This window comes from Alosa pseudoharengus, unplaced genomic scaffold, assembly GCF_046254945.1.
Source record: "Alosa pseudoharengus isolate Yale_2024_CS ecotype anadromous, Long Island Sound unplaced genomic scaffold, YU_APseudo_1.1 YU_APseudo_1.1_scf_23, whole genome shotgun sequence".
Lineage (NCBI taxonomy): Eukaryota > Metazoa > Chordata > Actinopteri > Clupeiformes > Clupeidae > Alosa > Alosa pseudoharengus.
The window spans coordinates 22778352-22850440 of NW_027468685.1; the positions used below are offsets into that span (position 1 = coordinate 22778352).

Consider the following 72089-nt stretch of genomic DNA (forward strand, 5'->3'; position numbering starts at 1 on the left):
TAAGTAACGGTGTTACCCGGGCCATTTTGAACACTGTTGGAAATGTGCCGGAGGTTAGCGAGGCATTGATCACGTGTGTGATAGCTGGTGCGATGGTCGGGCTGATGGACTGAAGTAGGCTCGTAGGTATAGGGTCCAGCGAGCATGTGGTAGGACGGCTGCATGTCAGGAGTCTAGATACTTCATTCTCGGAGAGAGGCGTGAATGCTGAAAAAGATGATCTAGCAGTCCCTAGAGGTTGTAGGAGTGCGGTATCTGAGTCCGATGCGTTGAGTGGGCATGTAGAGAATTGACTGCTGATTGCCGCCAGTTTTAGATCGTTAAGATATGGACTCTGTCTCAAATCGCGTATCTCTGCACTTACAATGCCGTTCACACTGAAAATTCCAACAACACAAAGGGCACTGCAAGTCCCTGAATGGTGCACTCATGACGGTCAAAAGGCTGAGTGTGGAATGCTGGAAACTTTTTTGCCCTCAACGGACGCCATCTTGGCTATATAGCGGAAGGAGAGGGAGCGTTTTCAAACTCGTGGCCATCGCGGTTGAGAAAGCTGAAACAGCAGCAGTGGAAAACACACTTTACAGAGCTACAAGCAAGTTATAACATAAACTCTTCATGTTTTTTGACACAGTATGACCATGTCACTTTCGAATAGATGACACCAATAAAGTTATATTTAAATTTTGCGATCATCATTTCCGTGAAGTGCACAGAGTTAGTGTTTGATATGAGACAACACTATTCTGTTAAAATTTGCGCACTCCGTCAGTAAGCACACAGTGCACATAGGGTGCTGCATGAAAGTGTACTTACAACAGTACACCAATTGAGACACAGTCATGGCCTTATGTGTTGTAACAGATCAATGCAATATTTGGTAAAAAATAATAGAGTGGATTTGTAATAGAATAGAGTTGATGTGTAAATTATGACACTATATGAAACTGAACTCGGCAATGACGCTGATATCCTCTTCTCTGCCTGCCCTCTTTTCCCATATACCCTCAGGATATGTGGTGGGGAACCCCTGGTTCTCTGCGTCTGTAACCTGTGTTGTGTTGAACCTGCACGATTCAACCCTGCACACGCCCGGACTCGAACCCGCAAACAGCAGCACCTCGGATCGGGAGTTGAGGGCGCTGAGAGTTGAGCTAAAAACCCAGGATACTACATGTAGCTCGCATGCCAGCAGCACTCTTGAGGCGTCGGGGAGTGAGGTTTTAGCAACATTCCACAAGCACAGCTAAGTTAGCTGGCATCCGTTACACGTCCATTCCCCAACTTCCGTCCAGAGAGAGACATAGAAGACATCCAGACTGCCTGTCAACAGAAAGGTCCTTCTTTTCACGCAGTACCTGGCCATTCAGTCTGTGCTCTATATTTTTCTTTAAAGCTGCAGTTGGCAAGATTTTTTTTATCATATTCACTGAAACCGATACTATGCTCCGACAGAACAACATAAATCAGCTGGTTTTAGAAAAAAACCCGCACTTCTACCTCCACCTAGAGCCTGTTATTTGTTTTACAAAAATCCACAGCTCCCGGTTCTTCTGGTCCAATCAGAGCAGGGCTGTGTGAGATCTGACTGTCAATCACAGTCTGGTGCAGTCTGGTGCGCACTGACAAGCACAAACTTGATGAGAGGCTGCTCGGTAGTGGGGGAGGGGCATGAGAGTTGTAAACATTCAAAAAAAAGTTGAAAAAAAAAGTCCCCTCATTCTGACTTACCAACTACAGCTTTAATAACGGTGATCATTCTGATGCTAAATTCAATTTACATTTGACATGGATGCTGATCTGTGGGTCTGTGAATACCCTGGTGAAAATCATGACCAACCAAGGCAATGCCCAAAGACAGAGCATAGCCCAAGCCTACCTCTCAGCCACAAGCAATCATAACAAACAATACTCATCTAGGCCAAGAACACATTTTTATATGCTTTATTGTGTTCCATTTCATCCTCATTTCATTTCATCACTTGAAAACAAGTTACTTCACACATTGTTTTTCAGTAAATGTATAGATGTATTTTCCCTGTAGTCCCCACCCATGAGAAAATAAGATGAAGTAAAATTTAAAAAAGCAACATCCGTACACACAATAGGAAAACTGTGTTTGTCCTTCCTATTCCTTTTGACAATTTCCGTATATGCATATATGTTCCTCACATTCAACATTTTAACAGGAAATAAATAGTAGAAAGCAATAATAATTAACCCTTGGTAATTCCATCAACTACTTCAACTGCCTTACTTTTATTTTATTGTCTTAATTCATAAAGCCTGCAAAAAATCAGAGATAGGCTGAAACAAAGTAGCCTAAGCTAAGCAAACGTAGACATGCAAAGAAGGGGATAATAACTTGCAATTGACTTTAAACTAATACCACTACCACAATTTCACTATGCATACATGCAGTGATGGATGGATTACTTTTTCATGAACATGACCTAAATTGCCTCTATTCTCCTGTAAGCAAACAAATCTCAGTCTAAGCTGAACACAAAACTTAACAGAAGAGGAATTATGGGTAGCATGAAGCTTAGCAAGGTGGCACTGGTTCCCAAGGTGCCAGCTGAGATGGTTGTAGTTTTGGTTGTTGTTCTTTTGGTTGTGACAGGTGTGGTGTTTGCCATTGTTGTTCCTGTGGGCTTCAAGGTGGTTTTTGATGTTGTAGGTTCACCTGAGGTGGTTCCTTTAGTTGTTTTTGTGGGTTTAACGGTGGTAGTTGCAGTGGTTCTTGCTGTTGTTACAATAGTACTTGCCATGGTTGTTCCTGTAGTTGCACTTGTGGTGGTGGATTTAGGATTAGCTGTGGTGTTTGCCATTGTTGTTTTTGTGGGCTTCAAGGTGGTATTTGATGTTGTAGGTTCACCTGGAGTGGTTCCTTTAGTTGTTTTTGTGGGTTTAACGGTGGTAGTTGCAGTGGTTCTTGCTGTTGCTACAATAGTACTTGCCATGGTTGTTCCTGTAGTTGCACTTGTGGTGGTGGATTTAGAATTAGCTGTGGTGTTTGCCATTGTTGTTTTTGTTGTTTCTGTGGGCTTCAAGGTGACTGTGGTGTTTTTTGTTGCTGTAGCTGCACCTGTGGTGGCTCCCTTGGTTGTTGTAGAAACTGCTGTGGTTCCCAAGATTGTTGTTGTGGTTGAGGCCATAGTGGTCATCTAATAACAGAGAAGAAAAATGGCTTTAGGGCATGGGATCAACTAGGAAATAAAATGGGTTTATTGTCAGATTTATTCTAGAGACACCTTAAATTATGCATTACCATTGTGAAACACTATAAACCTCTCATGCTAATTAAAAAATGTGACAAGGAGAAACAAGATATTAAGAAGTAGAGATTAAAACAGGAAGCAACAGAACTAATCAACCAAAGGTGAATGATAAACCAAAATCATGAAAGAGACGTGAAAGGCATGAAAGTAAAATAAATAATGAACTGATAACAGGCTAACAATACACCAATAAAGTGATAAGGTAAAACAATGACATCTACTTCATAAAACACTCTATACTTAAACAAATACCTTTCATAATGACTTTTTTATTGGTTTCACATGTATACACTTTTTCAAACATGTTACATTAACAATTAAATTGAAAAACTCCAAACTCTATTGGATGGAAAAGAAATGGAAAACATCTATTCACAGCTAATAATTGCTTGCATAATTCAGAACTTGCAATGTGTGAAACAGAAGAATACTTCTGTTTAAGCCTGTGTGTTAATTGTCTTGAACGTGTTTGCTCGAAGCAATTGAGAGAAATGAACAATTTTACACCTATGGATAAGGTTTATGGCTTATTTTAATGTTAAATACAACAGGCGAAACAACAAAAATGACAAAACTTTCCTTCTGTCAAAATACATCTCCTTTTCTCACTGTCAAACTGTACTATGACAGAATGTCACACTATGGTATGTGAATGAACACCATGACAAAAGCATAGCATCACATTGAATATAAATGTCAAATGTGAAGTAATATAAACTACCTGAGCCAGAGAGAAAGCCACATAGCACACAAGCAGATGGTTCATGATTAAGGTGGATGAAGAGGTTGTAACGAACGACTGTAGAGACTCAAATAATCCTCAAGAGTGTTCTAGGATAGAGGGCAATGATCACGTCCTATTAGCCCTGCCGTCCCTCTTTTACTGTGTGTGATGTGATGCTGCGATGTTGTGAGGCTGAGAAAGCGTGAAATGCATTTGCCTTTATATACAACTCTGACTTTGCCTTAGTTATGATAGGCGTAAGCATGATTTTCTTCCAATACCGTACTTCCTGGTAAATTAAATATTAGCCTCCAGTTACATATCAGCCAAAGACTGCATGACTGATGGGCAGTCACACTGACCTCAATTCAAAAGGGCATTCCTGAAGGGTGTTTAAGAGAGCTTTAAGGAAATGTGGCTCATTATCACTCTTTCTGGTTGCCATTACCTGTGGCAGGCTTCCAGGCTGCTTTTTAGACTTCACCCTTTTAGCCATGAACATGGCAGCACATCACACGGCCTAGTAGTACCTCTTGTTGTTTAAACTTCCCTCCCAAAATATGGTGCTTGGGTAAACAAAACGATTTTAACATCAGTAGTCTTTCCTGGATTGTCATACTCTATTTGGGTCCACTTGTCCACAGGCAGGGAAGAATTTCTGGATTATGTATTTAAAATACTGTAATGAATCTCCTGGGTAGGAAAAGGTCCCCCTCTAGCGACCCCCTTTGTCCCTTCCCCCAGGTAGTAAGCCTGTTTGAGTTGTGATTCACTCGGATCTTTCACCCGTATCTTTAAATTAACCCATGAGTCGCGAGTCTCTAGTATCATTAACTCGGATCAGTTGAGTCCTACTACAATTCAATCTAAAACGATAAACAGCGCCACACACAAACCTCTTGCAACATTAGCTAGCCTCCTAGCCCTAGCCATCGTAGCTGCCCAAAATGTAACAATTTCGTAGGCAACCACAACTCCACAAATCAACTCAAGCGACTGAGTGAGCAGGCAGTCCGAGATAACTGGTTAACTGGTTAACTTCCCGCAGAGCCGGAAACATTGCAGACTCACAGACCATGGGACTCAGATTGGAGCGGCTGAGTAGCAATCCGGGTTAGTCGGATCAGCCGGCCGGTTAGGCTACGTTGAGTACGAGTCAGTCGAATCAGCCGGCTACGTTGTCATGAGTGGATCTGCGAGAGCGAGTAGCTCCTCCTCGAGGTGAAAAGCAATTCCACAACAAAAGCCATTTCTTTCACTTCTGAAATAACATTCAATGTTCTGCATGTAGCCTAGACATACTTAGATTTGGTGTATAGATGTAGCATATTAAAATGCAATTAGGTCGTGCAGACAGTCCGAACTGCACGCTCATGGAGCTGCTTGAGTATCTACCCGGGTCAGTTGAATCAGCCTGGCAGGCCGGTTACGTTGTTATGAGTGCGAGTCAGCCGAATCAGCCGGCTACGTTGTCATGAGTGGATCTTAGAGCAGCGAGTAACTCCTCGTCAAGGTGAAAAACAAATCCACAACAAAAGCCATGCTTTCACTTCTGAAAAAAAAAACGTATGTTCTGCACGCATAGCCTACTTTAAAATGCAATTAGGTCGCAAAAACAGTCCGAAACATTGCAAGCTCTGTATGGAGTTGCTTGAGTAGGCTAGCCTACCTGAGTCAGTCGGATCAGCGGGGCGGGCCGGTTACGTTACGTTGTTATGAGTGCGAGTCAGCCGAATCAGCCGGCTACATTGTCATGAGTGGATCTTTAGAGGAGCGAGTAGGCTAACTCCTTGTCAAGGTGAAAAGCAAATCCACAACAAAAGCCATGCTTTCACTTCTGAAATAACATATGTTCTGCACGCATAGCCTACTTTAAAATGCAATTAGGTCGCGAAGACAGTCCGAAAAATTGCAAGCTCTGTATGGAGTTGCTTGAGTAGGCTAGGCTAGCCTACCTGAGTCAGTCGGATCAGCGGGGCAGGCCGGTTACGTTACGTTGTTATGAGTGCGAGTCAGCCGAATCAGCCGGCTACGTTGTCATGAGTGGATCTTTAGAGGAGCGAGTAGCCTAATTTCTACTCGTGTCAAGGTGATAATAATAATAGGCCTAATGAGAATAATAGTAGTAGTAGTAGTAGTAATAATAATAATAATAACAATAACAATAATTTATTCACTGCAGGGCATTTCTATGTTCCTGTTTCTATGTCTACATTGAAAGTCAATTGTTTAGGCTAGGTTAAGACAATAAATAAACAGTCTTGCTCAAACTGCTTTCTTTCCCGTGAGTGGGTGGAGGTTTTGATGCTATTATATTAGGCTATTTTATATTATATTATATTATATTATATTAGGCTACCTAACAGTATAGCTATGATAATAATATTAGTATTAGCAGCCTATAATACTTATTAGAATAGATTCCTAGTAGCCTACTATTAGTATATAGTAGTGGTAATAAACATTGTGTAGCAGAGTAGCATTAGACCTAGGCAAACTTTTCTATTATTAACAAAACAACAACAAATAATTAATTATTATAATATAGGCTACCCTCTCTGTCAATAAGATCAACGTTTCTGAACATGAGCACCAAAAAGATGAACAATGTGTGGATGCACTTTGACCAGAAGAGCAAAACTCTAAAGGCTAAATGCAAGTACTGCAAAAACCTGGTTTCAAATCATGGAGGATCCACATCCAACATGAGAAGGCACTTAACGAAATGAAGCACCCCACTGCACTGCTTGAACGTAGGACTGAATTTCTTAGCGATTTAGCAATACTGACTCAAGTGACTCAAGTGACTCATTCAACCCGGATCAGTTTAGTGAGTGACTCAGAATAACCCGGATCCTTAAAAGGAATCGAGTTTGACAGGCCTACCAGGTAGACAACTCAGAGAAAGCGTAGACCCCACACCACCACGGACAGTACAAAAGTAGCTTTATTTATTTCACAGGCACAGCCAGGCAGCTCCAGACATTATAATTAATCAACTGACAGGTGACTTCGGGATCCTCACTCACAATCCGTGCAAAACAGCAATCCAATAAAACACAGCAATTCATAAACACCACAAAGAGGAAAACATCTCCATTCGGTATCACAGCACCATTCCAGTGTTCTCAATAAAAGGTTCCCCGCACCCCCGTCACTAATAAACTATATTGCCCAAGAGTTCCCCGACGCTTAACTATAAAAACAGACCCAGATACATATTAGTCAAATGTGATATTAAAAGGGAGACTTCCCTGCTCCCCGAGACCCTCCCCTGGGGCCTGATGGCAATGGACAGCGAATGGACCCTTCAGGTGGCCAGCGAGGTTCCAGTATGTAAATTCCAATGTGTAAGTTCCAGTATGAAAGTTCTAGTAGGTAATTCCCGTGTGTAATTCCAGTATGAAAGTTCTGAGAAGTTCGTGCAAGGGCTCACGAATCCAGCAGTCCAACTCGCCCGCCAGTCGCGGCGTTGGTCTAAGTTTTAACAAAGGCCTATGCTAAGGTTTCCTCCCCACTACAGCTATCTTCACTGACGGCGATCCTACTGACCGCGACCAGCACAATTCGTACCCGGTTTTGACCAACGCTCCCCCAGCGTTCCCCCAGCGTTCCGCCTGGACACCTCCAGATCAATCTCGGCCTCTCTCTCTCGCACGTTGCTCACCTGCATGCTCATATTGTCTCCTACCCAGGTGAGTCCAATTAGGGCAATCAGGCATCAACACTGCTCCCTCATTATCTTCAGGCATTGCCCCCTCAGTTCACCACAATGCAAAATATGAGTTACTAAATACAGCTACAATTTAAATTGGTGGTATTCAGAATAGTTACACCTGTACATTTAAGGGATTACATTTTAAATGATCATAAAACGTATGTCAAGGATTTTCAAACTCAAATTCAAGTATTTTTTAACCATACCATGTAGCCTATGTATCTCTCAGGTGTCTTTAGCTTTCCCTCTCTGTTGATATTGATAGCCTAAATGAAAAACCTCTCAAGGAATGTAAAATGTAAAATTAGTTTTGTTATAGGCCAATATAGGTTCAGCCAGCATGTTTTAAGCCAATATACAACCCAATATAGGTTCTCATTTCTTGCAAAAAGGCATGTAAATCCCCATGTGCTGTTGAAATTCATTACAAAGAATTGTTTGGGATTTGATAGCCTTTTAGCCTATACACACAAAGCATCTCTGTTCTGTCTCTGACATTAAGGGCCCTATCTTCACGATCTGAAACGCAAAACAAGTAGCTTTGTGGGCGGATTTCGGGCGCTGTTGCTATTATACCGGCAGGCTAAATGAAATGGGTTGGTCTAAAGTAGCTAGATTACTCATAGGTGTGATTTGGGCATAACGTGCAATAGAAGCAGGCAGGCTTGTTCCATGGCGGATTGCTATTATAATGGCTGATTTGCCAGGCGCACGCCAGGAGCGCTTCACAGCCGAGGAGACCGTCATTCTCATCAGAGTCAAAAGACAGAGAAGTGGCATTGTATGGGGATGGGAGAAAACCACCCAAATTAGCGTTGATTAAACAGACGTGGGGGGACATTGCCACAATTGTTTCCACGGTTGACATTTTTCTTTTTGACAAAATGTAAATAAAGAAATCTCACAAAGACATACTTTCCGATGTTTTGGCCTCACTCTCACTGAATCAATAGGTTATGAATGCATGGTGATATTTTTGCAACATAGTCTAACACCGAGATTACTTTGCTTCACTATACCTCACTATTAGACAATGCAGCTCTTCTGTCAGATAAGCTCTCCTCTCCCGTGCTGCTGTTAGGGCATTTGGGTTAAATGGCATTGGCACATGCAGTTCAACATCACGTCTCCTTAAGTCCTCTAATATTTCCTCATTTATGTCATCACATCCATGATTCATGGAAATGTGTAAAAAACAACATACCACAAAGAATGCTGCGACGTTTTGCAGACTGTACTGTAAAGTGCCTCCTGACCTATCTCCTTTTTTATCTCCTATCACCTGAAGCACATCATCAATATGCCGAATGTTCGTTCAGTTACACTTCGTGTTTGTGTGTGTTTTCGATTAAATGGCATTGCCAGGAGATGGCAGACATCTGTCACAGCCTGACAGGTCAGCTTATGCCTACATTCCTCCTCACTGAGTGAGAGATAGGTCTGTCTGGGCCGGCAGGCCCTGTCCCTCCCGCGTCTAATTCTCTGTCCTAAGACATACTCCATCTGTGCAATAGAAAAATTATGAGATTGTGGGTTGTTGCTAACACTATGGATCTTACAAGTTCACATAAGTAAAGTCAAGTCAACTATTTATATAGCACATTTCATACACAGAGGTTATTCAGTGTGCTTCACATAAATACAAGCAAACAGGAATAGTCAATAAAAGCATTCCCCTATACCCTTAGGATATATGGTGGGGAACCCTTGGCTCTGTGTGTCCCTTCCCAAACTTCCACCCAGAAAGACAGAAGACTCCCAAACAAACTGCCTATCAGCAGAAAAGTGCTTCTTTTCACTTAGTACCTGGCCATTCAGTCTGTGCACTATGTTTTTCTTTAATAACGGTGATCATTCTGATGCCAAATTCAATTTACATTTGAAATGGATGCTGATCTGTGGGTCTGTGAATAGATGTGAAGAAACTCTGACAATGGCCAAAGACAGAGCATAGCCCAAACCTCTCAGCCACAAGCAAGGTAGCACTTAAAAGTTATCTTGTCATCAATACATCAGCAGGCTAGTCACTCACATATCATACATATACATATCATATACCTGATGAGAATCATAACAAACGGGACTCATCTAGGCCAAGAACACAATTTTATATGCTTTGTTGTGTTCATTTTATTTCATCACTTGAAAGCAAGTTACTTCACACATTGTTTTAAAGTATATGTATAGTATATAGATGTATTTTCCCCGTCGTCCCCACCCGTGAGAAAATAAGATGAAGTAAAATAAAAAAGCAACATCTGTACACACAATAGGAAAATGTGCATCCTTCCTATTCCTTTTGATAATTTCCGTATATGCATATCTGTTCCTCACGTTCAAAAATTTAACAGGAAATAAATAGTAGAAAGCAATAATGATTACCCCTTGGTAATTCCATCAACTAATTTAACTGCCTTACTTTTATTTTATTGTCTTAATTCATAAAAGCTGCAAAAAATCTAATGCTGCTTTAAACTAATGCAGACTGACACCTGACGAAGACCTGAGTGGTCGAAACGTTGTGTATCACCCACCATTAAACTGGGAGCTTTAGATACAGTGTGCGGATATCTCTTCTTTTGTTTTACCTAGTATTCCCAGTATCCAGCACCTGTAGAATTTATATAGATGTGTGTACACCTCTACACTTCAGTGTGACTTTAAACTAATACCATATTTCACTAGATTTTAATATGCATAAGTGCAATGATGGATAGATTACTTTTCATAAACATGACCTAAAATAGCTTGTGTGCTCCTGTATGCTAACAAATCTCACTCTAAGCTGAACACAAAACTTAACAGAAGAGGAATTATGGGTAGCATGAAGCTTAGCAAGGTGGCACTAGTTCCCAAGGTGCCAGCTGAGATGGTTGTAGTTTTGGCTGTTGTTCTTTTGGTTGTGACAGGTGTGGTGTTTGCCATTGTTGTTCCTGTGGGCTTCAAGGTGTTTTTTGATGTTGTGGGTTCACCTGGGGTAATTTCCCTGGTTGTTGTAAAAGCTGTTGTGTTTGCCAAGGCTGTTGTTGTGGTTGAGGCCATGGTGGCCATCTAATAACAGAGAAAAAATGACTTTAGGGTATGGGATCAACTAGGAAATAAAATGGGCTTATTGTCAGATTTAATCTAGACACACCTTAAATTATGCATTATCATTGTAAAACACAGCAAACCCCTTCTGCTAATTAAAACATGATAGATAGACAGATAGAGATAGATAGATAGATAGATAGATAGATAGATAGATAGATAGATAGTGTAAGGATCTTACCAGGCTGATGATAATCCTTTCAATCATATAAGGACTCTTGATCAACTACCGAAATTCGAAACTAGTAATGTCTAAAACTCCTTTTGCACAATTCTTCAATCAGCAATCATTCATTATCCATAAGAGATACCACCTTGGTTCTGTGTGCTGAATTGGCTATTTGTTAAAGAAGGTCGCGCAAAAGCTGACAAGTCTAGGTGTTTACCGTATGTCTATTTCAATGAAAACTGACAAGCTGTTAGTTCAGTGTATGATTTAGTTCAGTGTATAATTTGTCTTGTCTAGATGTTTACTGTGATCTCATATGTCAATTACATCTTGGGCGCAATGAATGCAGTTCATGCTGTGATAAGCTTGTTATGCTTGTTTGTCTTCTTACAGTTTTTGTGATACTGTGAAAACTACCAAGAAATGGCACAGGCACAGCAATTAGCAAAAATAAAGGTTGAACCTCCTCACATAGAAAATGTTTTCCATTTTGTTGTCCATTGTGTAATGATTGATTGAAAGGATACACAGATTTGACCACAAATTGTGCTGTTTGAAGGAAAGATTTGAATATGTTCATTTTGGCTAGAATACTTGTGTTTAGGCCTGTGTGTTAATTGTTTTGCAAATGTTTGCTCAAAGCAATTGAGAGAAACTGTGCTGTCTGTGTCTGTGAAGGTGTGTGCATGTAACTTTTGACCCGTATGTCTGATTTTCCAAAATGACGTACCGTTGGAATCCTTGAATGAAGCCCTGTTCAATGCCTAGCCAGCACCAGTTGTAAAAATCATGTACATAGAAAAGTTCCATCTGATATTGAATATGCCACTGTGAATGAACACCATGACAAAAGCGTAGCAGCGCATTGAATACAATATAAAATGTGAAGTATAATAATATAACGTACCTGTGCCAGAGAGAAAGCCACGTAGCACACAAGCAGATGGTTCATGATGAAGGTGGATGTGCAGGTTGAGGCTAAAGACTGTAGAGTCTGTAGAGACTGTTGACTAGAGACTCAAATATTGCTCAAGTCCTGAGAATGTTGTGGGTTAGAGGGCAAGATGGTCACGTCCTGTTAGCTCTGCTGCCCTCCTTTTACAGTGTGTGATGTGATGCTGCGATGTTGTGATAAAGCTGTGAGATGTATTTGCCTTTATACACAACCCTGACTTTGCCTTATGTGATAAGCAGAGGTATGATTTAAATATAAAATAAGATAAGATACGATAAAATAGAAATACATTATTAATACCAAAGTAAAATTGACTGTCACAACAGCTCCATCCTGTGCATAAACAAACACAAACATAAAAGTAAAATAAGTTAAAAATAAAAATACTCAGTCATCAGCCACATTACTGCAGCAAAGAGGTGAAAAGTTTTGTTTGATAGCCATTGGAAGGAATGACCTCCTGTGTCTCTCAGAGAAGACTAACCTGCCACTGAAGGTACTCTTCAGCTCAACAAGCCTTTCATTTAGTGTTCATAGACCTCTCCAGTCTTTCGCCTGAGTGCACTCCAAAGTATTTAAAAGAGTTATTACCCTTCAGATACATATTAGATACACACTGCACAAAGATGTTTGAAACATGGGTGGTCACACTGACCTCAACTCCAAAGGACATTCTTTAATGGTGTTTAAGACACCTTATGGGAAATCTCGCTCATTGTCACTCTTGCTTGCCATTTCCTGTGGCAGGCTTCCAGGCTGAGTTTTAGCCATGAACATGGAAGCATATCACACAGCCTAGTAATAGGCTACTTATTGTGGTTTAAACTCCAATTGCAAAATATTGTAGCCCAGTTGAAACCAGACCCTTCTCAGTCTCAAATTTGCTGGAAGTACGTCTGGGTTTTTGCCAGGCTAGAAACATTGTGCTTGAGTAAACTATTTAATAGCTATTTAATAGCTTTTACGTCAGTTAATTGCGAATAAAAATGCATGAGCACTCAAGGTCAGAGAACAAGTCCTTCAATGACTTGCTCCTGGATTGTGATACTCGATTTGGGTCCACTTGTCCACGGACAGTATTGGGAAGTAACTGAATACATGTATTCTGGATTACGGATTTTAGAATACAAAATTTAAATGAGTGGTATTCAGAATACGGTTACACTGATACATTTAAGGGATTACATTTTAGATAATTTTAAAACATAGGTCAAGGCTTTTCTGTCAGGGTTTGACAGGAGGACCCAAGGGCAAACCTCGTTGAAGGCAGGATTCCAGACAAACACACTTTATTGATTAAACAAACTTACTATTCCAACGAAACAAGAGAGACCAACCGACAAGAGACAAAGGAACAGAGAGGTGTAGAAATATACAGACCAATGAACAGAAAGACAGAGGACAGGACGAGACCAACAGGGAACAGGTGAGAGCAGAAAATGGAGGAAACACTAAAGACAGGAAGTACAGACCAAATAAGGAAAGGGGTGGAGACAGTCACATGACAGCAGACAGGTAAAGAGCACATGGGAAGAGCAAAAGGACAACATACAAAATAGCCACCAGGGTGGCCCACAGGAGGCCCAGGCCATCTTATGATCCTTAATCCAGACAGGGTCCTGACATTTTCAAACTCAAATTCAAATATTTTTTAACCATACCATGTAGCCTATGTATCTCTCAGGTGTCTTTAGCTTTCCCTCTCTGTTGATACTGATAGCCTAAATGGAAAAACCTCTCAATACAAGGAATGTAGAATGTAAAATTAGTTTTGTTATAGGCCAATATAGATTCAGCCATGCATGTTTTAAACCAATATAGGTTCTCATTTCTTGACAGGATGTTCTACTCAGTTCAAAAGGGCTTTTGCTCACCTCATTTTTATTCACCTGAGGAAGGTCTGTGTGACCGAAACATTGTGTGAAGTATAATAAAGTATTTGCATGCGTAAAGGACAGTGCAGGATTTCTTCAACACGCATTGACAGGATGTTCTGAAAAAAGGCTTTGTTTGGGATTTGATAGCCTTTTAGCCATACAGACAAAGCATGTCTGTTTTGCCTTTGACATAATGACATTGAGGGCCCTATCATGACATTCTAAAGTGCATCGTCACTCGTCAAAAGTCTATTAAAATTTAGTAGGATGTCCAGTTCACATTGGGAGGGGTTTCGCTATCAAAAGTGGAGCGCATGGCGTAACAAGGTGTTCCTAGGTCTTTTAATCAGTCATATGGGTGTGTTTGGGGCGTAACATCATTTTAAACCAATGACAATGACATCTGTTATTCCCTTTAACGGCGCAACGCGCGATATGTCAAATAAATGCATCGGTATTTTGGCATTCAAAGGCGCATTTGAAGGAGGCTGCTTGCGAGACCGTATAGAATAGTCATTCTTAAACCATGCTTTACTAAAACCTAGCATAACCTTCACGCATTTGCACTCGTCTATTTGAACTCATTGGCAAAGTGAAACTAACTTCACCAAGGAGTCAGTCAACGACAAGACAGTTATATGCAGTTACTTTCACTATTGACTGACAATGGGTTACCATCGAAAACATAGGCTGGAAAAAGCAACACTTACCCTAATGTTGCTCAAATGACTGAATAAAACAACATTTATCCTGCAGAGGAGTTGCTTATATCTCGTGACAGTGCGTCTTCAGCTGTGCTCCATACGTGTCTCTCGCCTCTCCCCTAATCACTTTTAACCGTCATTACCAATTTGCAAATGATGGTGAATAACTACTCATTATGAGATGTACAGTATTTCGTAATATCTTTATTCTAATTATGTTTCCCATTGTAATCGTGCAATTTGTAATGCTTTGCATGGACGTGCGCTGGTGTGCGTTCATGAATGATAGAAGGATGGTGCGTGCACCTGCCAATATGACTGGTGACATGCGCTCTTAAAATAGCATATGAACAACTCGCCATTGACTTCTGACCAGGTTTAGGTGGTGTATGATAGCGATTTTTAGACAACGCGCTAGGCCCCTCCCTAGGTTGTTAATTGCCACACCCCTGGGCGCAATGCTTAAAAAATAAACGTGCAAAATACCGAATTCAACTTTGCGCGGGTGAATAACGAGTATTACGCCATGCGCTAGTGACCCAAAATACAGCCCTGAGTGTTCATAGCAAGATTGTGGGTTGTTGTTGACACTATGGGTCTTACAAGTTCACATAACCTCACATAACTGTTTCATCCTAATAAAATATAATACAATGCTGATGTAATCCAAAGTATTCAAAATACGTTACTCACATATAAGCTATTGGAATACGTACAAAATACATTTTAGGGCATGTATTCTGAAATCTGTAGTGGAATACATTTTAAAAGTAACCTTCCCAACATTGGCCATGGCGACCCGGGGACATGTCCTGATCCCGCCCCATCTCTTTCTCCCACTTGCTTCCTGTCACGCTTTTCACTGTCGGATTAAAGGCATAAAAAGCCTTTTAAAATGACCGTAGCATGGAAACATTATGCAGGTGCCCGGCGCAGTGAGCTGCCTGCAACAACAGCGGCGCTCGGGGAGCAGTGAGGGGTTAGGTGCCTTGCTCAAGCTGCGGTAGAATATAGGGTGGTGAGTGACCCATGTACAATGCGATTTGGCCACCTTGGAAATCTCACTCAAGGAAGTACGAATGCTATTGAATGCTATCACTGGAACAGTACCCAGACGTTCTTCACCAAGTGAAACTAAATAGTGAGTCTGGTGAAACCATGCTAGGGTGTCTGGGCCTAGCACGTGATTTGTTGACTGTAACCACATTTGTCTTCACTGCACTGCTCATATTTCATCTGTGACTGTGCTTAGTCACAACAACCAAGTCAGTAGGACTCCAACAGGATCCCTCAAAGCCATACTTACTTGCCTTATTTAGTGCGGTAAGCACCGATTGCTGTAACGTACATTATGTTTTACTGTTATACTGTGAAGTAAAGGACATAGCCAATTTCTTTCGATTTCATATTAAATAATTTAAAAATAGAATTTCCCTGCTTATACGAACAAATAAGGGGTTTCTTCGTAGTTTCTAGTATTCCTCAGAGTGAGAGACGTGAATGGATATTTGACCTGAGTGGTGTTGGATTCCTGCTGTGAAAAAAAAACTTCCTTTTTCCTTTTTTGCTCCGGTTCTTCCAGTTTTTTGGGGGGGCCTTGGGAAAGTTTTGAATTGTGTTCACCGTTAAGTGAAGAATCTAACACAGCACAATTGATTAGAGAATAAAATAACTTGTTTTGCCTGTTGTCTTCTTTGGGAAGGAAATGATTGAATGCAATTGAAATTGGAAAACAGACTCTACAGCTGCTTCACGGTAAGTATATAAATATTCTTAGTGCTCATCTTTTCTCAACATTTTTCAAATTTGTTATTTGTGTCTGTCATGGGTATAGGCGATGTTAGATTTTAAACTCTACCCTGGACACTGTAGGTTTTGCTTCATTTGAGGAGGCAGCAGGTATGTAGAACCGTGGGTTTTTATCAGACCTCTCATCTGAATGGTGCCTACAGTATGGTGGTTGAGCCACCTCAAACAGCACGTAATATGATGTTGAATGCAAAGTAGTGATTTGTATAATCACAACCACAGATTTTTTTTCTTGGTTTACCACATAAAGGTAACTGTGCAGTAAATGTATGGATGTATGGCAGTGTTAGTGTCAATCATGGTGAAGTAACTGGAAGAGATGAATGTGAATGTTGTAAGTCCTCTTAGTCCATTGAAGGACTCTTTGAGAGAGGAAGAGAACAGAGATACAGGGAAATAAGAGAGTTCAGCAGAAAGGCATTGAATAGTGGAAATGAAGGAGTAAGAAAGATACAATGATAATGAGAAACATAAAATAATATAATAATTGTCATATACTCAGTGGTTTAGCAACATTATAAAAACAACATGTATGTAAATAACAACTAGAAGGAGTGAGGAAGGGGGAAGGGAGAGAGTGGAGGGAGGGGAAGAACTCAGAGACACAGCGTGTCATCCCCTTAACTCAGACAGTCTCCTTCTATCCAGCACAGGTACGTCATCTCACTCTCATTTCTACTCTATTTGATAACGTTTATGGATTTCATCAGGAATGCTATTGTTTGTTTATTGATCTCACGTTCAGTACTTGTAATTCAGCATATTCTTTACTCAAGCTTTTTCATCAAAGTACAAATAAATCCCTTCTGTTTTATGACCAGGAGTTTAGAATGAGTTTCTGTGTCACTTCATTGATTTATTGATCAGAAGTCATTATTGTTGAATAGTGAGAGGTGGCAGGAAGTTATACAAATTTCTTTCTCCTGTTTCCTTGTGTAGCCTATCTTCAGACGCCAACATAGGAAGGATCACACAATGGAAATGGTACAGTACATGAATGCATGCTATTATGCCATAATTGAATGAGTATGCTTAGTAGTCAATGGAATAGTATTATGTAGCCTAAGTGTTGTAACAGATCAATGCAATATTGGTTTTAAAAAATACAACAGAATACAATGGATGTGTAAATTATGGTACTTATATGAGAACATAACTCATCAGTGAGGGTTATATCCTCTTCTCTGCCTGCCCTCTCTTACCATATACCCTCAGGATATGTGGTGGGGAACCCTTGGCTCTGTGCGTCCCTTCTCCAACTTCCGTCCAGAGAAAGACATAGAAGACATCCAGACTGCCTGCCAGCAGAAAGGTTCTTTTCACTCAGTGCCTGGCCATTCAGTCTTTGCATTATGTTTTTCATGCTGATACCAAATTCAATTCACATTTGATATGGATGCTGATCTGTGGGTCTGACTATGAATAGATGTGAAGACCCTGGTAAAAATCATGACTAACCGAGACAACGCCCAAAGACGGAGCCTGGCCCAAGCCTACCTCTCAGCCACAAGCAAGGTACGTAGCATTCAAAAGTTATCTTTTCATCAATCAGCAGACCAGTCCCTCATATTTCATCAGATAGTGTGACGTTTGAGCAACGTATCCTATGAATCAGTTCAGCTCTTTCTATCTCCCTGTGTGTATGTGTGCGTGTGTGTGTGTGTTTGTGTGTGTGTGTGTGACAGGAGCTGACAGTGGACCTGAAGAAGGCACTGTCTGGGGACCTGGAGAGGCTGATGCTGGACCTCCTGCTGACCCCAGATGAATTTGATGCCCAGCGTCTTTACCAGGCCATGAAAGTGAGACATTCAGAGAGGCATTATGCACTCAAAGCCTTATAGACCCTTTCAATCTGTTCCTAGAGGGTTTCCATTTGAAATGTTCAAAACCAATGCATATACTTTAAAATGGAAATTATTCAGACTTGAAATGCAAAACTTTTTTTTTGTCCCCCAAGTTACCATTAGTTCAATGTTGTTTTCTGTGCTACCAGAAATGCCTTAGGAATGCACCTGTTTTTTATGCAGTTGAGGGGTTTATATCAGATAAGCAGACAGACTGGCATAGCCAAAATTGTGGACTATGCCTTTAAGAGCACAGTTGTTGACAGTCATCATCTTTTTATCGCTGTGTGGGTGACAGAAGTATGTTATTAGTATAGCACGTTTGACATAGGCTTACCCTCATGTAAGAAAGATATAGATAGCCTACAGCGGCAGGCACTGTGATAAAGACTGACATGTGACTCTATTCATTCTTTCTTTTGTTCTCCTTGCCTTGTGGCTATGCAATGTCAGTACTGTATTGCTAGGCTTTTGTGGTCTCAGCAGAGACATGGAATTAACTAGATGTACCGCATAGCGGTACAAAATATGACCGCCGCTCAGTCCTGCACATCCATTCCGCGAAAATAAATCATATTAATGAATTTGTCTCCATCTTCTACTCCATCCCCCACTCTTGAAACTTTTGTGTATGCTTCTTTGGAATATGTGTTTGCGCACATTCCGCACACAAAGTAGCCTACTGGCACTGCAAAGGTGAATAGATTTGTTTCTGGGCCAAAAAATCTGTAGCATTGTTATAAAACCTTTAAAATCTCTAAACAATCACAAGTAGGGCAGTTCATCACAGTCCATCCATTGCAACTGGACTGATGAAAGGTACACCTGTAGGCTACATTGTATTTGGGAAAAGCAGAAGGTAGATCGATCCCTGTCCCTGTCAGTTCCATGCAGTTTTCAACAGCTATCAAGAAGAGAGGTCATGTCATGGATTTTTGTGAATGTTTCTTCTTCTACATATGCATAAGTTTAGTCATCTAGTTCAAATGATATTCAGCTTTATTGTCAATGCACAAATTAAATACCAGTAGTCTAAAATAAAATGCCGTTTTACCCAGTGGTGCAAATAACTGACATGTCCAAAAGGGCCTTCATGAAATGCGTTGCGAGACTGTTCATACACATTTTAACAGGCAAAGTTGAAGAGCTACTGTCCGTTATTGTTTGTGCAAATAATATGCTGATTCATGTTCCCTTGCATTTTGCAACTATGAGGTCCATGGTTAAGCTCAATCTTTTGACGCAATCTTTTGATTTTCACCCAGCCTAGTCCATGGTAGGCGCCCGATAGAAATATTGTTTAATTTTGCGATTGAGATATCCACGCACTGGCGCCCCCCTGCGATGTGTTTGCCCCCCGGTTTTAGAGCTATTCAATGCAAAAATGCATAGAGGGAGTTATGACAAAACCGTGACTGTTAACAAACTATGCTATATAAGGTAGGCCCTATGCTAGGCCTATTACACAACACAAATTGTCACTAGGCTATGCTGGCGACCCAAATAAAATCTCCTTTGGAACCATGGCTTACACCTTACAGTATCAAGCTGCCACCTCTTGGCGAAAAGTTAATAGTTTTGCATATCAGTAGTAATACATTTCACGTAGCTGTGTGAATCACGGAAAGGGCGAATGAAGTAGACACTTCTAAATGGAACCCAACCCACTGTACAGTAGCTCAAGGTCTGTGGCTAAAGCAGCCATAATGAAAGCGTTATCATTGTTTGGATACTTCACACACACATGTTTTTTAATCGCATAGACTACAACTACCAAGCTGGAATCAAAGCACATCGACTCCACTCTCACACCCTAAACACGCACTTCGAAAAAACAAAAATCGCCTCAGTCTCACGGAATAGCCATAGGCAAAACTGTATCTGACCGGTGTAACGTTGGTACTAAATCATCCATCGCAAAGAATGATTTTTGTAGCACGTGCAACAAATATGTGTAGGTACAGCCCTGCCCTGAATACATCTCAACGTGCGCTCTAAAACATCTGGTTTAAATGGAGATGTAGATCATCACGGGTGCGTTAATAAATCTACATTGCGGTGAGTTGACACAAATTATTCACTTTGACGAATTTATGTAGTTTCAGTTACTTTACTTTGAGCCATGCTCTTCCTTACTTGAATCACCTTTGAAAATAGAGGATTGAAGTAGCCTATATGGGTGTTTGGGAATGAACGTTGACTCAGATGCTTTTTGAGACCTTGAGCAGAAATGTCCCAGCCTGGTGTTTAGGATGACAGGTTATCTTTCAGGTAGCCTATATTTTCCATTACAGTAAAAAACCATCACGTAGCGAACGTATTGTGGCTAACTCACTTAGCTCCTGTTAGTAGCCTAGGTTATGGTCATAAGCAAATGAGATGACAGTCGAAAGATACAATTAGTGCTGTTATCGATTTGCTTGGTAGCCTATAAACGCATTTATGGTTTTCTTCAAATACATCAATAATCAAATTGGCCTCGATCACTCAACCATGCTAACGGTAACATTATTTTACCTACGTTCTGCTATTGATAGGATTTAACGTAGCCTACCTGCAGTAAAAAACAAGCATGTCCGATAAACATTCTCAGATTTATTTCGGCTTCAAGAGGAAATGGGAATTACATGTCATGCAGAAATCATCCTACCCTTAGACGTTCTCTGCGGTAAACTACTGTAGCAACAGTCTTGTCCTTGTAGGAAGCGTAGTGTCTTTCCAACCCACTTTAGATTAACTTCCAACAAAATTACGTCTCACTGCAACGATGCGCCATCTAGTGGACAAACGACTACTTATCGCCAATACTGGAAATGCAGCCATGATGATGATGAATATTTATTTTGGCTTTCTTTTAATCCTACTGAATTTGTAATTATGTATCGGCCGTTCTAATACCGATAGTATGTGGGTGCATGTGTGTGTGTGTGCATGTGTATATGTGTGCACCACCATCTACAGGCCAATGAGTGTACAGTCACTAAATGTACACATAACTTAATTTTTTAGACCCCCCCATGGATGAAATTCTACGAAACTTGGCATACCCCCAGAGAATGTCAGGTTAATCATACACATAAAATTTGGTGCAGTTCTGAACGTCTTTACTGAAGAAAGGGGCGATTAAAGCAGAATGATATTGCATTTTCATTTTTTACCGGGGGGGTGCAAATCACAAATGAGTGATTATGGGCTAGGTTGATGTGGGACCTTGAGACCAACATACCATAAAAATGTCTTCATCCTCGGTGCCACGGTTCAGGTAGTTATTTAGGAAAAACTGCATTTTTTGGGTTTCGGGGGCCCAGCGCGGAGGGGGAGTGGCCCCCGGGGACCAAACAAAATTTTTCTGTAAAAGTCTAGTGGGGCTACATACCCACCAAATTTCATGTGCCCCGGTGTTTCGGTGCCCCGGGTATCGTTGACTAAAATTTCAGGAAGTAGATGACGAGAAAAAAAAAAAAAAAAAACTTTGACAATCCCTATATGACCGCTTCGCTAGCGGCGGTCATAATAAATGTCTTCCTTAATTCAGTGATGCACTTAGACACGTAGATTCTTTTCTGAACCATCAATGCCCTAATATATGATATGTTTGTTCTCTGATATTACCATCTGATGTTGTGTGTGACCTCAGGGACTGGGCACAGATGAGGAGACCCTACTAGAGGTTTTGTGCACACGATCTGCCATTCAGCTGAAAGGCATCACTTTGGCTTATAACAACAGTAAGTGGCTCCACTAGAAGTTATACCCTTATTATGATAGGTGAAGATACTGACAGGAAGTGGGAGGGGGGGGGGTACGGGAAATGACCCGGGTCAGATTTGAACTGGGGTCCCTGTGGGCACTTGGGCGTGAGCATGGTACAAGCTGCGCTGTAGCCAGTTGCACCACAGCGCACCCTCCACTAGAGTTTTTATGTCCACTACAGTCTACACTCTGAAACAGAATGTTTGATTTCATTCTTAGAACACCTTTAAAAACTTACAACCCTTTATTTCAGAGATTTTTAAATCTAGATTAAATCAGAGAACAGTTTAATATCCAGCCTGACTGGCTGTGCTATCTGACATGCATGCCATTGCTCCTTATCTTAACAGTGTACAAGAAAGATCTGGAGAAAGACTTGGAGGGCGAGACCAGTGGAGACTTCACCAAGTTACTGCTCGCCTTACTCAAGGTACAGTGGAAGGGACGTTTTAAAGGAATTTCACCATGGTGTCGTGGATACCACCACGGGGGCGGTGGTAGTGTAGCGGTTAAGGAACTGGGCTAGCGTGCAGTAGCCTGAAAGTTGTCGGTTCAATTCCCAGCTTCCACCGTTGTGCCCTTGACCAAGGCACTTAACCCCAAGTTGCTCCGGGGACAATGTAGTCGCTTTGGCTAAAAATGCGTCAGCCAATTGTAATGTAATGGATAATGGTTTGCCATGTCAATATTCTGGGCATAGGTTACAGAGCACCTGAGCTTGCTTTTGCTATTTCTGTGTTTTTCCTTGCAGAAGGAGACTGTACCAGGATCAGTTGACCAGGATGTCGATGTGAGAAAATGATGTATTTGTTCTTGTTCTGTCATTCAGTCCAATATTATGCAATGTATGGAATCAGAAGTTATTGTGTAAACCCAGCTGAAGCAATGTTACAGAGCCTTTACATAATTATTTTACTAATACATAAGAAAGCAATTTGGTAATAAGACAATCATATGAAGACATGATACTTTGGAACCTAATTATTTTGACTTGTGTGTATGTATTCATGTATGTTTCTGTGCACCACCACAGCGTCTTTCTGAAGAACTGAAGGATGAGAAGGCAAATGCTTCCCCTTGGATCAATACCCTAACGACCAGACATCCAGACCATCTTAACAAAGGTATTCCTTGCTTATTGATTTTTTGTGAGTCTGTTTGAACTTTAAGTGGCATTTATTCATGCATTCTTTTTGACATAGTGGACATAAATTGGCACGATGATGTGGTCGGTAGATTTGAGGTGCTGTAATGTTGCAGGCAATGGATAGGTTTAAAAACATTTAAGGGACTTCTTCTCAATGAAAAAACTCAATGAAACTCCAGTGAATAATCTGAACTATAATGTGACTTAGTGCTTACCAGACTGGAAGCAGATATTGGGCAACCAGTGGATGAGGCTTTGGAGAAACGTTTTGGAGGGTTTCTGTCTGGAGACCTGCAGTTGGGCTTGACAACACTTGGTGAGAGAGTGAGAGATCAAAAGAGAGAGCGAGAGACTGAAAGAGAGAGGGAAACAGAGCAAGAGAGAGATTTACTGTGCAAACATTTTTTTATTATGTCTCTTCTGGCTGTTGTTCTACAGTGCATTGCATACAAAACACAGCTGCTTACCTGGCTAAACGACTGCAAAGCATGAAGGTACTCTACGCCTCCTCTCAACCTCCATCTTTTTATCTGTAAAGCTTATGCTGTGTGCTACACATAACATGCTGCACACGTCTTGTGTGTTATCAAGTGTGTGATTGTGTGTATGTTCCCTAAGGGAGGCGTGGTCCAGGGTGTGTTGGTGTCACACTGTGAAGATGATCTCCTGATGGTCAGGGTAGCATACCTCAGAGAGACAGGCACCTCTCTATATTCCACTTTACAGGTAAACCACACACACACACACACACACACACACACACACACACACACACACACACACACACACACACACACACACACACACACACACACACACACACACACACACACACACACACACACACACACACACAAGGACATTCAAAGTCACAACATCCATTTAAATCAGTGTAATAGCTAAAATAAGATTATCATAAGGTACAGGTACACCCACTACAAATGATATTACTCAGTTGACACATTTTCAAACACACACACTTTATACAGAAAAATCACTATCAATAACACACATATTCAATACACAGTCTATCTATAAGGAATATAACAAAATGTATTTCACAATAAATAATCTCAAATCAAACTTACAATACCACAGTGATCTAATGTTATAATGCATGTGTGTGTCACAATCTGATTGCAAAGAACTCAAGAAATAATAAATAATAAACAATATCAGGCAGATTGACATTACTTATAGAAGCCTTTGTGTGAAGATTTATGAGGAGCAACAGCCTTCCATTTGCTGAGCATAGAAATGGTTTCAGAATACGTCTGGTGTAGCCAGTTCCGTTGACTATAGTGGAAGCTCATTATTGCATTGCCTGCCCAGGGGTGCGTTTCCCAAATCCATAGTTGCTAACCTGTTAGCAAATAAGAAAAATGATTAAAAGCTTAATTAGAAAAATGAGTAAAAATCCAAGCTTCCAGGTCATCAATTTTCTTTGTGAATGAATAATGTATCGCCAATAAATAAATGTTATTCCTTAAAATACAGGGTTTACAAGTTAGGACACCCCTATGTTAAATTCCCATAGAGGCAGGCAGTTTTTTATTTTTATATTTTTTATTTACCTAGAGATTGGCATGGGGTACTTTCCATAATATCATCTCTCAATGCAAATCAAACCAGCTATTAGGCTAACTGAAATACAAGGATACAAGATACAAGGATACAAGGAAGTTTATTGTCACATGCATATAGTTACTGGAAGTAAGAAATGCAGTGAAATTATATCTGGTGTCAGCCTATTTGTGCATTAATGGGGGGGGGGGGGGGTAAAAAGTGCAGTAGAAGAGGGGTTTAGTAGATTAAGTGGCAAGGGCTGCATAAAAAAAAGTGGGGGAGGATTAGGATTGGGTGGGGGGCACCAACAAGGAGCACCCAAGAGCAACAGGGGCAAGGAAAAACTCCCTTACCAAGGAAGAAACCTTGGGCAGATCCACGGCTCAAAGGGCTAACCCAACTGCCAGGGGTCTTGGTGTGTGTGTTGGAGAAAGTCAGATATATGTGTGTGTGTGTGTGTGTGTGTTTTGAAGTGTGATGAAATAAGAAAATAAATAAAAGGTCTGTAGCATAGGGAGAGGGATGTAAAAGTGCTAAAAGTCTTGTAGGTGTGTGTGTGTGGGGTGGGGGGGGGGGGGTCATGAGTGCTGAGTAGTGAATGAGTGCAAAGTCAGTATAGTGTGAGTTCAGAGTTGGGAAATGTTTGAGAGTGCTGAGGAGTGAATGTGTGCAAAGTCAGTATAGTGTGAGTTCAGAGTTCGGATGGCCTGGGGATAAAAACTTCTCCTAAGTCTCTCAGTTCTGGCTTTGTGACTACATAGGCGTCTTCTTGATTTCAGTGGTAGGAATAATCCATTGTTAGGATGAGAAGAGTCCTTCAGAATCTTTTGGGCTCTTAGGAGTACACTTCTGGAATAGATATCTTGTAGAGCAGGGAGTTGAGTTCTTATAGTACGTTCAGCTGAGCGCACTACTCTCTGCAGAGTACTACAATCTCTAACTGTGGAGTTCCCATACCAGGTGATGATGCTACCAGTTAGAACACTCTCAACCGCTGAAGTGTAGAAGGCCTTCATGATGGATGTAGAAACTTTGAATTTCCTTAGCTGACGAAGGAAGTAGAGTCGTTGTCTGGACTTCTTCAGAACATATTGAGTGTTAACAGTCCATGTTAAGTCTTCAGTAATGTGGACACCAAGGTATTTAAAACTTGTGACTCTCTCTACAGGTTGCCCGCTGATCATTAGTGGGGTGTAACTGTAGTTCTGCTGCTGCCTTCTGTAATCCACTACCATTTCCTTGGTTTTATTGATATTCAGTGTCAAGCTGTTAGATTGACACCACTATGCCACCTCATCAACCTGATCCAAGTAGAGCTGTTCATTGCTGTTACTAATCAGGCCCAAGATCACTGTGTCATCTGCAAACTTGATGATGGAGGTATGACTACTGTTGGCTTTGCAGTCATGTGTGTAGATGTTGTACAGCAGTGGACTCAAAACACAGCCTTGGGGAGCACCAGTGCTGATGGTTAATGAGTCAGATGTCAGACCCCCCACTCTAACCACTTGTGAACGGTTGGTGAGGAAGTCAAATATCCAGTGACATAGGGTGGTGTTCAGTCCTAAGGCCTTCATCTTTGTGACCAAGGTGAGAGGTACTATCGTGTTGAATGCTGAACTAAAGTCAATGAACAGCATCCTCACATAATTCCCATTCCCCTCCTCCAGGTGAGTTAAGGAGGTGCATGAGGTTTGAGATGGCATCCTCTGTAGACCTGTTGGCTCTGTAAGCAAATTGGAGGGGGTCGAAGGAGGCAGGGAGGGATGAGCAGATGTTTTTCACAAGCTTCTCAAAACACTTCATCACTGTAGACGTCAGGGCTACTGGGCGGTAGTCATTCAGACATGATGGACTTTTGTTTTTCGGTACTGGAACAATAACAGACTGCTTGAGGCAAGTAGGAACTGTCTCTTGAGCCAATGATGTGTTAAAGATATAAGTGAACACAGGAGCTAACTGAGCAGCGCAGGATTTCAAAACCCTGTTAGAAATTCCATCCGGTCCAGTAGCTTTTCTACAATTTACCCTCCTAAAGGCATTGCTCACATCGACCTCAGAGACACAGAAAGGTGCATCCTCATTTGCTTTGAAATGAAACCATGCCAATCTGTAGGTATGGTGAGGGGTATGTGATGATGGGGGTCTATTTTAATTCCAAAGTCCAAGGGAACTTTATCAGGATGCATAGTATCCTGGATCCATGAAATAAAAGGTGAAAAGCCTCTATGGGAATTTAACATAGGCCTGTCCTTACTTATGCACCCTGTATTTTATTTATTTTACAATACATTATTCATTCCCAAGGAAAACTGATGTCCATAAAGGTTGGATTTTTACTCATTTTTTTATTAAGGCATTAAGATTAATTTCCAAAAGATGATTTTGTATTTCTCTTTTTTAGTCAACTTTAGCATGGGTGTCCAAACTTTTGACTTGTATATATATTTATTTATTTGATACAACGCACCCCAGTATTTGATACATTATTGATTCTTTGAACAGAATCGATTCAAAGGGGACTTTCAGAATGCACTGCTGGCTCTGTGCCGTGCAGAAGACTAGCTGCAAAGGGAAAGGACACCATGATGACAGCACATACTGTTTATCCCTGATGAAACTCTCACTGATATACCAAGATGAACCAGTGAGGACAGACAGTAAAAAAATACTTACTAATAAAGATTATTTTCACTTCTTCTCTTTTCACTGTTGAATACTTAATTTTTCACTTTCCATTTCACTTTTTAGTGTAAGCTATAAAAAGATAGATAGATAGATAGATAGATAGATAGATAGATAGAAAAAGGCTTTGTTTGGGATTTGATAGCCTTTTAGCCATACAGACAAAGCATCTCTGTTTTGTCTTTGACATAATGACATTGAATGTTTCATAGCACATAGGTTTTGCACTCCTCACTTTAAAGAAGATTGTGGGTGTTGTTGAAACTATGGGACTTACAAGTTCACATAACCTCACATAACTGTTTCAACCATTGCTAATAAAATATAATACAATGTTGATGTAATCCAAAGTATTCAAAATACGTTACTAATTTGTAATCTCTTGGAATACGTACAAAATAAATTTTAAGGCATGTATTCTGAAATCTGTAGTGGAATACATTTTAATACATGTCCTGATAAAACCCTATCTCTTTCTCCCACTTGCTTCCTGTCACTCTCTTCACTGTCGGATTAAAGGCATATCTACCTATGAACAGATACAGTATATAGATAATGTACATCTAAAATGCTTAGATAGATAGATAGATAGATAGATAGATAGATACTTTATTGATCCCCAAGGGGAAATTCAAGAAGAAAAAATATATTCAATATAGTTCAACAATGACATATTTACACTTTCATGCATAAGGATTTGAAAATCTGTTGTCGTAGACCCACCCTGGTGAACTCTCATAATAATCTCACTGGTCATTGGCCGATGTCAGTTAAAGAGTACTAGATGTCATTTATATAAGTTAGTGCTGTTAGTTAATTATTAACGGCGTTAACGTAAACCTATTTTAACGGTGTCAATTTTTTTAATCGCGAGATTAACGTTCATTTTGGTGTAACAAACTTTGTAGTTTTTTCACATGCTGTTGCAACAACTAGTAACGTTAGAACAACTACAACACCACACCGGATCTAGCTAGACCGGAAACTAAACAATAAGCACTGACGAATGGAATGTAACGTTGTATGTGCTGCACATACACGCCCCCTTTTAGGGGAAAGATGACTGATATAGGCTATGCTGCATCAAAGTGGGGAGCGAAAAGGGCTTATAGTAAACTTACTAAATCTTGAAAAAAACGTGAATAAAAGGCACAAAATAAGGTTGGTGTAAGAGTTATCTGTGTGTTTATGGGATTAATGTGACCATGTTCCCATGTTTTGCTCTTTCCAGTTTACTAACAGGAGTGTCACGAATGTATCGATAGGTAGGCACAGTCAAACTGCCCGTGGCTGACTATAATTAAGTTCAGCAAACTTAACTTTACATGTCATAACATCAACTAAACATAAGTTACACATTCTATCACTTGTAATTTGATAGCCTATTTCCTACAACTAGGTGAGATAATTATGACCGCCGCTAGCGAAGCTAGCGAAGCGGTCATATAGGGATTGTCAAAGTTTCCCCCCCCCCCGTCATCTACTTCCTGAATTTTTGGTCAACGATACCCGGGACACCGAACCACCGGGGCACATGAAATTTGGTGGGTATGTAGCCCCACTAGACTTTTACGGAAAAATTTCGTTTCGTCCCCGGGTGCCACTCCCTCCCCGTGCAGGGCCCCCCGAACTGCAAAAAAAACAGTTTTTCCTAAATAACTACCTGAACCGTGGCACTGAGGATGAAGAATCTTTTATGGTATGTTGGTCTCAAGGGCCCACATCAACCTGGCCCATAATCACTCATTTGTGATTTGCACCCCCCCCCCCCCCGGTAAAAAATGAAAATGCAATATTATTCTGCTTTAATTGCCCCTATCTTCAGTTAAGATGTTCAGAACTGCACCAAATTTTATGTGTATGATTGACCTGGCATTCTCTGGGGGTATGCCAAGTTTCATAGAATTTCATCCATGGGGGGGTCCTAAAAAAAATAGGTTATGTGTACATTTAGTGACTGTACACTTATTGGCCTGTAGATGGCGGTGCACACATATACACATGCACACACACACAGGCACCCACATACTATCGGTATTAGAACGGCCGATACATAATTACAAATTCAGTAGGATTAAAAGAAAGCCAAAATAAATAAATAAATATTCATCATCATCATCATGGCTGCATTTCCAGTATTGGAGATAAGTAGTCGTTTGTCCACTAGATGGCGCATCGTTGCAGTGAGACGTAATTTTGTTGGATTGGAAAAACAGTGGCTTCCTACAAGGACTGTTTACCGCAGAGAACGTCTAATAAGGATAGGATGATGTTCACATGAAATGTAATTCCCATTTCTTCTTGAAGCCGAAATAAATCTGAGGATGTTTATCGGACATGCTTGGTTTTTACTGCAGGTACGTTAATCTTATAATATCAATAAGGACCTAGGTAATGTTACCGTTAGCGTTGGTTGAGTGGTGGAGGCCAATTTGATTGATTGCATTTGTAGAAAACTATAAATGCGGTTATACCAAGCAAATTGATAGCAGCACTGTAATTGTATCTTTCGACTGTCATTTGTTGCACGTGCTACAAAAATCATTCTGTGCAATGGAAGATTTACCACGTTACACCGGTCTGATACAGTTTTGCCTATACATGCGTGAGACTGAGACGCCTGTTTATTTTGTTTTAAGTGCATGCAGGGTGTGAGGGGAATCGATGTGCTTTGATTCCAGCTTGGTAGTTGTAGTCTGTGAAATTAAAAAGCACGTGTGTGTGAAGTATCCAAACACCTTCATTTCATTATGGCTGCTTTAGCAACACACCTTAAAGGAGAAGTTCGGTGTGAAATTGACCTTAGCTGTACTGAAAGATGTTGCCGAGTACTTACATGTGTCCAATAGGCACCTTCGCTCACCCCCTAGCATTCCGAATTACGCCGTTTTTAGCCAAGTAGCTGTGGGGGGCATAGCGTAGCCTATGCAGCTAAATCGCTATTTTTACACAATTAAAAAGGTTCCAAGACCCTCAGAAGTCTACCAATGCAGTGTGGAGTTACTTGGAACCTTTTTAATGGTGTAAAAATAGGGATTTAGTTGCATAGGCTACGCTATGCCCCCACAGCTACTCGGCTAAAAACGGCGTAATTTGGAATGCTAGGGGGTGAGCGAAGGTGCCTATTGGACACATGTGAGTACTCGGCAACATCTTTCAGTACAGCTAAGGTCAATTTCACACCGGACTTCTCCTTTAAGCTACTGTGTAGTGTGTCCCGTTTAGAAGTGGCTACTTCATTCGCGCTTTCCTTGACTCATGGAGCTGCGTGAATTTTATTACAACGTTTCGCCACGATATGGCAGTTTAAGTCCGCTTGATACTGTAAGGCGTAAGCCATTGGTTTCCAAAGGAGATTTTATTTGTGTCGCCAGCATAGCCTAGTCTATTGACAATTTATGTTGTAAATAGGCCTACCCTATAAGCCTACCTGTAGCTTAGGGAAGCTAACAGCTTTCTATTAGGATCTAGTTTGTTAGTTACAGTTTTGTCATAACTCCCTGATGCATTTTTGCATTTAGAATAGCCAGAGCGTGGATATCTCAATCGGAAAATTAAACAATATCGGGTGCCTATGGACTAGGCCTATGGACTAGGCTGGGTGAACCCAGCCTGATCTGCCCGCTATTTATTTTTTGATTTCTTAAAAGATTGAGCTTGGTCGTGAAAGCCAGACTAGCCATGGACCTCAGTTACACAATGCAAGGGAACACGAATCAGCCTATATTTGCACTAACAATAACGGACAACAGCTCTTTAACTTTGGCCCGTTAAAATGTGTATGAACAGTCTGCGACGCATTTCATCAAGGCCCATTTGGACATGTCAGTTATTTGCACCACTGGTTAGATGTAAAACAGCATTTAGTTTCAGAGTACTGTTACTTAATTTGTGCATTAACAATAACGTTTCAGACTACTGTTACTTAATTTGTGCATTGACAAAGTATTACATGAACTAAAGATGACTAAAATCTTATGTAGCCTAGAAGAAGAAACATTCACAAAAAATCCATCCTTTGTTTTTGATAGCTGTTGAAAACGGCATGGAACTGACAGAGATGTTTTTGTTTATTTATAAATAAATAAATAAATAAATAAATAAATAAACAAAATTATGCTGATACCTTTTGCTTTTCCCAAATACAATGTAGCCTACAGGTGTAAGTGACCTTTCATCAATCCAGTTGCAATGGATGAACTGTGATGAACTGCCCTACTTGTGATTGTTTAGAGATTTTAAAGGTTTTATAACAATGCTACATCTTCTTTGGCTATTCTACAATCTATTCACCTTTTCAGCACCAGCAGACTACTTTCTGTGCAGCCGCACACACACACACACTCAGGCATGCCAAACAAGCATACACAAAAGTTTCAAGAGTGGGGGATGGAGTAAAATATGGAGACAAATTGAAGTGTGATTTATTTTCGCAGAACGGATGTACAGGACTGAGCGGCGGTCATATTTTGTACCGCTATGCGGTACATCTAGTTGGCTATGTTATACTGAAGTTCCAAAGTTAGCTAGCTAGCAAGCTAACCGGTTTGCATGGGATATTATGGTAAGTGTAGCTACATGCTAAATTTGTACAATACATGGGGTATTGCAAACGAATTAAGTTGGTAATGTACATCATTTCGACATGGGTAAGTTACATAAACATAATTCTTCATAACTGCCGTGTTAGGGACCGTTCGTTAGGGACCGTTCGTTGTTTATAAACGTGGTCACCGGTGGGATTTTGAGTGCTTCAATCAAAAGTTGCATGACCCTCCTCTGCCTGCAAGAAAATTTTCAACGACCCTCCAGTAGTGTTTTCAAAAAAGACATGACCCTCCCCAGCCAAATGTCAATACCTTCCGCCCACGCTATTAAGCGCTATGAAGACACATTGACGTGAGCTATCGTTCTAAAGTCACCCTCTGCTTTCTGATCTTACACATCACACTTCACCAAGATGGTGGCCATTTCAGTAGATTTACTCACTAACATTGTTGTGGAAACACAATAAGCATAGAAACTAAATGCACACTTCCTACAACTGCATTAGCCTAGGCTACTTGAAATAAGTTACTCCTCTAGTAAGTATTCACATGAAATAAAACAATAAAACATTGAGACCATTCAACAAAGCACACTGGGTAATAAGAAATTCAACACATGAACCTGTTGGACCAACACATGGACTCGTCTCTAGGCTTCCTCAGTCATTGTAAAGCTGCCGAAGCTGAACATTATCCAAGACTCAATTTCTCAGACGAGCGTCAATTTGGGAGCATGCTACACCTTCCTTCTCAAATGACTTGAAAAGGCCGTTTGCACAATTTCACAAATAATCACAGGGACCGAAAAATACCTAACATGTCAACTTTTTCCGGGTTTAGGCCTATCATTTTAACTTTTCCCCGCTGTCTTGCCGTTTTAATATTTTCCCGTAGAATATCCCATATTACTGTAATAGCCTACTCTCATAACATTAGTCCTGCATTCTGGCCTCTCTGTGTTGTCCTGTTGTTACCCCTTGCCCTTCCAGAGAAACAGATGTATTCAAATCATCTTTTTGCTTGCTTGAATGCGAACTCAGAGTGATGTTAACCTACAGTAGGCCTATTTAAGTAACGACGTGGTTGTCGTGAGAGCACGATTCATTGGCGCTTGCAGTGTTCGGCAGTAGGCTATGTCTACTGTACGTGCGCACCTGCCAAGGGGGCAGGCGAATTCCCGGAAGTAGAAGAATCGACGTAGGCTGGAGGGACCACCTCTCTGCTAACTCCCATAGAAGTCCATTAATTGTAGGATTTTTTTGAAATACCATAACTTCATAAAACATATATCCTGTGCCGATATTGTAGCTTCTGTGTAATCCACATAAACACTACAAAGGCAAAGCAGACTCCACTACCTCGTCCGTAACGTTGGTTACCCGTAAGAAGAACGTTTAGCTTGTTCGGTTGGAGGGAAGCTAGCTTTGACGTAATCTCTCTTTCGCGCCGTAGGGAGATAACCGTATTGTTTGGATAAGAAGCTCAGTCCACCTTACTGTCTATGACGGTAACTCATAAGCAAAACCTAACATACACGACCGTATGTTAAGGTAAAGCATTACACAGAGGGAACCTAATAATAATAAAAAAGTAAACCTAATTTTTTAAAAAGGGCACTAATCATTTCAGAGGTTTTCGATGGATTGACCGTAGGTCGGAAAAGTGGAAAGAAGATTAGCTTCAAGGCTATAACTTTGTTTTGTTTTAGCATGACTGTTTTTGAAGATGATCATGTATGGTAGCTTCAACATTAACTCGACTTGGTGAGGATGATAATACATAAATAAATGTTTAACTTTGATGACTTTGAAGGCGAAGGAAGTGTGAGAAGAATTTCTGTGTATCTATCATATGAGTTACAAGATTCAGTTCGATGGCTAACGTCACGAAGTTAAGTGTGAGTCTGCGCAGTACTGGGGGGACCAACTGAAAAATCGTTCTGTTTGACTCAGTGCCCTCCCATTGAAAACGACGGAGTCTGTTCGTCCATTTCTTTTACTGTTTATGCACCTGCCAGGCTAAGAGCCAAAGAAATCCCCCTGTATATTCACTCCAAGTTGGCCTACCATAACTTACCAACTCTACACTGTAGACCATAAACTGGCTATATTTATATGACCAATGTATTTGTTCAACTTTATGAAGCAGAATTACGCACTGCTACTTGGAACATAACACATTTTTGTTGGAGAGAGAATGACAGCGATTAACAAATTGCACTTGTTGCTGGTTACCAATAAATAGGGCCTAGGCCTACTATATATATTTTTGCAAACAACAAAAACAGAAAGGATGGAGCTCAGCAAAGCTAGAGATGGGCAGGAACCAGGTCAATTGGTAGAAATGCAAGTCAAAACGTTAGGAGCTGTGTGGATGAATGAAGCACAAATGCTTTATAAGCATGCACACTGTTTAAAGTTAGGATAGGCTACAAGGTAAACTACAAGTAAACCAAAGTTAAATTTAGCTTTTTTAAGGGCTGGATAAAGTTGACCAAATGGATATAGGCTGTTAGGCGTGAATAAAGTAGGCTACTTTGTTGCTCCAACCTTCCTACGTTAATGGGGAGGGATGTTGACATTTTCCGTATTTTGCGTGAGAAACCCGGGAAATCTCCCTTATTTTCATTGTTCAATGTTGACAGAGCTATGGAACGAAAGAGAACGTTATATGGCGACAGAAATCAACAATCAAAAAAGCCACTTTGATTTTTTGCTGTTTTCAACAAAAGATGGGTGACCCCCCCTCCTAGACAAAAAAATTTTAGGTGACCCTCCCCTCAACAAAGAATAAAAAGACATGACCCTCCCCTATTTTCCTCCGGTGGCCCCGTTTATAAATAACGAACTGTCCCTTAGTAAAATGATTGAATGTCCTGTGAATTAATAAATAGATGTAACGTGATTACTAGCTGTCTTTCCCATTGGAATCAATGATATAATGTTAACATGTTTTCCGCTAAAATGTGATGCAGATCAAATGTATCTTTATGATGATGCGCTAGTAGGCTACGTAAAGGCGTGCTGCACACACTTGGTTGGGCTATCAAGCTGGCCAAAGAGAGTAGCCTAGGCTGACGCATTGTGTGCCGCCAAAGATTTTTTCACCGTCACTTGTTCTGTTATCAACATTCCTCTTTGGCTGCCACTATTTGCAATGCACTCTGCTTTTGACATTCATTTACATTAGATTCCATTCTTTTCAATACAACTCCGCACACCAGCATCGCACTTTGCCGCCGTGTAAATCACGATTCAGTTATATTTGGTCGACGCTGCTCCATAAAATCCATTGTTCATCCAGTGTTTGCCTGTTAAAAATGTGCCGTTGATGTGTGTGGCAAGTGACAGTGCACCATAGACTGTAGGCCTATAAAATGGCAATGCACTCATGTTGAAAAGTTTCTTATTTTCAACTAAATTCAAAGATAATGAATATAGTATGGATATAATTTCTGTTTGTTATGCCCTTTATAATGTGTGTAGGCCTACATTTTGTGCATGCACTTCTGTGGTAGCATTTATTTCAGTTTATATCAGCTATATTTCTGAAGAATATATTGTGTTGCCTCAGGTCTGCTGCACATCTTTTGAAATTTGATTTGAAATAATCAAATAGACCTAGGTCTTAAAGTTCAGTTAATAAAGTAACTTGCTTTGCTTTCATTTGAATCCCAATCAAGATACACAATAATGGCTTTATTGTTAATATGGACTCCTGGAAAGTTCAGAAATGCAAAATAATAGAATTTTAATAATATGATAAAATATGTCATTAATCGTGATTAACTATAGAAATTCAGCGATTAATTGTGATTAAAAATTCGTTTGACAGCAGTAATATAAGTATAAGTATATATACTCTTTTGATCCCGTGAGGGAAATTTGGTCTCTGCATTTATCCCAATCCGTGAATTAATGAAACACACTCGGCACACAGTGAACACACAGTTCACAGTTCACAACACACAGTTAACAGTTCAATTTTCAGGCCACATGAGGGCAGCTTTCACCCCAACATGAGTGGCAACATGGGCAGCAAGCAGCTCAGCAAGCTGGCACTGATACCAGTGGTGCCCGCAGTGAAACAGGTCAATGTGTTCGGTTTAGTTGTCCTGGATGTGGTCATGGCTGTGGAAGTGGCGGTCTCTGGTGCTGTGGTTTTTTCACTGGTTGCCTTTGCAGTAGCGGAGGTGTTGTCCGCTTCTGTTGTTGTGTTCAGTAATGTTTGTGCTGTAATGTTTGTCATGCTTTTGGCTGCTGTTTTTGCTAGGGTTGTATTTTTTGCAGGCTCACTTGTGGTTTCTGCTGTGGTGGTTGTTGTGGTGTCTGTAGTCTGTTCTCCAGTGACTGCAAAGGTTGTCATCATGTGGTCAGGGTTGTCTGGTGTGCCTGTAATATTTGCTGTGGTTGTTGTAGCTATAGTTGTGACTGTCATATTTGCCAGGGTATTATTTGATGTGGTGGTTGTATTCTGTTCTCCAGTGACTGCCACGTCTGTCATCACTGGTGTACCTGTAATATTTGCTGTAGTTGTTGTAGCTATAGTTGTGACTGTCATATTTGCCAGGGTATTATTTGATGTGGTGGTTGTATTTTGTTCTCCAGTGACCGCCACGTCTGTCATCACTGGTGTACCTGTAATATTTGCTGTAGTTGTTGTAGCTATAGTTGTGACTGTCATATTTGCCATGGTAATATTTGTTGTGTCTTTAATGCTTTTCCTTGCCGCTCTCTGAGATGTCCTTTTGGCTGTTGTTTTTGTTTCAACTTGAGCTGTGTCATTTGCCAGGGTTGTATTTTCTGCATGCTCACTTGTGGTTGTATTCTCTGTAACCATTTTGCTAGCTAGTGTACGCATAGCTGTTGACTCTGTTTTCTGTGGAGCTGTGGTGACTGCAATGCTGCCTGTAACTGTAGCCATAGTTGATGCTCCCCCGGTGGTTGTTGTTGTTAATGCAGTTTTCACTGTTTCAGTTGTTGTTGTGGTGTCTGTAGACTGCAATTCAAAGGGATGAAGGGTTGTTAAAAATGGAATAATCTCATAGCTAACTTTCAATATATTCTGGCCTCTTAAAAACTTGGATATTTTCACTACCCTAAAAAAATGATGAAAGTAAAGTCTGAACATCTAGTCCTTTAACCTTGACAAATGCACAGGAAACAATTTGATGGGAGTGGCACGCCTAAGTGGCATAAAAACAAAACTGCTGTCCGTTGGTAGTATTACTTTTGCATCAAGATGGGGCTTTGCCAATGAATTAGGAAGAAGAGGCATGTGGGTGCACAGCATATCAAATATCTCTGAGTTTAGTTTAGTTTGGCCTGTCAGCCTACACTAAATCTGGGTTTGTTTAAAAGGCCAATTTGTTTAAAAGGCCAAGATACAGATTTTCATTAATTTAATCTCAAAATGATTTCATAGCAGGGCAGAGCTCACTGAAAGACTGCAATTAGACAGAAAGAAAGTTTTAACTTGTAACACGTTTTGAGAAAGGATGGGTTTGTTTTTGATAGACATTTTGGAAGAATATGCACCAGTAGTTAGAGAAAATGTTAGAAGGCAAAAGGAATATTCTAAAAAGTGTGCATTTATGAAAAATACCCTCAGAAAATGTCTGAAAAAGTTATCTCTCTCTCTCTCTCTCTCTCTCTTACACACACACACACACACACACACAGAGCACATACCGATCTTCCATTTTTAATTTATTTAAATTGTACTGTTACAAATACAATTATTATAATGCAAAGGCATTTTCCTTATTATATTGAGCTAAATGTGCTATTGAAAAGGTACCTGAGTCATTGTAAGGCCCCATAGCACCATACTGCAGACAAACAGGAGTTTCATGCTGAGATCGATGGTCAGATGATACAGCAGACACTCTGAGAATCCTGAATTCTGTTCTGAGCTGAGGACCCAACTCCCTCTCTTTTTCTACGTGCTCTGCGGTGGCTTTCAGCGATTTCGGCTTTTATATCAAACCCCACCTTGATGTTATGCCACCCCAATTTGGCCCCTTTTTTCTTTTTTTTTTACTGGTACTTCTCTAAGAAAACTTGACTGGAAGTCACTCATGACCCTGTGACATGCAAACACAAATACATGTACTACCATTATTGTATTTGCCTTGTGTTTCTCCCATAAAACACCAGAAAGTGTTAGTATCACAGTCAAGACAGACAAATGGCAACGGCATGACCTGTTGTTTGGGTACACAATATTACCAATTAAGATGTGATATTGAAAATTGATTGATTGAAAATCTTTATTGACATGATGTTTTTTGTACAAAGGATGATTCATATATGAATAAATAAATAAATAAAATGACTTTGTACAATTATCAGTCAAAAGGATAAACACAATAAAGCCACAGGGCTTATTTCCATTGTGGTCCTTAAGATGTGCATTTGGTGGTGTGTGTCAGTGTTTGCAGGTGTAGGCATGTGGTGAAGGCATATGTCTTAAAGTGAATGTAATTATGTTGGTGGTATGTGGAGGAATAAAACAAAATAAAACAAGGTAACATAGAGAGGACCAGGCATCCCCAGACATACAACATAAAACAGAGAAGGAAGTACAGTACATACAGTGCCTGTAACTCTTAATAACCATACTACTGTCAACTGCTCAGTACATACAGTGCCTGTAACTCTTAATAACCATACTACTGTCAACTGCTCAGTACATACAGTGCCTGTAACTCTTAATAACCATACTACTGTCAACTGCTCAGTACATACAGTGCATGTAACTCTAATAACCATACTACTGCCTACTGCTCAGTACATACAGTGCCTGTAACTCTAATAACCATACTACTGTCAACTGCTCAGTACATACAGTGCATGTAACTCTAATAACCATACTACTGCCTACTGCTCAGTATATACAGTGCATGTACCTCTAATAACCATACTGCCTACTGCTCAGTACATACAGTGCATGTAACTCTAATAACCATACTACTGTCTATTGCTCAGCCAGCTCTTTAGTGATGATTTTAAAATGATCAGTATTATCTGTTGACTTTAATGCTGCTGGTAACCCATTCCATATGATGGCTGCTGAATACAGAAAAGAGCCCTTGCCCATGCAACTTTTAAATCTACATAGAATAAAGTCAGTGGTAATAGTGGTAAGAATCTCGAGAGCTTGTCTATCTATTAATGTGGATACTCTAGCTAGAAATTTTTACTTTAGACAGAACTTTTAGAGCCATGCACTCCCCAGATAATTTATTATCAAGTATGCAGCCTAAGTAAGTTACTGATTCCTTAGTTATTATTTCAGAATCACCAACTACCACACTGAATCCAGGTGACTTCCTTAGCTTATCATTTGATCCAAATAGTATTGATTCAGTTTTACCAAGATGGAGAGACAGTTTGTTTTCAGATAACCAAATGCACCCTTGCTGATTTCCTTTGATTAAAATCCAGATTTCATCTCACTAAATGTTCCTCATAACAAGTTCTCCCTTAACCGTGGATATGAAGAGGAGGAATTTTTGAGGATATTATGCAAGGCCTGGCTTGAAGATAAGCAGAACCAATATTTGTTCACTATAGATTTATTAACACAAAGGTTTCCATAGTTAATGATGATGCTGCTGACTCATAAATGACTGCTGACTCATTCATTATTATGATATATTATTAGTTAATAAAGTAAAATATTTACTTCCCAAAAACGGGTTACATTAAAATTGGGCAGTGTAGTGATTAGCCTGAAAGGTTGTGGGTTCAATACCCGGCTTCCACCATTGTGCCCCTTGAGCAAGGCGCTTAACCCCAAATTGCTCTGGGGACAGCGGTCCTTGTAATATAAATTACATGTTAGTCAATAAATTAGCTAAATCCTTAAGGGATGCAAATTGCTGTAGATCTAGAGAGATGTGTACTGGGATGCTCAATTTGTGCAGTTGAATATGACTATGATGATGCAAGCTCCATGCTTTCAGATGGATATGGTGAGTAGAATTGGTCACTGGAGATGAAACAACTATCTGTATGTTTAAATCACAAATAACACCAGGATTAATGTTTAAAAATGAAGGTATGAAAATAAACGGAATATGCTCTGCTGTGAGGAATCTGCAGTAACACATCAGATAAGTGACATGAGTAGTGCAACAAGACTTGTGGGCCCCAAGGTGGGACCATTTCAATGAAAACGAAACTTATCGTACTGGTTTAATCAAAACTGAAACTGGATGTGTTATCTTTCAGGGGGGTTAGAAGAAGGGCTGTAAAATAGACTTCTAAGGAAGGGAGTGGGTAGAGCAATCATATATTTGCCAGACACTTAGACCAGATAGAAGTATGTTCAATATGGCTCAAGAATAGTGTAGCTGGCAACAGTGAACCTAACCTGTTACACAGCTATTAAAATCTTCATGTGAAAAAATAGGCCATATTTTCAAACCCTATATGAAAGAGTAGTCTGAACATTTGGTCCTTTAATCTTGAAAAATGCACAGGAAACAATTTGATGGGAGTGGCACGCCTGAGTGGCATGAAACCAAAACTACTGTCCGTTATGATAGTATTTCTTTGGAATCAGGACGGGCATTTTCCAATACATTTGGAAGAGGTGTGTGGGTGCACAGTATAAACAGAAGAGCTCTGAATTTTATTCAGTCTCAAATGGCCTATCTAAAGTAGTCTACAATATATCCTGGTCCATTTTCCACAATAAAGAAACATCTTTATCAGTGTGGTTGGAAGGCAACTTTAGTTGGACTGGCCAAGTCCAACAGTAAGTTTGGTTTAAAAGCCAAGATACAGATTTTCATAAATTAAATATCAAAAAGATTATAGCCTAATACAAACACAATCATGTTAAATTAAGCTAAACTATCTTGTTCTTCTATCTGACCAGTTAATCTTATTACTATGTGTCTTTAAAGAATGTCTTTTCACATACAGTACACACTTAGTATTTAATAAATTAATGATTAATTAACAGTGGTAATGAATTGTTTGTAATAAATGTGGCAGATACAGACATATATGCTAAATGCAAATACATATCATGTGGGGCAAAGTGTTATGATGATGGATAGATACATACAGGGCAACACGATTAAACAGTGCCAAGCACCCCCCACCCCTGTCTCCCCCAAGCCAGACTAGTCAGTACCGGTCTGATAGCTGTGCCCGAGTCCTTCTTTATAGGGCGTGACTCAGGTAGGTACGAGGGCCCTAATGGGCAATGTGGACAGTAAACTTAAGCCACCTTAAGTGCACCATCTACTGTATGTCTTAGGTCGGACATGGATGAACTGAATTATGTTGACATTGTTCTCTTCTGTTTTGCACTATACATACTGTACACAGAGACAGATAAAGAGAGAGATGAGAGACAGAGAGAGAAAGAGAAAGAGTGTGTGTTTTGCACCCACACACCCACAGTGTGTGAGAGAGAGAGAGAGAAATTAAAAAATTCAATCAGTTTTAATCAATACTGACTAAATAGCTTAATAATTATTTTCCATTCCTTGATTTGAATGTAGAGATATTATTTAGTTGACATAAGGCGGTTGTCAGGGGACTTTTTCTGACCAGCCACAACCCTTACTAATTGAATACAGAAATGTCATGCAAGTAAGGGGTACAGTAGTCTCAGATTGTTTTACTATATTTTTAGTCGTTTGATTCATGTATTTATATCTGCATTTATTTACAGTATTGAGGACAAAAAGATGTCAACTAACACAGTAAAAGATATATAACAGAGAAAAGCACATTTTGAGTGCTGTCACAACACCTGCTTGATATTTAAGTTCAAATTTAAAATCAGAGAATGTAATGTAATGTTTTACAGTGTGCATTCTGGGCCTGGGTTTGGTATTCATGAAGTATCTGTTATTGTGACAGTTTTTTTTTCTTCCAGATTTTTTTTCTTCTTCAGTAATTTTGTGCCAACGATTTCCAGGATGCTGAAAGGCCGGGGTGCACGAAACTTATTAGACATGTAGCCCCACAAGGATGAAAGGAACCATTGTTTTTTGTTTTGATCCGACTGAACACCCTGAAAGGAGAGTAGGGCGGACACAGTTTTCTGTGAATATCTCAAGAACCATAGGGCCTAGGAGGACCACATTTTTTTAGTATGTTGGTCTCAAGGGGCCATGTCAACCTATCCCATAACCAGTCATTTGATGTATAGCGCCACCTAGTTAAAAATGAAAAAGCAAAAATGAGGTGTTGTAATCGCAGGTATCAATAGCTGACAGGGTCAAAACTGTACACAATTGGAGCTGTAGGATCATTCTGACACCCTCTGAATGCATGCCAAGTTTCGTGGAATTCCGTTCATGGGGGACCATACAATATATGTGTACATATATTATTTAGTATATTTAGTGACTGTACACTGAGCATGCACACACACACTCATGAACACCGCAAACACACACATAAAGATACATGCACACACATGCAGGCACACACACACACACAAACACATACACACACGCATGCACAAACACATAAACACACACACGCACACACATGTAAAAACACATACATGCAGGCACACACACACACACACAGACACACCATTACCCCCCCACACACACTCACAAGCTAAAACACACACACAGAGAAGCACATGTATACACAAAAACAAACACACATATGCATACTAATTTGCATACTATTTGAAAGGTTACATTTTCTGGAACACACATTTTTTTTTTTTTTTCCAGTCTGTCAACCTCACCAATAAACTCCCAACTTCCTCCATAATGCATGATGAGTTATGATGGTCTAATTATTTTATAGTTTTATTTTGTGCAGATTGATGATACTAAAAAGGAAGTTCCTGTTTCCTTCTTCCAAATGTCTTTAATCAAGTTCAATGGAATGTGACTTTGTGAACTTTGTGACTATGACTAATCAACTTGACTTTATTTGTTGTGTTTGCGAAAGTGTGCTAGTGTGAGTGACTCAATGACTTGCATATCTCAGTGTCCATGTTGCCTCAGACACTTGTGTGATAACAGCGCAGACTGTTTTGTTTGCCTGAAGTATGAAAGAGTCAAATAACTGATCTCTAAAATGGTACTCAGCTAGATAGCTAAAACATACGTTTAATCAGAATAAGAATGAATGTGGGGTGTTTACATTTTGGCATGTGAGATTTATGTGTCTTTCCAGAACTAAAGAGGACAGGAATCTATGTTTTTCCTCTTTTTACTTGACAGGGCAAGAGCTAAACAGTTACTTAAGCAAAATACCTGGGCCACATCATCAGGGATGATTTCTGTGATGATGATGACATACTGTACTGCACTTTATTCAGCTCACCTATGGTGCAGCTACAGTAAAGCAATGACAAATAAGATAAAGATGGCATAGGTGTCGGTTCGATCCCCAACCAGTAGGAATGGCTGAAGTGCCCTTGAGCAAGGCACCTAACCCCTCACTGCTCCCCGAGTGTCGCTGTAGCAAGGCAGCTCACTGCTCTGGGTTAGTGTGTGCTTCACCTCACTGTGTGTTCACTGTGTGCTCTGTGTGTTCACTTATTCACAGATGGGATAAATACAGAGACCAAATTCCTTATATACTTCAGTATACTTGGCCTACAAAACCTGATTTACATTTTTTTTACATTTACACTGATGCACTTAGAATCCTAACGAAGTGTCCAAGATGGACCAGTGCCATTTTTGTGATAAGTAGCCTAATGTTTCCACTTTTCATGCTGTGTTGAGGAATTGTATGTACAGATTCATGTGCCGATTACAGTAAGAGTCCAAGAATACAATTTTAACTACCTTAACCAACCTTGCACTTAGTGATACGAGATATACCTCCCAATTCTGGAAACAGTGGAACACACACATCTGACCTGTTTTATTGATTGTGCATAGCTATTTGTATGTCTGTCCGTATGTATGTATGTATGTATGTATATGTATGTATGTATGTACCCCTGTTGTAATTATGTTATGTGTACTGTATATCTTGTATATAAGCATAAATCATAAACCTTGACCACATTTCGTTCTATATTACGGCGCTACCATAACTTGATACAAAAGCTAAAGTAGCTGCGTCTCGACGTTGCTTGGCAACCATTCAGATAGAGGAAATATATTTCTTGGCGGAAGAATGATTATCTATGAATAAATCGTTACATTTCTCGTTGCTGTGCCTTTACTTTATGCAACTTTGCCAGGTATTTATAGCAACAGTTTTAGAAAAGCAATAAGCCACTCCACTGGCACGTCGTGCCTAACAACGCCCCTTAGCTGTTGTAAAATCAGTGTAACCTACGGCCTCTCGGTGTGTGTGTGTGTGTGTGTGTGTGTGTGTGTGTGTAAAATTCAGACATTTAAATATGAAATGAGACATATCCTTCCCACCTTCAGTACAAATCAGTACAGATTTCCAAAAATAACTGTATCTTGAAAATCATGAAGACTACATCTAGACATAGACTAATATTATTGGCCCTCTTATCTAACCACTCAGAACACAAAACCCCGATTTTTATTAAGAGCTAAAATGGTATGCTGTAAAATTGGCCCTCAGAAATCACAACAGAAACTTTGAAAAAAGACAAAGGTGGACCTGAATATGGCTGACTTAAAGGTGCCATGTGTAATGTCCGCCAAAAAATCAATTCATACTCCACATTCCATATAAGATGGGGGCAGTATACCTCCAGAAAGTGAGTTGGTCTACCCTGGAGTAACAACCGTGAAACGTGTAATGGCGTTTTACAAACGGAAGTTCGGCAGGAGCGTGACGGAATTTGCCACGCCTCCTTCTTCAATCAGTCAGGTTATTTATTCGCAGTCTACCTGCCGAAGTTGCAGCATCGGTGTTACTCCGCTCGCAGTGACTACCGGTTTGCTCGCCTGTCTCAAGCAGAACTTGCTGCCCACTATCTGTTACAGACTTTCATGGTCTAGGTTGCGTGGGAAACTACTGCAGGGAGGTAGTTCTTATCTTGTTGCTTTGTATTAGAGCTGTTTGTAAAGCCCACTCGTTCCTGCTGAATGTTGAGATACATGTCACAAACATGTAGGCTATAGCCTACTAGATGAAGGCACTTGTTTAGCTATTTGCCTTAGCCTACTTGTTTTTAGCTAACAACTTTCGGTCACATTGGCCGTGTTAATAGTTACAGGCTCACGGAGTTCTTGTCTAGAGGCATAGGGTGAACTGAAGTCAGTGTAGGCTAAATATCCCGTGAATCACTTGAACACTTGAACATTGCAAGCGGCCATGTTATATAGACGTGACATTTCTGATAAATCAGGCTTCCAGTCCTTCGTGGTTCTTTGGTTAAGTTTGCTTGGAATTGTGTTAACCAACGTGTTGTCTATCCTAAGTTGTTTGTCACTCAAATTTGCTTCAGTAGCCAATGTGCCTGTATTCCGTGATTTGCATGGGTCCCAGCTTGTAACTTCTAACACGTTACATCTCTTGCCACTTTGTTTGTTTTAGCAAGCAACTAGCTTCCCTCATTGCAGATGGCTAATGGTTAGCCTACACATGAAGTTGGTACTAGGCTACAAACTGCTGCCGTTTGCCAAGGGTAATTGTATAACGTTAGCTAAAATTACCTAGCCTACTGTTTTGATTTTAGTAGGCTACTGACTAGCCTACCCCTGCTAGTCAGTGTGTGTCACCGTGGGCTATGCAGTGGGTTCTAGCTTAGTTTGTAGGCTAATTCTTGCTACATTATTTCAATAATAACTTTAAAGTCTCACTTGCTGTGACGAGTTTCTATCTCATTAAAGATCAGTAGTAGACCTACATAACAAACAGCTAACAAACTCAGCTGCGTTCTACAGCTAACACATCTACATGTTGCTGACGGCTACCACTTTGCCTGTTTAAAGAGTCTTATCTCGGCATTTGATTTGTGATAAGAACAGTTTAATATGCATTAGTATTGAACGCATTGCGCTGCGGTGTTCATGATGCTAACCTTTAATGAACACCAATCTGAACTGTCATTCGGCCAGATTCTGTGCCGCAACAATCTGGTATCATTCTGATCCAGACATGCACAAATATAGAGTCCGAGTGTGTGTGAGATGGCGGAGTTGAGGTCAGTTTTGCCGCTTTTACCCCCACCTCAATGCCGGCTTTGGCCGTAAGGCAGCTGATACACAGGAGCTGTTGCTCTGTCGCTCATTGCTAAGAGGGCAAGGAAGTAATTTTTTCTCCTTTAAAGTGTTTGAGTTTTTTCGCCTTCCTCTGTGTTGAGAGTGCCAGCATATTAAAGCCTTCCCTAGCTTACCATGGGCGCACAGGTACACCAGCGTGTAGCTTTGCTCTGTTACACTCCTAGCTGACCATGGAAGCACCTACACCAGCGTGTAGGTCTGCTGTTCCTTGGAATCCTCTCTAATAATGTGCTGCTCACCACTTTTCTTGCTGTTAGCTACAGTATTTTAAATACATCCTGGTTTCCATAGCACCTCATATTGCTAAATTGGCGCTATTGCTATCCCTGGATTACTCAAACTCAATTATCACAACTCTATGTAATTATATGCACTATCCTGGGGTGTTAGGCCTGTATCATCAAAGCATGTTGTAAGCAACAGCCTACAACTACTAGACTACTATCGTCTCCATTGTACTTTGTGGCTAAATGTAATTTGCTCATTTTGAATTGCTTGATAGGTGTTGGCTAAAATGTAACATACATTCTTAAACAATTCAAATCAAGGCCAACACTTTCCCGATTTTCTCCTGAAACTTGTCCTCAGTCAGAGTGTTGAGCTCAATCCTTTTTTCTTTCCCTCCTGCTAGCCAATCAGCCAAGCACCTGCGCCGTAGTGTGGAGCTCCGTTCCTCCGGCATCTCTCCCTTTGTCCATGCAACATGCTTTGTCAACCCAGCAAGTTATGGGTGCCCGCGTGCAGCCCTCTACCTTGCCTTCCACTACTGCGTTCTCTTTTCTCTATTCCAGCTAATCAAGCCTCTTCTCTTTGCAGACCCAGGGTGCTGTGCAACCTCCTCCCCCTCCCCTGTAGCGACCGCGTCGCTACCTTTTCCCTTTCCCCATCATCTCCCACCGGCGTGAACCGCGTTCGTGCCCGTGTCTCTTCCCCAGCCAGGGACCACGTCCCTGGTTCTCCCTCACCCCTCTTTCCCTGGATTGGTGCCACCACCCATGGGGTCACCCAGTGTTTCCCATACATTGACTTATTTGTAGCGGCCTACCACAATATCAACATTGACCACCAAACAATGATTTTCCAGGTTGTATTAAATTGTGCTTAAATCTGGTTAGCATCATAACCACACTGTGCTAATTTGATAAACTGTTCCATTCAAGTTAATTCTGCAAACCAACCACCACAATTAGAATTCAATTCTGTGGGAAACACTGGTCACCGCATCCTTCTAACAATGTTTTCCAGATCACACCCAGGTCAATCTTCTCTTTCTGCTCTTCATGTTTGCTCTTTACAAACTCTTTTGCTTCATTTTTTAAGGTGCCTTAGTTTCCCTCATCTTTGGGCTGTATACACGGATCCTGCTGACTCCTGCCTGCACAGTGACTCCTGCACGATCCCCCCCAGAGCAATTTGGCTGAGCCATAGACTCTGCCAAGCATGGGTTTCTTAACATCCATTAATCAGTTTTCGCTTCAAGATGGCTCTTCAGGCTCTTCACTTGTACTAATCTACGTGTCAATGCCTAACCTACTCCAGCCTAGCCGCTTGCTCTCATTCTCTAAATTTCTTCTCATGCTCTTGAATGCAAACTGCCTCTATTAAGTGTTTGCTACAGGTTCATATTTACTCTCTAGATTGGCTACCATATTGCTAGGTAGCTCAGTGTTCTCTACAAACTTAATACAGCAAAGTAGAAACCTGTAACACCCATTTATCACCTTTCAGTAACTATCCTTATATTCAGACCATGTGTATGCTATGTAATGTCTAAGATCCCCTTATAGCATATATTTGACATTTTTTGCACATGTAACCCTCATTGGTTTTAAGGGCAACTCGTATATCTACCAACGCATATTGGTATTGGCACAGACCGTTTAGGTTTCATTCAGGCAAATAACGGTCTACCCGAGTAGTAGAATACTCTAGGCGCCTTAGATACCTTTCATATCACCTTATCTATAGCCTACACGGTCCTAGCCAGGGTCTTTTCAATTGGGTTGCATATTTTGGGGTGATAACATGACATGGATCCTGCTTGATTCCTGCCAGCGCAGTACACTCCTGCAAGATCCCTGCAAAGCACTCCATGACCCTGGCTAGGGATCTTGCCAAACAGCAGAATTGTAGATCGTAATTTGGAATGTTAACTTTATGAATCACTCACAAATCTTCGAATCACTTGCCATGAGCATCAGCAACTACATCAGTCCTCTATTCCCACTGCACTGGTCCCGAGCTCTGCTACTGCAAGCTGTACTCCCCTGCACTGATCCCGAGCTCTGCTACTGCAAGCTGTACTCCCCTACACTAACCCCGAGCTCTGCTACTGCAAGCTGTACTCCCCTACACTAACCTCGAGCTCTGCAACTGCAAGCTGTACTCCCCTACACTGACCCCGAGCTCTGCAACTGCAAGCTGTACTCCCCTGCACTGACCCCGAGCTCTGCAACTGCTAGCTCATTGCCCTGCATGTCATGTTAAGTGCATGTTACAGTATGTGTGCAAGTGCATGCCTGTTAAGTTAGCTCTCAAGCTTCCCATTACTTCAGGATTGATACAGCCACCACCGCGGTTGGTGGTCTGACCAATCCGCTAAGCACTCCTTCACCCTGGTTAGGGATCTTGCCAAACAAGTTTGCTGTTTTGCATGTCAACTCATAGATTGGCATTTGCATCATCTTAGACCTCCATCTGCCATAGACGACAGGCGCCCCTGGCTGTCTTAATTCAAGTCGTTCCTCTATCGCATCCCCATTAGATCCCCCATTTGATACAGATGACGGACCCTCCGTCACTTGCTTCTGTTTTCAAATGCAGCTCAAAGCTGTTCTAACGCAAGTCGGAATCCCAGCAGACCGTTACTCAACTTATTCTTTAGGATTGGTGCAGCCACCACTGCGGCAAATAACGGTCTGTCCGATCAAGCCCTCAAAACTCTCGGCCGGTGGTCCTCCGACGCCTATCATTCATATGTCAGATCAAATCTCTGATCTGAGGAAGCGCACCTCGCGCACTCCCATTGAATTTGCTCAGCGTGGTTCTTGCCATAGGGTCCTTCATCTTCAAATGCAATTTTTGGGGTGTATAGCGGAATCCTGCCCGACTCCTGCCTGCGCAGTCGACTCCGGCACGATTCCGCGAAGCCCTTCAGGACCATGGCCAGAGACCTCGCCAAACATGCTTTTCTATTATGCTTTTATGTCTTTATGCAAATTTAGGAATGTGAACTAGTGAAATGGCGTTTTACAAACGGAAGTTCGGGAGGAGCGTGACGGAATTTGCCACGCCTCCTTCTTCAATCAGTCAGGTTATTTATTCGCAGTCTACCTGCCGAAGTTGCAGCATCGGTGTTACTCTGCTCGCAACCCACCACCTCCCCTTACGCCTCCCGTCTTCCATAGTTAAAGAATAAGGGGGTGTATGGCGGAATCCTGCCCGACTCCTGCCTGCGCAGTCGACTCCGGCACGATTCCGCGAAGCCCTTCAGGACCATGGCCAGAGACCTCGCCAAACATGCTTTTCTATTATGCTTTTATGTATTATGCTTTTATGTCTTTATGCAAATTCAGGAATGTGAACTAGTGAATTGCAGTTTGGCTGGCGGTTATGTTGCCCGCATACTGCCTCCCATGGCTGAAACTGGTATTATGACACCTGTCGGGCTGTGGCTAGTAATTTAGCATGCTAATTCAGGTTGATATCTCTGCAGCACTATACCTTGTTCATTTTTTAATGACATCATCGCCCTTATTTCTTCTAGTTCTTTTGATGCGTGTAGCTCATTTTTTGGATATTTTTACCTCAATTCTTACGCGTGGCACCTTTAACCATATTACAACTTTTGTCATAGCTGAGGCGCCAGGGGCGGAGCTAATGGTGATTTGTACTAGGCTACTTTTTAGGTGACCAATGCACGAACGAAACCGGGAAACGGACAAATATTATTAAAGGTGCTATTTGTAGGATTGTTAACGAACGTTCTGTAGGCCAAAATCAAAACACTGGTGAACGTTCTCAAGACTACCAGACGCGAGCCTCTTCTGGGTTGCCAGATGTAATGAAGACTTAGCTAACGTTAGTTGACCTGCAGCTGCTTTAACGTTTCTCCAACCATGACCCAGCTACACATTACGGAAACAGTGAAAACAAAAAATACCTCTCTAACCTAACATATTTAGCTGAAGTTAGCAATGCAGATTTTAGAAGTTTAGCATAGGCTACCTGTTGTGGAGAAATATGGCCAGCTGCGTCAGACTTGATATTCTTAGTTTGACGAAGACGTCACCATCTCAGGAAGCTCCTCCGATGTCCACTTAATTTGTTTCTTGTTTTAATTTTGGAAATTTGCCTGCCTCTTGTAGGCGTTCATGAGTACAACTGACAGCTGTTGACAGTTGGCCTTTGCTAATTTGGCAACCCAAATAGGAGGACGCGCTAGCCCATTATTAATAAGCTATTCTAGAATTAATCGTTCAAAACATAAACGAAAATTCCAAGAGATTCCGCCCCGTAACTGATTTTTTTTCATGGGTTTTACGGGGTTTCACAGGTTAGAGTAATGTTGTCAAATAAGCCATTACTTCAATTCATCGTGTTTCCTCACTCTCTGACAACATATGGTGATCATTTTTGGAATGGTTACAGTTTATTTTCCATTATTTCCTACATACTGGACCTTTAAGCCTTTCTTAAAATAATGTTTCCAAAATCGTTTAGTGGTTAATCAACTCGTAACAGGGTGAACTGCACTTCTGCATTTGCTTCGTGGCCCTCTATCGGCTATAACCGCACAATGTAAGTTTGCCAGATCGGGTAGCGGATCTGTAGTTCGATGGAATGAGACATAAGAAACTACAAATTTGACTTGCATCTAATATGCAATACATCGTACTTTCATAAAATCATATGAATGCAGCATAATCTACCTTGTCTGACATCGTTATTTGCAAAGCCAGTGCTGGATAAACAAATAGTGTGCGTGCGACAGAGGAAAAGTTATTTGGTGTTTCCAATTATGATTATGATATTTACCTTTTAAACTATTTTGTCACTATTGACCTTTTATGTTTTTATTTGTTATTAGGCCTACTGTTTGCTTTTGTTTATGTAAAGCACATTGAATATAAATAAACTTGACTTGACTATGTGCTGTTTGCTGTACCCACAGGGTGTTTAAAGGCAAATGGGTACATGCCTCATAGTTTCCTAACAAATTAGCCTTAGAATCCATCATCATATCCAGTCATTGTACAAAATGGAGTCAGGAACCCAGCGATTCTTGATTTCTTTGACATGATGCATTAAAGAATCATTTAAAAAATGTCCTTTAAGTGGTATCTACTAGCCTCACAATACAGAAACTCTTTAAAACATATCTCAAAAATAATGTATTAGTAAGAATTAAAAACATAATTTCAAAGTAAAAAAATCCTGTTTTAAGATGCCAAACATAACAGGGAATGTTCAGTTAAGATCTCACTTCCAAATTGCCATTCAAAACACTGCAGGCCATGCAAATCTAATCAAACATTTTTATCTGTCCTTATCTGGAAACCTGTTTCTCCAAGGTATACAAGGAATATTAATAAGGACCATGTCTAAGTTTTCAGTGTCTGTCTTTATTTTTCCAAATAGGCTCTGGTTCAGGGCCACAAGAATAAATAAACATTTTCATAGCTGCTTGGATCATTTAAATTGTGAGATGGATGGATGATTAAAAGAGACTGGCACCCTGATATGGTGACGGAAACCATCTGTTATCTAGTGTGGTGTGAGGGCACTATCTTGTATCTCTCTGTAATAGGTTTAGCGTGGGTGTTTCCTTATTGGTTTTTCCTCTGCCACTGTACAAAGGATTGTTCAGTATATTGCCATGGGGGTTGGAGGACATTTAGTGTGTCTACATTAGATCTTTGTGCCTGAGATATGGTTAGACACCATGAAGTGGTTGTGCTATTAATAGTTGTTGTTGTTTTATGATGACTGACATACTCGGATAATAAACATGCTTCCACATTCTCAGTGTAAAGTAGTAGTTTTATTTACGGTCAAACCTATTTTATCCCATACAATAAATTTGATGTTACTGTACAGACTGAACTTCCCTATAAAAACAAGGCAGGAATTTACAGTTTGAAAAGTGCATGGGAAAATATTGTTATATTGTGCAAAATAGATATGTATCAGATCTATACTATACTACTACACAATATTAAACAATCATGTATGGTGAAAATATTCTTATTTACAGATGATGTACGAAAATGTCACATTATCATTTTTTTTAATAAATCAAAGTATTTTCTCTAGTAAAGTGTGTTCTTTTTTGTATAAAATAGGCTCAAGCATTTTGTCATCCATCATAGTTGTGACTGTTAAGGCACATTTCCGGATCATTCTGGGCACACCAAGGCGTGTCTCCTGAGAGTGTGGCAGGGTAGCAGCTCACAGAAGATCACAGCAGAGCCAGCGAGAGCATGGAGCTGAGGAATAGACAGGAGGTGAGGGATCCTAGCACCAGAGGGGCCCCGCTGGGTGTGGTGATGGATATGGTGGAGTTGGTGGTCTGCGTGGTGTATGAGACTGCGTCGGTGCTCATCTCTGTAGACATGGAGACTGTAGACATACTGTTGTGGCCACTTGTGGTAGAAGCCTGTGTCGTTACCACTGTCGTGACCACTGGTGTGATTTCTGGGGCGGTTGTAGTGTTAATCTCGTTTGATCCCTGAAAAAAGCAATCAGTATAGTTTATATTTTTTTCATTAATTTCTTGAATATTTAAATGGAACTTCTTCAAAAATGTACTTGGTAATGAAAGCATTAGTGTTATGAATTGCATATTTACCATTACCATATAACAGAAGCTTACATTTAGTCTAAAAGTTTTTTTGTCTTCTTTAAAATGTTATGAAATCTTTTTAAGAAACATTTTATCAACATGGCACAAATAAAGAAAGACCTTTTTTTTTATAGATGAATCTCTCGACCTTTTCCCACGTAACTGCGACAACCATGCCCAATTTGCCCAACATTCTTATTTTATTTCTTTTCACAATTATATTAATTACCGATTGTCTAACATGAAAGAAGATCAATACAAGATTATGTGTCTATATCCAAACCACAATTGTCCTTTCTGTGTGAGGTAAACATACGTATCATTGTCCAGGTAATAAGAGAGGGAGGTGAGCTTACCTCTGTCAGCGTAGCTGTTAACAAGACCAAGCTGCCAAGGATAAGGGCCAGAGACTTCATGGTGAGGGGTGAACTGTAGTCTGGATGGAACTGGCAGGTGTTTCAATTCAGCAGTGTATGTCTGTACTTCTCAGAGTGTAGAGTTTCCTGTGTGCATCAAATGAGGTGGGATCAGTGATGGCTGCTTTATATATTGGTCACCTGTCTTTTTTTCCCCCTTCCACCAGGAAGCTGTGTCCATGGCAACAGTGCCATAAAGGTCTACCAAGCCTAGCATAGGTTTATTACTACTACTATGTCATGATATTGCCCCATATGTACTCTATTTGCTTGCTGATTTATGATTTGCGAGAAAACAATGTCACAGTGGGCTTGTGCCAAATGCCGGATGGTATTCTGAATAGGCACATCATACACAGGTTAAGTATGTTTTATTTTGGGGGTATGGGTGTGATATATGTTGAGTAAAAACATGTCTTGTTAATGAGTTGTTTCCACAGATGAACTGAACTCCTGTGAAAGTGCTGTGCTAAAATAAGCAGCAGAAAACACTATTGACAGTTCATAGGAATTAATTGTTTTTTGTGCATGCCTAGCCTAGCCTACGCACCAAACTCTTTCATCATGATTTTTTTAGGGATTTTTGCCGGATGGTATTCTGAATAGGCACATCATACACAGGTTAAGTATGTTTTATTTTGGGGGTATGGGTGTGATATATGTTGAGTAAAAACATGTCTTGTTAATGAGTTGTTTCCACAGATGAACTGAACTCCTGTGAAAGTGCTGTGCTAAAATAAGCAGCAGAAAACACTATTGACAGTTCATAGGAATTAATTGTTTTTTGTGCATGCCTAGCCTAGCCTACGCACCAAACTCTTTCATCATGATTTTTTTAGGGATTTTTGCTTCATCTGCATTTGCTTCACAATTTTGAGTATTCACCTCAAGAGAATTCACACATTAGCATCAAAAAAATGAATGAGCTAAAATGTGTTCTCCCTTCTTACATGAAAGGAAGAAGTTTTTTTTATGCCAAATGAAACTTGTCTGAGCTCTGGGGGTGCAAGGGTTGGCACACCTTATTTCTCTTCTTATCAGTAGACTCATTACACATACATTCCATGTTGGAGGTGTTTTCTAGGAAATGAAACTTCAAATGTAAAGGAGGAACAAGTATACACAGAACTCAGGGAAAACACTGGGCCAGACCCCCCTTTTTGCAAATTTCCTTAACCTCATGTTTTGACTTCCAACATGACATCATTGATATTGGTTGTTTTGCATTAATATTCTGGTTGTTATTAGCCTGGGGCGCGTTTCCAAAAACCATAGTTGCTAACCTGTTAGCAACTTACCGGTAGTTGGTTGGCAATGGGAAATTGCTTTGCATGGTTTTGGGAAACACGCCCCTGGTTAGCATGCAGACCTTCTCAATTTAAACTGAAATTAAAAGCCATCTGAAATAAACAATTTCTATAATATGAGTGTGAATAAACCATTTACAGCATAGGCCTATCTATTAAAGTTGTTAATAGTTTTGTTACTTACTAAATTGCCTGCATATAAAAAATAACTTTAAGTAGTCTAATAGGCTTTTGCAACTTCGCACCATTGCATCAGTTTCAGTCCCACTCCACAGATTGAGATAAAACAACCCATATGATAGATTGCGACAAACAACCCTATATATTGAGACAAAACAACATTAATGAATTCACAACTGGCGTTCACATAAACATTGTTCCCAAATATTTAACACCTCCAAAATGGCCTTAACATTACATTTTCTTCTTCAGTCCGCTAATGTTGGCAGTGCGCTCAGGTTAGACTGTTTTTCCATTTGATCCATTGATATCAGCTCAAACTCTGTGATAAGATTATTTGAATATTGATTTTTGTTTTGGGGGGGGGGGGGGGGGCTTTTATGTGCAGATTGTGGGTAGATATTTTTTTTTAAAGTCTTTTGCTTGGTGGAATTCAGTGTGTTTGAGTTATGTCTTGTTTGTTCACCATGGAAAGCCAGGTACTACCTATGCTATGACACTTGCTCCACAGCTCCGTTTATGGTATAGGAATGTGTTGATATCACTCAGCCATGAGAAAAAGATAAGTTGCAAAAACTGCTACAGGCAAAACTGAAAAAAAAATATTCACCCACTCTTTTATAAATTGTGCACACTGCACAATGCTTCACGTGCTAAGAATATGGTTCCTGAGACAGGGATAAGAGAGAAAAGACAAGATCTACACAAGAACAAGAGAACCAACCAGGGGCCGGTTCCCCAAAACGTTCTTATCGCTAAGTAGTTCTTAACCTATTCCTTAACCTCTCTCTTAACGTTATGGCATGATTCCCGACACGTTCGTACGCTAAGTATATCTTCTGTAAGTCACACTTTCGTAAGGTTGGTCTGGACCATTCGTAGCTCTCTCTTAGCGTTGTTTGAGCTCTCAAGGCGCTAGTCGCCGCCACTGTGCAGCAGTCTTTAATCAGCGCAGCGCAGTACAAGTCAAACTATGGTACAGTATGTTGATGATGTTGTGGCTCAACGATGATTTTATGTTATGGACATTTTAAGACTAATAATAAAATATGTTCGCAATGGATGCAGGCCTATTTATGAAGTTTACTTTATTTGGTATCAGAACTAATATGGTGGTAAGCCTAGGCTATTTCGTAATGTCATTAAAGCGTTCAAATTGGCAATCACTTTTGATAATTAAAAGCTGGCAAAGAATTTGCCTCTAAAAGGGCTAAGATCTATAAATGGGTAAGCATGGTGGTGTACAGTAAGCGACCAACTAGGCCTATGGCAGCGATCCAACGTGTCCTTGTATTGAATCAAAAACGGCGCCGGCCGCGGAGCCGTGTAGTCCATGTCGCTCCATAGCTCTTTTTTGTTGCTGTTGCACAAGTTATTCCGAAAGCTGGAAAACAGTGTCACCTTGTGCAAGCTCACCTCGTCCAGCACAATTTCAAGTTCCTCTGACGAGAAGCTTGGTGCCCTTTTTTTACGTTGCTTCCCCACCATACTGTAGGCTATCTAACTCTCTCTCTGTTCATTGTAGATAGGTTGCTTTTTATTGAAAACATTAACCAATGGCAATCAATACCGCATTAAACAGAAGTAACTGCAGCTGCTTGCCAATCAATTCTAATTGTAAGGTACCTTACCATTAATATAAAAGTGTATCACATAATTTTTAGAAGTCGTTAAACCCATCAAGAAGCGGCATAAGTGGCACAACGGGATAAGGTGGATGATTAGCGAGGGATACCCGGTTTAGTCTACCCGTCACAACATATCGTGTGAACATATTAGGCTGCCAATTTGATAATTTAGTTAATAGTTTATATTTTACTGATAACTTAAACTATGTTCAAATAAATGTTACTGGAATAATTTGAGGAATGTTTTATTTGCATAGAACGTGTTGTCTTTCTTAACGCCGTCATGCACCTTCGCGTGAAGTAGAAAATCGATTCCTGAGCAATCGATGCCCACTAATTCAGCACCTTCACTTGGGACAGCGCCTTTGTAACGTCGAACGTAAGAGGCAGCGTGTTAAGAAGCTTCCTAAGGGACACTTCGGGGAACACACTTAGGAACATAAACAACTTTGGAAAGATATATCTTTTGAGTCTTCTTAGCGGGCTAAGAGTGAGCGTTATCGGGGAACCGGCCCCAGTATTGTTCATTATAATAGGCTGCAGCAGGTTAAACTCACACTGCAATTCTGAAGAAAGATTGCTGATATTTCAGCTAGCCAATCAAACGTCGCCTCTCTCTTCGTCATGATCCTGAAGCAATGTGCTGATTGGCTGGAATATTCAAGTCACTTATAGCACATTATTGAGCACAACAGAGTTGACCCAAAGTGTTTCACAGTTGATGGTTAAAAATAATACACTATTGGCTGCAATAGTGTATGTTCACAGTACGAGCTGCTTTTTTTTGTTTTTACAGTACATTCACAGAACCAGGGCTGTGTACTTGGGTATAACCCTTAGGACATTTGTTGACCAACATTCTGCTTTCAGGAAATGCAAATAAAAGCAAAAGCTATTGTGGCTCTGCAGATGATAGGCGTACTCGAAAGCCAGTTCACTTCAGAACATGTTGACGCTGAATGAAGTGAGGTAGCCAAGATGCAGTGGCAGCAACGTCGTAATCATAATATACTTTGATTACGACCCCCATTTTTGTAACCATGCTCAAAATGATGTCTAAAATCACCTGTAAATCACAAACGGGAAAATATGCTACAGAAAAAGGGAGTGCAGATGTGAGATTAAGTGGAGTTAAGTGAAGAAACATGAAACAGAGAATTGCACGGAAAAACACTGACTTGCCTTGTACAGTAATCCTCTCTTCATTCATCGCTTGTTTGTGAAAGTCTTAGAATACCACGGAACATTGAAATACTAATTGCAAAACAAAAAATGGATACAGATTGGTTATTTCCATGAATAGTGTTTAGGCTACATTATCACATGGCACCAATTAGCAACACAAAAACATAATCATAGACCACAGACCAGACATGCAAATGTTGCACACGTTTTTGCTAACCTTTGGCCACAGTATCTGGACTTCTTTCCTATATGCACACATTTATGTTCGTATGATTATAGTTATGGTTGTAATTTATTCAACCTTCAATAGCATTAGATAGAATGAGACAGGAAAACAGGAATAACAGTAATCTATTTTTAGACATTATTCTTAAAAAGAAAACATAAATAAACATATCACCCCATATATGCCATATATGTTCATAAATCTGTATATATAATAGAATCCCCCAATGTTGACTCCATGGGCGTAGGTTTAGGGTGGGACGCTAGGGACTAGTCCTAATTAATATTTTGAGATGACAAAAATGTCCCCACCAATATTTTAGCATACTCCTTTGTGCTATTCCGACAGCCAGGACGACAGTAAAAGAAACACTGTTATTTGATTGGCTGAAACCGAAGGGGGTTTATCTGACACTTCACTTTGTGGTGACACTGGCAGAAAAGTGAGCGAGTGTGTCGGTATAAGTTATCAGGGATGTCTACTAATACATACATAACCCTAAAAGGCCAGTGTGAAAGATTTGTAATATTACCTTTGCCCTTCAGCATGCACATTTTGCTCCTTTTGGGGCTTTGTAGATCAGCTATGCCACCAAAGAAGAAAAGGAACATTCAAAGCTTTTTCATTATGCAGTCTAATAGGCAACTGGCAATTGGTGACCAGGCTTTCAAATGCGGATTTTACTGTGGAAAATAGCATTAACTGTTAGGATATTACCCAGGATATTGTCACAGCAAAACCTAGCTTCTGTAATCGTTCAACCAAGGTTAGGAGTCATGTTGAATAAGGGTGTGCTGCAGGACAGTCGCATAAAGCACAGAATTTGTGAATGTAGCCTGCACAATGCAAAGAAATAAAACATAAACTATGGTACATTTCCATACTCATAGAAATGAACATCGCGAGACACTTATTTATGATCTCAGAAAGAAAGATTTTCTTTGACTTTGACTTGTTTATTTGAACATTAATTTTATCTAATGACATAGCAAACATGATGAATTGAATCTATATATCCTTGCACTATGCAAAACTATTTACCACTAGCCTTAAACCGTGAGACTGAATTGCGTTACACTGTACGTTCCTCTTCAAGTGACAGGCACACAATTAGACTTACAGACCACAAATGTGATGATATTAAAGAAAAGTTATCATTTAAATATCAATATGATGTATTCAAATTACTAAATATGTTTAGCTATTAGTAATAACAATAAAAAGTTCATATGAATTCCAAAATATGAAAACCTATGACAACCATCACTTTCTGTGTGTGTGTGGAGGGTCAATCAAATTCTATGATTGCCACTGATGTAAATGATCACACAATATTCAATATTACTGATGGCGTCAAGGTGGTGGGGGCCCCCAAACCCAATCATTTTTTTAAAAATCGCAAAAGGACGACAAAAGTATCGAAAAGACGGCCAAAAGTATCGAAATCAAGATTTTTCACTTGCTATTGGTATTGAAACAATAATGTTGATATCGTAACAACAGGAGTTAGGGATGTGTCCTCACCAAAGCTGAGACCAAATCTACGCCCTTGGTTGACTCCATGGCTACGGCCTTGAGTAGCAGTAACAGTGTGCTGCACCATGTATCCAAGTGCCCATGTTCGTCAACCCTACTACCGTCTCTCCTGTACTTATTTCCTGTGACCTACACTATCTTTCCAAGGCAAAGCGAAACCTATATTACAAACTTCCAAAAAATATATAATTCAAGTGTGTAAATACATTCTTATTAGAGGCATACTGTGTCCAGATAAGGGCAAACCATGTCTTGGGTGTCACTAACAGTTGAAAACCCCAGAAAAGCCACGTGTTACATCACCAAAATGTGATAGTAGTATCCAACAGCTGATGGCTGAAAGATCGAAGCATATTTGCCTACCTGCGGTCTGATGGTTAAGTAAATATTTACTCTCGGCTTGACCAGATGTTGCCTTACTGGTTCTGCCATAGTGACGTATATACTATAACAGTTGGCTCTGTAGCCTACTTGACGGGAGGCCTATTCTTCATAAAGGATGATGACACTAGAGTCTGTAGAGGCCATGGCCAGGGACCATACCATGGCATAATTCACATTCAGTGAAGGCAAAATAATATGTTTCCCTGTGATGTAAGACACTCTGGAAGTGTGAGCTAGTTTTTAGTTTTTAAGATGTAAGTGTAAATATGGGATCAAGTACGTCCAGCTATGGTAATAACATTAATAACAACCATTTAATGTTTAAATGGTGGCACTAAGTAGAAGAAATTAGCATCAGTAAGTAAAAAATGTGAAAGTATCAGGGTCCTATCACTGTAGGCCATTTACTGAGAGGTTTGGCTATGCACACAGTGCATTGAATGTTTGTTCATCAGGAACACCTTGTCATTTGCACACAAAAACCATGGTCAACACTGTAATTGCCAGCAAGGAGTATTTAAATACATCATTTAAATACAAGACCTAAGTGAAGCATTTTCTAGAAACAAATAATCCTCTGACATGATTGCTGATTATGGTAATTTTTGCACATGCGTAGTTGTCATTTGATTTGCATTTAGGCCTATGTAATATTGGGTGTTCCTGGATGCATTAATTGACAATTTGGCCATTTTTGAAATTTGCATTAAAATTTCTTACTGAAACTAAAAACAAATCCCATAAAGTTCTTCCACATTAAGCACAGCAGTGGAATAAAAGTTAAATATTGGTCATGTGCACTGACTGGGCATGACTGCGCCAGGCAATTTCAAATAAAACTGTAAATAAATGTACAGGTAATAACTAAGTTATACCAAATGTTTTATATCTTCACAGATCAAAACCATGGGTCACAGAACTTTAGAATGACTAGGGTATGATCTGATCATATATCGTATCAGTAAACAAAAACTGACAAAAGATTCCAAACCTGAAGATTCCAAGACCTTTTCTCTACCACTGAAGGCACCCAGAACACATGTATTATTTTCCAATCTCTTACTGAAGGTTTCATTTTATTCAATAAAGCAACGCACAATATTTTCAGGAAATCTTTAACAGTTTTGTCAACATCTGGCATATTCATTATTCCAAATTACTGTGTGGAGGCATCCTTTGGAAGTGAAAACTCAGTAATCTGTTGGATCACTTCATTGTCCATCTGTCCTTCTGGCAAACCTTTCTTTGTGTAAAATGCATAGACATTCTGATATGTGATTTTCATTTATCAAAATCAATCAGAATAAAAAGTGTTTTGATACATATATCAAGACATCTCGGTTAAAGATGCAGTCTGCGATTCAATTTTGTGTATCATTGTACTATTGTTGATATTCTAGATCAGAAGCCAATCGAAACTACAGCGCTTCTTTCCATGCTGCTCCATGTTAATTGACTGGGATTGTGTCTGGGTTGGTTCAAGCCTCTCTGTTTCCTAATTACAGAGCCAGAGGGGTATTTCACAAAACCTAGATAATGGATTAAGCTGGGATTTTTTTGTGATCCTGGCTGAATTTGGCCTTGACTATTTTGTGCAGACTGGTCATGACCAGGCTAATGTTTCTAATGTTAACTATGTTGTCTTTTTGGTTCAGCCAGCTGTCACTTGGATCAGACCTCAATGTGTGTTTTTTTAAGAACTTGGTTCCATGTATAAGTAATATTTGCAAAACAACATGGTGCTTTTCCGAAACTAGTCCCTGCCCACTCCCCCTCGGTTATGGAGTGCACTCGGGTGGAAATAACCCTATGCGCTATATAAATAAAATTGCCTTGCCTTGCCAGTCTATATCAAAAGCTGTTGTTCACTTGGTGTGAATGACTATTTTCTGCATCTTTTTTATTCCTACCATGAGGTCTTTGGAGGAAAGATGAGAATGCGCACATATCCTGAATTACTTACACCTGGCTTGACCTAGTCGCTCCTACTCATCCTGGCTTGGTGTTCATGGTCCTCCTTTTATCTCTTATCTTGGATATCTTAATTCTGCTTTTGTGAAATACCCCTCTGGACTTGCATGAGTAAATCTGACACAAGATCGCATAGGAATAGAATCGCGTATTGCACCTTTAATGTATATAAGCAAGAGTCGGTTGATTATGGAGTTTAATTTCCACCGAAAGACACTGCAGGTTGATCAGGGTGTAAGACAGACAGTGGGTGGCAGTGTGTCAGTTAGTCTTAGGTGGCCTACATTGACCACGCCACTGAGGTGAGCTACTGATTGCAAAGCAACACAAAAAGGACAGCCCCAAGGACTGTGTTGAGGAAACCCAGCCAGGCTGCAGTTCCACTATGTAAGGGCTTTTCTATTCCAGGCTTGTAGGTGCTGCTGTGGTTGGTTGAAACTGAGGTCATGTTGGTGGAATGGGTGGTATTTCTTGATGTTGGCTGGGTGGTTGTAGTGGTGCTTCTACTAGTCGCTCCAGGAATGCCAGGGCCGGCATTGTTGGTCGTGCAGGTTGTCGTGTTGGCTTGAGCTGTGGTTGTCACTGTTCCAGTTTCGTGCACTGTGGTCGTGTTGTGGGAGCCATCGCCTGAGTTACTGACGTACTGGGTGCTCATGTTCACGCCCGCTGTTGGCAGGCTGGAATTTGTGTCGGTTATGTTGCCACTAACAGACGAAATTGTGGGCGTAACATCACTGAGTGCGCACTGTAAGGAAAAGCAACATGAGAAAAGTATAGAAATTAGATCAAGGATAACCCACTGCACTCTGCATTAAAGTTATACTATGCAGTTTGAGGTATTTTTGCCGACTGTAGAGTTCCCCCTAGAGTCGCGATATATTTATATTTTACTCTGCGGTTGCCTACTTCTCGTGGCTTGTTCCCCTTGTATACAATGGAAGTGCTTTTGTTGTGGAGGCGAAGGATTAACAACAGGCAAAAACTATCTCCAAAGACCTATATCTACTGACAAGGTAGCCTAATGTTTCACAATTCTCGCAAGATGTCTTCAGGTCGACTATTCCTGAAGTTGCATGGCTGGTTCTCTCATTAGCGACTCGCTACGGCTATGCTGTATGGCTATGCTAAATGATTCCCCTATTTCAAGTTCGTTTACCATCAAATTGGCTTCGTAAAGGTTATAAGATGAAAATCTTGCATAGTGTACCTTTAAAGCAACACCAAAGCACTATTTGTCCAGCACCGGCTTTGGGAATAACAATGTCCACAGACAAGGTAGAGTATGTTGCATGATTTTATGAAAGTATGATGTATTGGAACAGGGGCGCCTGCAGGAATTAATGCTATGTTACGCACACCCGACCCATCGACCCCCCCGCAAAAAAAAATAAAAAATACGCGTGGACAATATTTGTCCGTTTCCCGGTTTAGCCGTGCATTGGTCAGCAAAAAATTTGCCTACATAGCATAACAACATCCACATGCAATAATACAACAACAACGTCTACTATGACCTATTCATTTGGACAACTTGATACAGCCCTATACAGGCTAAAGTTACCTTGTTTTGTTCTTGATGTCTGGCTGTAATGCAGTCTAACGTTCTGACAAGCACACCAATTGCCTACCTTGTTCTTGCCCATCTGGAATAACTCCTCTAGCTTTGCTGCCTCCATACTTTCTGTTGTTTAAACTTCTGATCCATCATGAGTATTGAATTAGTGAATTAGCTCAACATTGTGTGCTGATAACCACATATAGATAGATAGCCGAGTAAAATAAAACAAGTAGCCTACGTGCCTGCATGCGTATTGTGTCTCCTGCTCAAACAAAATGTGTGCGCGTTAATTTTGAAAGTGAAGTAAAGTGTTCACTAAGATACGTAATAGAAAATTGTAAATAGCCTGATGGCAGCTAATGGGATACTGTGCATAGTTGGGAAGGTATGGTGGGCCAATTTGGTGTGAATACACACACACACATGGAAATTTTCTCTCGTTGTAGAGCCTGATGGTACGCACAGTGCGTACGGACGTACACCTGCAGGCGCGCCTGTATTGCAACATCAGAAGCAAGTCAAATTTGTAGTTTCTTATGTCTCATTCTATCGAACTACAGATCCGCTACCCGATCTGTCAAACTTGCATAGTGCGGTTATAGCCTATAGAGGGTCGCAAAGCGAATGCAGAAGTGCCGTTCACCCTGTTACGAGTTGATGAACCACTGAAACAATTTTGGAAACATTATTTTAAGGTACAAAAAAGTCTTTGGTGTTGCTTTAAGTGACTTTTTTTTATTGAAATGTGTTTCACAGGCATGCCTTTCAGAGTCCCTTTACAACAGTGTATGTAACATTTATAGGTGCCAGGATTATCTTCAGGGCCAGATGACCTTGGTCACTGAGCAATCACTCAGTCTTCAATTCCTTATTATTCAGAACATCAGCATTTTAGAAGACACAAATTACATCCTCCAGAGCACAAGATGGATAATACAAATCACAAAAACATCAAATGAAATTAAAATCCAAGGAGAAGAATGCCACTCCTAACAGTTTAGATACTAACTGTCTCTAACTACATTACAAGACAAATGGGTACCTACAGAAACTGGACAGAATAAGTCCTACATCTGTACTTTAGCATCATAAAGGATTATGAATTTGTTCACACTAATTGATATTATTACTTCACAAAAGCCTCAATGTGGAACCATTATATAAAATTTGTGATAGGAATTGACTCCGAGTCATTGAGAGACTAATCGGAGTTGGAGCTAAACTGGTATCGCAGCATGACCCAAGCAGACGTGACCTTGTGTCTTTCCATGCCACCCTCACAGTTTTTCTGCCCACAGTGGCTTTGGAAAGATTGTGAAAGGTCACCCAGGCTTATTTGGCTTTCGGCAGCAGAGCTCAGCTTTGCATATCCTGGAGTGGGTACCCAACAGCTCCAGGGTTATGTAAGTGTTCACTCTGTCCACCTGGTTTTCATCTCTGTCTGTGATCTGCCCACCCAAGTTCATTGGGGAGATAGACTTTTAAATCGTAAGTCTTGACTTAATTGCTTAATTTGCTCTCTATTTAAAAGATTGGCGTGGTGCTTAAACCCTTGACATTTACACACCTCTTATACAAAACCTATTACAAAAATGTCAATGCTCTTTTGCCCTACCAACAGAAATTGTAAAGTTTGTGCATGACAACCGATGCTGTTGAAGACAAATTGTCCAGGCATGTCAAACAATCTCTATTAGCTGAAATGGCATGCAATGTTGTCAGTTATAAAGCCTTGGAAAAGGTTCAGCCATGATTGAAGGGTTAACATTCCCTGAACCACAGCCAGTGAAATCTTGGCAGGGGTTCTGCCACACCACAGGTGGTTGGAAAGCACTGCACAAAGAAATAAATGTCTTTATATTTGATTTTGTGATGTCCTGACCTGCAGCACTATGACAATATGGATGCTCTTTTCAAATAATTTACCATTCTGGTGGTCGTTTGTCACTATACAGCAGTTTAGATTCTAAATTGACAATTTCAATGAATAAAACAGTTTTTACCCCTTTAAAATGGAATCCCCTTGACAGTGAGCATCCATTATCACCGGGTGTTTAAATATTTCACTCTGTTTTGAAAGCACAGATAGCTGCTCTCGAATGCTCCCCATCCCTCTTTTAAAAGCCTGTTGTGATATGCCGCATGCAGTGCAGTCAACCTACCTCTATGACGAACAGGAGCAGACAGGTGTAGAGAGTCAAGTATCCCATGCTTTCATCTGATGACTCTTCTGCAAAGGTCTCACAAAGTTTTTTTCCCACTTGTTTTTGCCGTTTTGTCCTTTTTTTGTTTTCTTTTTTAATCTGCTATATGATTAGTTGTTGTTGTTCTTATTTTGTTGTTTTCCCCACCCCTCTTGTTTTCCGTTCCCCTTGGGTCTGTTGTGTCTAGGTTTCTGTCATTTGTTCGTCACCCTTTCTTTCTAGCTTTGCTTCTCTCTGTGCCGGGCCCGGCCTTCTCCTTTGCTTTTTATAGCGGCTCCCCAAAAGTCATGCTGTCACACACACACACACACACACACACACACACACACACACAGATGGGGGCATATCTAACTTGTAATTATCACGCTACCCTGGAGCCTAGCCAGCTTTCACCATTAGCGCTCAGTACACACTACGGGCCCATTTAACAAGACGGCAGATATGGAGTAAGATAGAGGTCCTAAGCAAATGCTAGGAACTGTGGGGATAAAGCCTTAGGCAAAAAGTGAAAAACAAAAAAAATAAGAGAGAGAGGAAGGGCTAGTAAAGAGTTGGGATGCTGATGAGGGTATCTCACTTCAGTTTGGATTGATTATCAATACAACCCAACCCAAACACACACACACCAATCCCCCCCCCCATACACACACAAACCATCAATCATCCCCCTAGCCAAACACAGAACAATATTACCCCCCCCCCTGCACACACCCACCCACCCATATACACACACCGTATCCTCCCTTACACACACACACAATATACCTTTTCAATTACTACTTTTAATTTATTCTTTAAAGTTGAGCTGGCTCTTGAGCACAATTTACACAACAATAAACTACTTAAAGTTGAACTTGAACAATATACAGTATGTTTTTAATGACATTGCCTTCATTTGTCACTGATTGACGTCAGCTCTATTTGAGAGGATGTGTGAACTGATTATACTCTTTTTTTGTCCTTAAAGGTTCACCTTTGCCTTGAAGGGTGCACAGTTTATCCAGCTACTTCGTGCATCTTATCAGGTGAACAGGTGGGATGTCTGATTGTTTATAAGTATGTCCATGCATTGGTGGATTGGGTCAGTGGATGGGAAAACCCATGTCATCCTACCCCAGACTTGGAGCCAAGCGTTTACTGTTAAACCAGGAAATCGACATGTATATGGAACTGGCTGTAAAATGGACAGACTTTAAATATGCGTATTGAGATTAGATAAGGATTCCCGCGTAGTGGAATGAATATGATCACGCATTTTAACAGCAAATATTGATCGTGTTAGTTACATTAAAAGGTCTGCTAGTAACCCTTCAAAATATTTCACTTCACTTTTGTGAAATCTTTCAAATCGGTACATTCCATTACATTATTGTACAGTACTATATGCCGAGAGGCCTGTATTCCTCTGAGGTGTTTGTCTCTACTCCTGACTATGGAAATTCAGAGGATATGTTCCAGTCTTTTGCCGACATGCAAAACTTTCCAGTGGTAGTAAACTTCATGAACAGCTTTATTCGTTATTAAAATTGTGTTCTCCTTCAGCTCGTTAATGTACACTGTAAAAAATGTCTGATGGCAGATTTTCTCCCAGATATTTATCCATTCATCCATAAATCCATCCATCGATCTCTCTCCCCCTCACTTTTGTGGATAATATCTGGTGTGTGTTGAATCTCCTAGCCAGCAATAAATGTTCTCCTAGCCAGCAGTAAAAGTTTTCACAGTCCCACGTATCTTCTGAATCATTACACAACAGTTAGGTCCAGTCAAATTATTTATTAATTTCTGATTGGACCCTAGGCATTCCATGAGTCATCATGAGTGCCGATATCTCCCCAATGGGGCACATTGAAGCAATCACTCCGCATTTTGCATTGAATTGTCTAACGTGAACGTATTCATTCGAAGCGAGAGAGCAGCGATTTCATAACATGTAAAACAGTGAAAACAGTATAGAGAGTAGCGTGAATGTTCAATTTGATATGAGACGGATAGACAAGTAGTTACTTGGCAATGGGAGACGCCGAGGCTATTTTGTGGATGAAGGATGAATGAACAAAAATCTAAATAAACAATAGAAAACACTATTTAGTGTCAATTAGTATAAAAGCAATATGGCACTCGAGATTGTGGTGGTATCTGCTACTATACTCTCATTCGTACCATGTTGCTTAAATAACAAACAGAAAATTGTCAGCATTCTATACTAATGCAAAATATGAATATGATGGATATGATGGATGGTCATGCAACCTTTTGTGAAAAAGCTGTTCTTTGACATTGCTACATCCAATCTCTATACTGTAGTTAGTCAGTACAGAGATTGTTATCCTGACACGCCAGTCTGTATGTAGATACCAACATGTTTTCCAATTCCAATTGTCAAGGTAGAGAATATGGTGGTTAAATGGATTTCAGCTGTCATGCACTATATGATTTAAAATAGGTCTACCTAAGGCCTGTAGGGTGCCGTTTATGATGCACATTCTGTAATCCTTCTCAGAAAGGCAACCTGGACAAGGACACCCCCCACCCCTGTGCTCTATCCCACCCATAGTGTTCTATTTATCTGCAAATGTACACTGTAATTATAGCCATACTGCTCTTCATTCTATTCTTACTGTTCTGTTTTTATGTTTTACAAACAAACAAGGAATTTGACTCCGGTTAATCTTTGTTCTCAAACATATAAGAACACAAAATAAAAGAAGCATAAAAGAAGTTTAGAGAAATTTGCATTAACGCAAACCTGGCCAATAAAGCTGAACAATTTTTAACTGTCACTTTGTTCATATCCACTGATATTGTAAATTCTTGCAATAATGTTGTGTTGTGCAGTGATGCAAATAATATCTCATGTAAATGTTTTATTATTTGTAATAAATAAATTAAAGAAATAATACATGTTTTATTATTTGGCAACAGAATTTGCTAACAGGTTCGTGTGGGTTCACCCAGGCTATTTAAGGGACTCTCCTGTACTAGAATTTAACCATTTACTCTCGTGGTTGTGATGCTGATTTATCTGTCAGGAATATACAGAAATGTTCATATCTACAGATGTCGATAATGCAATCCTTGTGACATTATCTGCCAATACCGATGTTGTACCGATATCATATAATCAATAGTGCAAAGTCATGTTCCTCAAAATGTATAACTTTGAAGTGAGAGAGAAAGACCATGGGGAAATCAGTTAGAGGTCTTTTGATTAGGCTCTGTGCTTGATAAATGATTGACAGAGGCCAATTGTATTTCCTCTTGGACAACTAATCTGGACCAGCTTCAAGGGCATTGTGACATCAACAGGGAAACAGGGATGCCATAAAGCACAAGACAGCCACTAGGCAAGCAAATATGTATATTTATCTTTCCTTTCTTTCCTTCTTTTTTTTTCTTTTACCATTGTGTGCTAGTGTGTGTATGTTTGGGGGAGGGGGTGGAGTGTGCGGCGTGAGTGGGTGTGTGTATATGTGAGTGTGAGTGTGTGTGTGTGTTCTAATGTTCTATTATTTGTATTATTCTCCATAGTCCATGTCAATTGTTATTATTATTACTATTAATTGCTCATTTTTTGAGGTAACTACTGCTTTGGCAACATTGTAACACTTACAGTCATGCCAATAAAGCTCATTGAAATTGAAAATTGAAATCAATGGATTTCTCTCCTTTTTTTTCCTGTAACACATTGTACTGGCTCCAGAACAGATACGCACGTGGATGAAATGGAAGCTTTGTGAGAGGTGACTTATCTGGTGTTTTATCACCCTGCATAGTTCCTGGAACAGAACACTTTTATTGCAGAGATAAGCCACTGGCTGGCTCAGTAGCTAATGCCTTAATGCCTACTGTAGGGTACTGTGAGAGTATGACTGCATGGAATTGAGCTTGACATTGTCCACTCTATAAATATGTTAGTGTAAAATTCGGCTTGGTGACTGAAAAAGGTACTTGAATGCCCAAAATCCAAAATCCACTACCTAATAGCCATTTCCAGCATTTACTGATGGTGACATATATAGAGAATCTATCAATTACATTCAGACTAAAGTAATTAACATACTGTAAAATCAATTAGAATAAATTCAGATTGATCAGTTCATTTGAGCAGCTTTAGAGTTACTGCAACCTAGGACAGGTGCGGCAGGAAAGTTATCATCCATTTTTTTCCACATAGGCACAGCATGTCCATCAAATCAGATGCTTTAGCAGAGCATCCTCTGAAAAGAAGGGTGACCTCATGGCATCAACTTCATAGCTACAGTATCTAGAACTATCTTTTTCAATCATTCACAACTGACTCACCTGGGAAATAGTTGTAAAAACTTGCAACGTTATACTGTAGGTGTATTTAATCCCTGCCTCCCCTAATTCTCATTGCACTAGCTGCACTTAAATGCCATTTTAAAACACGCCTTCTAGAAGTATTTCCTCTGGATGATGACACAAATCAATTCATTTTGTTTTACATGTAATTTCATTTAAAGCTGCAAAAGCCTTATCTGATGCTTATGAATCACAAAGGTGCAGCACTTGCAATGTGTGGGATGAACTACTGTCCCAATGCAAATGCAGCTTTGAAGAGCTCAGGAGAGGTTTTGCATGGGTAATGAGTGGATAGGAAAGAGCCTGATAGCTTCTTCAGCTGTAAATGATGTCTCCAAGGTTAGAGAGTTGCATGTATAGATAGACATAGGTACATTGTATCTATAGATTAGACGTGACAGAATTCTTTCAGAATTGTTGCAGTTGTATTTTATGTTTAAGTTTAAGAGTGCTTATCCCCCAGAGAGAAGAAACACTCTTTTCTAATTGGCTGGTGGGGTGGCTAAGTAAGGGATAACGGCCGCCGAGTTTTCCCGTTATACTGAATTAATGGACAAACGGAGGTAAAGAATTCCCTGACGCGCAGCGGAGGGGGTACCATGTTTTCCTACAAAAGGGACCCAAAGCTGCCATCTTTGCCCATATATGGAGATCCGGATCTCCTTATAGGCAAAGATGGTAATCGGATCTCCTTATATGGGCAAAGATGGCAGCTTTGAGTCCTTTTATAGGTGAACTTCAGAGCACCTGTGAGACACTATGGCACGTTAGTGAAAATATGGTCAGAAGTGAACAGTCAGTCGCCCTTTTTAAAGGGACACCAGGCAACGTTTTTGTGTTAATTACTCATCTTCGTAAGTCGGTATATGGTTAAATGACTCATTACAGGGCGAATGAAGACTCTCTCGCCCGCCCCTACTGCCTGTAGGAAGAATATCCCGCTTGCAAGTTCAGTGTATCGTACCCGGCGACCGAAGCAGTTTCAGTTTCCATCCTGCATCCACAGCACAGAGGGAGGCTAACGAAACGCTAGCGATTGTTGCAAAGGTGTGTATAATGGCAGAGCCGGCGAAGAAGCAGCGAAAACCCTTGACGGAAGATGCAAAGAAAAGGAAAAGAGCTTCAGACCGAGCGAGGGGGAGTTTCGTAGAGAAAAAGCATCAGGCTTGCCTGGTGTCCCTTTAAAGATGGTAATGGCCAACTTAGATGTTAACTGGCTGAATATAACCCTCCAAATCCTGACCCTGGTTAAAGGTTTTATAGATTTCTTTCTCTTCCTCCATTCATATGATGCCAGCCCTAAATTGATCTTAACTTACATGTAGGCTAAATGTGCCTAGCTTCCTTTTTAGCTACTTATGCTTTACTTCAGAGAGGCCCCTGTAATAGGTTGCTTCTTACGCTTGATGGTCTATTGGGCCCCCACCATTGACTTCAAGGCAGCGCTGCCATACCTAACCCTAACCCTATAGCGGCTTTCAGGCAGAGCTGCCTTGAAGTTGACGGTGGGGGCCCAAAAGACCATTGCCTCTTGCAAGTACCCGAGCCTGGATTGTTGTCCTCTCAGGTCTATCTGTGGGCGACAGTGTTGCCAACTTTTTCAAATGGAGAGTAGCTAAAGCCAGCTCCAAAAGTCGCTAGATGATGCCACACAATATAATTTGTACATCAATTACGTCAGCACGTCGTGCACCCCCCCCCCCCAAAAAAAAAAAACCGATGATGGCCCTTTAATTCCTCTTTACACCTGTTTGATTTTCTCCTTTAAATATATTGTATTTAATATACTTGTATATTAATTGATAGGCCTACGACAAAGTCTTCTACAACGGTAGTCTATACACCAGAATGAGCATCAATTCATTCATTTCAGTCATTCATTCATTTCCAACCTATTCCCAACTGCTGCATCTGATTCTCACTGCTTTAAGTCTGATTAACTTCACCATAGGCTAGGCCTACACACAATTTAACCTTAAAGGACAATTCCGGCGCAAAATGAACCTGGGGGTTAATAACACATTTGTACGAGTTCGACCGTTCGCTGGGATTTATTTTCATGCTAGTCGAATGTGACCAGTTTTATTGCAAACCGCTAATTAGTGTTTAACGCTAGCCTTCGGGGCACACGTACAGTAGAAAGAAATCGCTATTTCTATACCACTAAAAAGGCTCAAAATAGCACCACACTTAAACAGTCGAACTCGTACAAATGTGTTATTAACCCCCAGGTTCATTTTGCGCCGGAATTGTCCTTTAAGACAATGGCTATATTTTGCCCCCCTGCCAACAGT

At 40.4% G+C, this 72089-nt stretch overlaps 1 protein-coding gene and 2 long non-coding RNA genes across 6 annotated transcripts; 1 reads left to right on the forward strand and 2 right to left on the reverse strand.

Moving 5' to 3' along the window:
• Window positions 1-16216: 16216 nt before the first annotated feature.
• On the forward strand, window positions 16217-27230 carry anxa14 (annexin A14). 4 transcript variants are annotated; one of them, XM_076302079.1, is made up of 15 exons: window positions 16241-16273; window positions 16391-16417; window positions 16877-16980; window positions 17267-17311; window positions 17543-17639; window positions 17754-17842; window positions 18013-18126; window positions 21809-21899; window positions 22275-22354; window positions 22676-22714; window positions 22958-23048; window positions 23280-23387; window positions 23510-23565; window positions 23690-23797; window positions 27143-27230. In XM_076302079.1, exons 4-15 carry the CDS (start codon window positions 17303-17305, stop codon window positions 27200-27202), a joined length of 942 nt encoding a protein of 313 aa, XP_076158194.1. In that variant the 5' UTR covers window positions 16241-16273; window positions 16391-16417; window positions 16877-16980; window positions 17267-17302; the 3' UTR covers window positions 27203-27230. The 4 variants fall into 4 exon arrangements, with proteins under 4 accessions (XP_076158193.1, XP_076158195.1, XP_076158196.1 ...); XM_076302080.1 differs by lacking the exon at window positions 16391-16417 and having other exon boundaries at window positions 16230-16273; XM_076302081.1 differs by lacking the exon at window positions 16391-16417 and having other exon boundaries at window positions 16237-16273; window positions 16880-16980.
• Window positions 27231-52051: 24821 nt separating this feature from the next.
• LOC143140920 (uncharacterized) lies at window positions 52052-53385 on the reverse strand. The gene is made up of 2 exons (XR_012990706.1): window positions 53231-53385; window positions 52052-52760 (listed from the first exon to the last, which is right to left on the reverse strand). It is a non-coding gene; the product is annotated as an uncharacterized LOC143140920 (long non-coding RNA).
• A 7421-nt stretch (window positions 53386-60806) lies between these two features.
• On the reverse strand, window positions 60807-65663 carry LOC143140923 (uncharacterized). The gene is made up of 2 exons (XR_012990707.1): window positions 65428-65663; window positions 60807-62452 (listed from the first exon to the last, which is right to left on the reverse strand). It is a non-coding gene; the product is annotated as an uncharacterized LOC143140923 (long non-coding RNA).
• Between the last annotated feature and the right edge of the window lie 6426 nt (window positions 65664-72089).

Excerpts from the sequence above, each read along its gene's own strand:
- anxa14 (XM_076302078.1), top strand. The coding sequence starts at position 16,232 with ATGCAATTGAAATTGGAAAACAGACTCTACAGCTGCTTCACG. Across the intron at positions 17,312-17,542 it reads AGGATCACACAATGGAAATG|GATATGTGGTGGGGAACCCT; the intron begins GTACAGTACATG and ends ATATACCCTCAG. Across the intron at positions 21,900-22,274 it reads CACTTTGGCTTATAACAACA|TGTACAAGAAAGATCTGGAG; the intron begins GTAAGTGGCTCC and ends TTATCTTAACAG.